We start from the raw sequence: 71665 nt of genomic DNA, 5'->3' as shown, positions 1-71665 counted from the left end.
CTCCACTTCCTCCCAGTGAGCGGCCAGTCGGTCTATCCAACGGGCTTCGTCTCATCGGATTTTCATGCGATGCGCTTGGTTGAAAAAGGGGCCAAATTGATAATTAAATTAGGTGAATATAAATCGTTTCCCTCCCACCCCCCGTGACATTATCAACAGCAAATGCTCGGTCGAAAGGAACACCAAACGAGTGAGTGGTGTATCGAATCGAAGAACGAACAGTTTTCGTCACCCACGCATCCCGCATTGGCAGAATCTTTTCGATGAGGGTGTGCATTTCTAATAGAAAGAGCGCGCTTGTTTCGGTCGTTCTGTTTGTGTATATTTATTTTATTTGATTTGCAGCACGTCCCGAAAGCGGGCAGCGGAAAAAGTATGTTGCAAGCGAAAAAGTAAATCGACAAACAAACAAACAATAATTATTGTTTGAATGCTCAAACTTTGCACCGCTCATCGGTGGCTCGGGGTGTTAACATCAGAGTGAAGGGTGTGTTCGGGACAAGTTTCAGATTTCCGCAAGTTTGAACGAAAGCAATAATCTTGTTTGGTTGGCGTAATAGTATAAGCGTACAGGTTGTACATCTGTCAATGTTTCCTGCTGGATTAAAGGAAGATTGAGAGTGTAAAATTTACGTTTGATTGACAAAAATGTACAGATGTCCAAAAGGATTAGGTGGTGTACGAGCAAGTAGTGAATTTTCCTCATTCATTTATCTGAAGGCATGAAGGTTGATATACATTAAATAATTTTGTTGAACTGTTTTATGTGGATCCATATCTACCTACCTGCTGTTTAGGCGTCGAGCTTCCCATTCTGAATGGCGAGATTCAAATGTAACATTTCCCTATGAATAGAGCGCAATTATGCAATCGCTTACCTAGACGTCTAGCTCTTGATAGATTCCGGCCAATTGTAAAACCTCGAGAATGAATGTACGGAACGGATGTACAATTCGTAGAATGTGCAGACGGGTAATACGGAAGTCCTCAAAAATCGTAGCACGTCTGAATAGAAAACCATCATAATCTTCTTGCCTGTACCTTGAATAGGGCTCCCGCTGTGAGCGAGAGTGGCTACATAGAGTAACAGTTTGGGAGGTGTTTCGGTCAATATCATTGAAATGAATACAATACTTGAGATGGAGCGGTAGACTGATATTGACGAATTGTCACTTTTTGATGTGTTTCTAAAATGTATTGGTACTGGAAAATTTCACAAATATCGCACGAAAGTGATAGATACCAGATAATTGTGGGTAGTAGCGTAGCAAAACAACAAATTTAATTTTATGGTACACTTGAAGATATCTTCAAGGTTAGTTTCATAAAACCGAACATAAAACCAATTACTCTACAACCCTGCTTCAATGCAACCATAAATCCCTCTTAAGATGAAAAAGGCTCATACTTAAGAAGGTTCGCAAGAGTATTTTCCAAGGTTTTCTTAAAACTTTTAGGTTTTATCAATACATTCTTACAGTGGTGTTCAAGAGCTGCTTAAAACTAATATGAGACTACCATAAGTCTTCAGGAATCAGAATATATTGGCTCAAATGGCACGTCTTGATAGCTTTAAGATTTTCTTCTTCAAGAAGACTTCTAGTGTGCTATGAAACTGCTTTGCTAGACAGAGGGCTTGGTGTATAGTTGAAAATAATCTGCTTGGGAAATCCATTATATGATGTTTCTTTACCAAAATGGATGCGAATGAAAACCAGTAATATAAGTGGCCAGCTTTTAAAGCTCATAATTGAGAAAATTAAAAATATACACGACGCCATTACTTGTCATTGGATTGGAAACCGCCATGAGATCTTTTTAAAACTAGTTATTCTTGCTCAAGAGTAATAGGATTTTTTCAAGATCATAATAAATTCATTTTTATTTATAATATACTTGAAGAAAAGATGTCGGGCTTGAATAAAACTAATTGGAATTTTTCAAGACAGAAAGGTTCGATAGAAGATCGCCATAAATTCTAGTCTAATTGAAAATGTCAATGTCGATATGAAAATGCCTATGATTAATTATTATGGTAATCACAATTCCATCTAAAAATTGATGATTTAGTTCAACAATGCATGTGAAATAGACCTATACGAACAACTACGGACAACTCGCTATATGTACAGCACCTATATATTTGCAAAGTTAAATGGTTTAATTATATTGGTCGAGTTTACTGTTTATACATTTCACGTCTTCTCCGTTGGGATACGTCATTCGTAACAGTTTATTTGTTTATTATAGAACGCTCTTATGCAAGAGTGTTTTCATTTCGTTAAAGCTTTAAGAAGGGTTTATGGTAGCATTTTTATGATACATTTAGCATCAACAAGAATATCAAAAAACTATGTTTAGGTTTTAAGGAGGTTGAAAAACGATGTCCTAAGAAGGGGTTCAGGAGTCTCTTAAAACTGCTCATAAGATTAATTACTCTTATAAAAAATGTAGTTTTATGGATATTTTTAAGAGTTGTTGAAACACTTTTAAACCCCGTCAAGCATATAAAACTAAATTCCCTTTTCATAAGCAATGTTAAAACCAAATTCACTCCATAATGCCTTGATAAAACTACCATAAAACTTAAATAAAACCAATCAGCATTTGGATTGTTATTTGGGGAGGGCCGTCTTAAGACCAATCGGGGCTTCTGAGCAGGCCCCATATAGTTGAACAGACTAAATAGTTACGAGTTACGTTCGATGAATATGAATAAGCGTCACATCACAGAGATGGAATTAGCATATCGTACTTTAAGGGTTCCAAAACAGGCGCGTAGCTAGAGGGGGAAAGGGGTTAAGGGGATAAAACCCCATCCAAAATATTTTAAAAATAAATTTAAAAAACATGATTATCAGCAACTTTTAACAATTTTGTAGCTCGTGGTGTGAACAAATTCTTAAGGAGGGGTGGGCGTAGCGTAGTTGGTATATCGATTGCCTTGTACGCAGCGCACCTGGGTTCGAGTCCCGACCCCGCACATAGGGTTAGAAATTTTTCATAAGAGATTTTTCTAACCCGAAGAGACGAATGGCCTTAAGGTTCAAAGCTCTATAATCGAAATAAAAAAAATTCTCAAGAAAAAGTTAAAGAAGATTGCTGTATACAGCAATCAAGTACACTGGTCACTAAACTCAGTGTGGTTTATGCTTCTGTCCGAGCCAGTGCGGACGACTTTGTCTGAAGAACAACAGGAAACTATACTGCTTGCCGTAGTATACTGTCGAGATGAGCGAATCGCAGAAGCAAGAAGTGGTGCTCCGGCCAAATACTGTGATTCTTGACTCGCATAAGAACGAGTATTCGTGATGAGAAACATTTTCTGAAGGTGAAAAAGGAGATTAGATTTAGATATCTGCGCCGCTGTTTTTTTGATCGGCAGCGGCGCAAGCGACATTTTTGGCCGGCGGTGGCGTTGGCGGCATCACGCTGTTGTACCTATCGGCGGCGGCGCGTCGCACAGTGAAGTATCCAATATACCAAACCTGATCAAAATTATTTTGAAGGTATTTAGTAAAACTTAATAAAAAGTAGACTGCAGGGTTCTGAAAAAAATTGTTCGAATCAATTCACCCTGAAGTAATATTTTACTTTTCTCGTTGTTGAATTCATCTTTTTAGATAAATATACGTACACTGATAATATAAATTTGTAAATATAATGAAATCGATCATAAAATACACGAATTCATTCGTCGGTTTCTGCAACGAAGTATATTCGTGCATTCTAAATAGTAGGTTTCGTTTATTTCATGAACAAGAATGGCCGCTCGGTGAACGAAATCTTTCGTAAATTTTACACGTTTAATGTATACTGCACGAATGTTTGTGTATTTTAATAAACGTGTGTGTATATTACGACCGATTTTGTTGGTCACACGAATTAATTTCGTTTATCTTAGAAAAGTGTTCGTATTTATTATCCTCTTATTGTTTTCAGTCGATCTTTTGGGATCGATGTTTGACAACATAGATTTTTTTTTGATTTAAAAAAATCGATGTGGCCAAATCGATTTTATTGTGGTACGAAGATATGGCCGCTTGATCAACGAAAGTTTTCGTAAATTTTACTTATTTAGTTTACATTGCACGAATGTAATCGTTGATAACGACATTATTTTTCGTGAACGAAACGAAATGTTTCGTGTATTTCAATAAATATTTATGTATATGATGAACGATTTCGTTGGTCGCACGATTTCATTTCGTTCATCTTAGGAAAGTTTTCGTATTCATTAGCATATTATTTTTTCAATCGATAAGTTAAGATCGATGTTAAACAAAAACGATTTTTTTACTAACTAAAAGGATCGATCTGGCAAAATCGATTTTAATTCAACCTGCTCCCTTCTATTGATGACAAAAAGATTGTGGTGTGAAGTAATGGCCGCTTGATGAACGTTTATTTATTTTATTAAACGTCTATGTATATTACGAACAATCTCGTTGGTCGCACGAATTCATTTCGTTCATCTAAGAGAAGTTTTCGTATTTAATAGCATATTCTTTTACATTGCTCCGGCAGAGAAAAACTCAAAATTATTCATGCAAAACCATCGAGCGATGGCTCAACTGAATCCGTACTGCTCCGGATTCTGGATCAACTAGAAGCGGAAGAGGTTTAGAAAATCTTCCTGAAACCGCGGACACGGATACGGCTACTAAATAGTCAGACCGAGACCGTCGTGAACATCAACAATTATCTGACGTATAGCAACAATGACTCCATATTGAAGCTCTGTTGACGTTGACGGTTCGACGAATGATGCTCGTAAATATTATAACGATATTCGTATATAGCAGCGAACAATTCGTTTTCCGAACGAAGCTGTTTCGTAATAAGCCAACGAAATTCGTTTCGTGGTTGTCACGAAAAACTCGTAATTAAAAATAAATGTGTTTCAATAGAACTGCGAACGATTCATCATTTGTATGAAAAATTCGTATATTTTATGAAAATTATCTGTACGAAACTAATGCATAGCGATTTACGAATATATTCTATCAGTGCATGAATAATTTAAAATTTTCAAACGAAATATATACGGAACTTTTCGTAAGGATTCATGGCACCGCGACAATCCGAAAAAAAAATTACCATGCGGGACAAGATCTTGACATCAGGGACTGCACAGTGGTCCCAAAGAGCAAAAAGGGGGGCTTTTTAGATTGCGTCAAAACGGTTGACTTTAGCAATATGGTGTCTTTGAGAAAGTTTCTTTGAGTAGAACTCCCCTTCTTTCTGTCTTATCAGATTAATGATTAATCCCCCTAATAGTGAGTTACGGAATTTATTTTCTCCAATAATTCAGATACATAAATACTTACTTCAGCAAAGTTGTAGAGAAACTCGTTACAAACATTTTACCTAAAGACTTCAACTCTCTACCTTTTAAGGTTTTTGAGATATGGGACATTATTTGTAAAAGGCCCCTTAAAAACAGTTTTTTCATCATAAGTTTTCTTCTAGATTTTTTCCATTATATAAATGTTCTAGAACATTATTTGGACTATTAAACTGCATTACTTTGCCGAAGACGGAAACTTGCTATCGCTAGTATGTGTGGAGATATTCACGTTTTTTGATTGAAATTAGCTCTTTTTCCAATGCCGATAACTTTTAAACGCGGGGAGTGGGCGTAGCGTATTGGTAAATCGATTGCCTTGTACGCAGCGCACCTGGGTTCGAGTCCCAACCCCGCACATAGGGTTAGAAATTTTTCCTAAGAGATTTTTCTAACCCGAAGAGGCGAATGACATTAAGGTTAAAACCTCTATAATTGAAATAAAAAAAAAAAACTTTTAAACGGGCAAAAACGGGCAAACCACTTTGTAAACAAATTAAAGTGCAAGAAAAGCACAACAAATGCTGGAAAAATCAGATCTCCCCAAGGCGGCCCTCTATGGAAATACTAGAACCTAAGTTTGTCCATACTAGAGCTGTTCCGGCATTAAATACATCACCATATATTACTGTTAGTTTTTTTATTTCGATTATAGATGTTTTAACCTTAAGGTCATTCGCCTCTTCGGGTTAGAAAAATCTCTTATGAAAAATTTCTAACCCTATGTGTGGGGTCGGGACTCGAACCCAGGTGCGCTGCGTACAAGGCAATCCATTTACCAACTACGCTACACCCTACTGTTAGTTCTGAAATAAAGGGTTAAAGTCGTAATAATTATCCTTTCTTACTTTTATAAGCACGTCTTGAGTAAATACCCAAGCAACCAAAAGTTGATATAGAGGAACTACATAAGCTTCTCGTTTTAAGTAATTTTGCAATACATTTTATGTTCTAATAGCGGGTTAAGCAGTTCTATTAAAGCTTGAGCAGCTTGAAAGTTCGCTAAGAACTTTTTGTGAATTTTAAAGTGTGCTTTTTAAGTATTATCCGAACTTCTGTTTGCTTGGGTCAAAAGTTACAGTTGTTCAAAAACTCAAAGTTCGCTTCAGCTTCTCCTGAACTTCTGAATGGAGCTCACACTAGAATATTTTAGTATAGTTTGGTCGAATTTTTCAGCAACGCATGCAAACCGGATAGAATCAGTACAAAAACAGGTTTTGTTCGCTCTTCGTAAACTAGGTTGGACTGGACTACATTTGCCATCTTATGAAGCACGGTGCATGCTAATTGACATTCAAACCTTGAAAGATCGTCGTGAATTTTCTATGGTATCATTTGTAAACGACATTGTATCACATCGTATTGATTCAATCGAACTATTATCGAAACTAAATTTTTATGCTCCTTCTCGACAACTACGTAACTGCAGCATCTTTTGTACAATTCGCCATCGCATTAATTATGCCAAGTTTGACCCTTTAAACCAAATGATGAATATTTACAACAAGCATTGCGAAAGCATTGACTTCACTATGTCGAAAACAAAACTTAAGCAGCAGTTTAAAGTAAACCAAAATTTTAACTAGTTTAATAATTATTGTAAGAAACCGGTCTACATCTGATTGACGACTTGAAATAAATAAATAAATATTTGAGGATAAATTGCAGAAGCTAAACATAAAATTTTAAAACCAGTAAAATCTATCAAACAATGCGGAAATCATCACACTACAATATTGAACAGTACGTAGCAATGGTAGCTAATTTTGAGATTTTTGATTTTTGGTCAGGTTGTGAATTAATTTACTCCTCTGTGCGTCGGTGTGTTTCAGCGAGACGACTATCGACACCTCAGTAACAAAAACAAAGCCTTGGTTGTACAATCCCTCAACAGAATTATCGGTTTCTATTCTAACAGCCTTGAAGGCCTAAAGTTGAATAGGATTACTGTGTTTTTGTCACCGTGGCCGCTAGTCATCCCAGTGGTTCTGGGTTCAATCCTGCAAAAATTGTGTAGGTAAAGGTATTAAGACCATAGAGAAAATTACATACTTCATGGACTGTTTCACGAGCACGACTGGTAAATCGTGACTAGCGTAATAGGAATCATGAACCGGTTCAAAAATACATGAATAATACGCCGAGTTCTGTGAAATTACACACGTGCCAAAATTAAGGTTGGACATAGACTGGACAAAAATCGAAAACGAAAAAAGCAGTTTTTTTACACACCGTGTGGTAGATCTTCATAAAAATCAATCAGCTTAGGTAGAATCTTGTTACAGTACTGCTGATTGATTTTTATGAAGTTCTAACACACGGTGTGGAAAAAACTGTTTTTTTCGCTTTCGATTTTAGCGCTTTCTCTGTTCAATCTTAAGAACATGCCCAAAATCGCAAATTTCATTAACTATATCTTGAAAGTGGAAACATATTTTGTGAATGTGTGAACTTTTTCACGCGCACCAATGGTGAATCTTATTTAAGGGGTTATACACAAAGTTGAGTGGAAAAATGTGCTAAGTTTGTGATTTTTAAGGGGGTTTATGCAAATTTTATGTTAAAGAAAAAATAGCAATTTGTTGGTAGTACTATCGAAGAAAATTGAAACAAGTTGCATTAAAAAATATTTAAACTTATCGGAGTTATGGCCCTGTTTCGATGAACCGCTCAACTGAAATAAAAAAGTAAGAAAATTGTTGAAGAAAAATGTATAGTGGTGTACTCGAACGGTTCCGTTTCCAAAAAAAATTGCAATGAAAATCGAAGTTTTAGGCGGTCAAAATTTTAAACAAAAATTCATTATGAAGAATCGAAATTTTTGAATGAAAAATAAACCGTTCAAATGCCCGAGAATGTAAATATGAACAAATTAAAACACAATTTATGGAAATCGGTTGAGTAGTTCTTGAGATATCACGTTCACCGTAACAGTCTTTTTCAAGAAATTCTATTCGGAAATAATCGCGTTCAAAGTTTTGAGTTTACTTTAATTCGTTGAAGGAACCAGCACGCTGCGCACAGCTGCAGTTTGAAATCCAGTGCTTAGATCTGGATGAAATTTCTTACAGATAATTTCGAAAGCATGAACTTTCACAATATGCAAAAAATCGATTTTCCGCACCTCAACTTTAAATATACCCCTTAATATGCTCGGAATCATAACCAGTTCACTAAAAATCTAATTATCATGTTATAAATCATGAATCAGTTAACCTTGTACAGTTGGACCAAAAACAATATTCTTAGATTTGTGGTTATAATTACGAGCCAACATTTGGTTTATTAATAAAGTTGTGAACTAGTTCACGGACAGGCAATGGCATAGAGTGATTGATGTCCACAAACAAAACAAACATCTCTACACATGAAAGCGTTATGCATGCGTTAGGGAAAAAAATGAACGCAACTATACTGCCGTTATAAGCTTAATTGTCCCATGTTCTATGGAATTCCCTATATACATGGGACAATTATGCATAGAACGGCAGTATAAAACATATGATTTTTCTTCACAGTCTTGCTTACGTTGCATAAAAACGTGTTCCAGAATTCATGGTACTCTTTTGAATTTGGAAACATTTTTTCCGTTCTCCTTTTTCCACGCAAAGCGAATAATCGGAAAGTTAGTGAGCTGATATGATAGTAGTTTGTATTGCTTAGGTAAAAGTAAACATATTGAGAATTCTCGAATTCGCGAATTATCGGCGTGGGAAAAATGCATCAACGGCGCGACGCTGGTCGTAGCGTTCAACAAATTGGCCCAGACGAAAAAAATTATTTTGAATAATTTCACATGATCATCCTATAATTAAGAGCTTAAAATAAATGGACGGTGAGAGAATCAATATTCGGTTACAAGATCGGATACCGCTTACTTACAGATACATGTCACAGTTGGGAGAAATGCAGTACAAAACATAATCCGATAGTACAATTACACATAGTATTCTTTGCACATATCAGAGACAAACTAGTACGTTCCAGTTCTGTAACAAAACGGCACATTACTGATTACCCTAATCAGATACCGCTGAACATGAACAGTTACCAAATTTGTGGTACTCATTCAAGTAATGTTGACAGCGGCAAAAGCTGCGTCAAGTATCTCAAAATCTACAGCCAGCACGATCATTGAGGAAATTCACAATCATAAAAGCTACAAAAAAGCATGCTTGCGAACATAAAGGCAGCAACCACGATTATGACATGGAAGTGTTCAGTAGCGAGATTGATATAAACGACCCCCTACACGCAGTTGGCGAGGAAAAAATATTTTCCCGCCTCGTAAACAGGTATCCACGTGCAATAGCTAAGAGCTTGCGCGAGATCTACTGCAAGACCATTAAAACTCGTTTTATTATTTTTATTGTTAGAAATAGATATAAATAGATAAAAGAACCCTTCGAGTTAGTTTAACGCAATATCATTTTCATTTGCACTTCATTTCATTTTCATGCAAGAAATTCGTTCCGTATTAAAACACTGTTGCGACTAAAATGTTGTGGCTGGTTGAATCTATAAATCCAATAATTTCGATTTCATGTTCTCAGTATATGGCAGTCTTTTGGTCCGTTGTTTGTTCGTTTTAGAATAAAATGAGAGAGATGAACAGAAATCACGGAGGACGAAAAAAGAATCAGCTAATCTAAGTCACTTGAAAAGCATCTCTTCTATCTGTTCTATGCACTCAGAACGACTGCTTTCGGAATAGCGCTACGATCCTCTCAATTCGGTTTGAATAAAACGACATTTTCGTTCGAAAGCACCTTACGTCTTCGTTACCCGTTACAACGTTTATCGGTAGGTGCTACAACTTCAATTGAAATTATTTTCCAAATTTTAGTAAAACAAATCTTTTCCAATCTTGATAATGATTGTAAAAAAACTTGAGCTAATTAAAAACGAACTAATTGCTGAGCAGATGAGCATCAACATGTTTGAAATGACCTAGAAAGTGTATATTCATAGATATTCAGCCAGAAGAAGCTTAGACACGAAGGTAGCTTGCGACGCGTGTCTATGATCTTGTAAAGAGTGTAGTCCTAATAATTGACAACGGTCTTCGTATGGTGGCAGGTTTAACGGATCGTTCCAAGGCCGTTTACGTAACGCAAATCGTATGAATCTGTGCTGAGCAGCTTCAATTCTTTGGCTCCAAGTTGCAAAATGTGTGAAAATTGAATGGGGAATCTGCCCATAATTTGTATTACAGCCGTTCCCGATCTATCCACCACTCAGTTACCGTTATCAGGAGGGACTTGATACGTCTCTATAATCAAAGCGTCATCACACATAGTTTCTGTCGTAGACTTCCACAACAGTTGCTGTGCGGTTATTTAGATTTGTCTGGGTTATCTCCATTACCGTTGGCCTGCAGTCGCCTTCTTGTAGGTAGGGCATTAAAGCCACCCGTCTGATGGTCGTTTCCGCCCGCTGGAGTGCAAAGCAAGCATTTCGGCCTCTGCGTGTAGTCTCTCGCAAGATGACCCGTCTCTCCGCATTTCCAGCACATCCCGGATCTATCCCAGCCAACATTTTGATTCACTTTAATAAGTTGCAATTTGATTAACTGTACTCTTCAACGATATGAATTGATTGCATAAAATGCACAGATCTCTTCTATGTGAACAAAAGTGGAGGCCATATACGTACAACAAATCGGTATAGTAGAACTATGTGATTTACGACGAATTTTGATCTCATCAGAAGCATTATACAATCATCTAGTTTATCATTTTGAGTTATATGATCAACTTTACAATCACACATGAAGGTTTATGCAGCTTAAGGTCCCCAATGTGGTAACAAGAAGTATTTTTTTTAAATAAAATAAAAATAAATCAGGATGAAATTTTCATAATGCTGTTATAAGACACAGTTACGCCCACACTGGTAAATATGTTTTCATGTGTGAGGTTGGAGTTACTGGAACATCAATTATTAAAATTACCTGCTACGATTTACTTCCAGTTTCGAACCTGAGATCTTCGTATTCCCAGCATAGCCGCTATGTACTCATCTATTTATACACTGTCAAGCAACGAATATATTTGATCATTTTTATTGCTTTGTGATTACGATCTAAAAATACCATAATCCTACCTAAATATGGCACTCCAATGATACCTTCTATACCTGTCAAATCACAACCTACATTCTGTACTCAAGCCATTTTTATGGCTCAAATATCGAACTAGTCTGGCAGATAATTTGCGAAGTGCTATAAGGAGGTGACTATTTTTTTGAACGATTTTGAAGTTTAATCCAATTGCAAATTAATTTCTATACAATGTTTCAAAATTGTCTTTATTATTCCGCATGTACAATTTTGTTTTAAGTTGTAGTGGACTAATAAATAACTTCAAGTCAATATTGTATTTCGATCACAGATTTGCATTTTATGTGAACTTTTTACAACAAAACATAATTTTTACTTGCACTATTTGTAATTTTGATTTAGTCTGTCATTATTTGTAATTTATTGTAAACTTTCATATACGATTGCTGGTTTGCTGGGATCCGGGCCTTTGCATGCTCCTGCTAAATGTGCCAAAACCCAAACACTTGAAGCATTTCTCCGCTAGTATATTTACCCGTGAGGTGGCTCTCAATGGGCTCTCGACCATCCAACCGTAACTTTGCCTACCTCCATTGCCTTGTCTGCAGCGGTTACCACTAAACTGTCTGAGTTCCTCCGTATCCCTTCCTAAACCGGATCGTCATGTACCTCTCGCCCAAGTTGCCCTGCTGCTTCAGTGCACCTCTCAGCTCGTCTTTCGTCTTTCATCAAGATCCTTGCACACAATCACTGTCTACGGGTTGAGGGCTTTGACTTATGCCTTTTCAGCCATTGATTTGGAGATAATCTCCTGCAAGGTTGAGCTGCTAGTCGTGGAATCCTTCTGCATCTCGAGGAGCATCTCGCCTATTTGGGTACGCCTGACTCTTACCATGTTTTCCCCCAAATCCTTCAGCTCCGGGTCCTCTCTGATCTTCTTGGGCAGCGTTGCATACGTTGTCGCGTCATTGGCTTTTTCGAGCATGGCTTCTCCGGTCTCCTTTTCACTCAACATTCTTTTTTGCTGTTTCCAGTGTTTCTTCTTCCGACCTACAACGGTACTCCAGATTTCTCCCTGTTGGGTGGTGTTCTTTCCTTCGGCAACAACAGCGTCCTCGAGCATCTGCCTCGTTGGACTGCCTGGTCTTTCGTTTCCTGGCGAGGATCTTGTTCTCTTTGGAGTCACAGGAACTGGCGTGCTCTCACTCCAATCTGCTTTTCCTTACCCTGTTTCGGAGGGGCTAGGAACTTAGTAGCCTTAGCCGACGCCAATCCTTACTCAGCAACATCCGCCTTCCGCGTTTCCGTGTCATACTCCTTCACAGCAGACAGTGGGGCCTTTCGGATTCTGATGACCATCTCCTTAATGTCCTTACGGACATTGTTTCTCACCTCCACAAACTTGTGGAGCACTTCACTGCCATTACTTTTGGTGTCTTTGGAGTGTAACTCCTCCCGCTCTGCTCTGGCTGTTGTTGCTGCTGCTTCCCCTCCTCCTGTGAGTTTCTTTGTTTTGCTCCATTTTATTGGAACCCTACTCCGGGCCGCTATCTCAACTCGTTGCACATAGTCGCCTGCTATGATCCCATGATTATCTATTTGAGCAGTGAGGTCATGAAAAGGTTGGCACTATCCTTCATGGCGAGTAGTGTTCCGAGCCGGATCGGCGTAAAATCGGGAAAGCTCCAGTCGAACTTAGTTCCACCAAATATATGGTGACGAGTTTTGAAGTACCCGGAAACCCGTCAGGGTTTTTTGGAACAGAGGTAGACGTGCTGTTAGCCCACTCGCCATTTCAAGTCGTTGTCATCCTTCCTTACTCAGGGAGTAGAACAGCACGCCTGTTAACCTAAAGTCGTCGTCCATTTTGTGATCCGTGTCCTGGCCGTTAACGTTCGCCATGACCAGTATGCCATAATCAGCTTGCTTTTATTGCTAGAATCTTAGATTACTGGAATCTTAGGATCTTAGCAGAAGCGTCACAGACTCGTTTCGTCGGAGTTGCTTTCGGAGTTATGTTTTTTTTGGTGGTTTAGCAGAGCCCAACCCAAACCCCACCATACTGTTGCAAAACTCCCCAACTCGCAGTAGGTCCTTGGAGGGGGGGAGATCGTTAAGCCCCAAGACACCTGTTCTTCTTGTCCCTGCTGCCCCTGTCCCCTAATACTATGTATGTGTGTGCGAGTGTGTATGTGGCAAATAATGTCACCCCTGTTTCTCAGAGATGGCTAGAACGATTTTCACGAACTGAAAGTTACAACCTGTCTATCAGCTGCTATTGAATATGTCATTGATCGGACTTTCGGTTTCGAGTTACGGGTTAAAGAGTGCTGTGATACAGCAAATTCCCATATAAACTGGTACCAACATGATGGCCAAATTATGAAATACATATGAAAATGCATGCAAAATTTCTTGGAATTGCGGGTCTAGTTCACTAATGACCAATCGAAGTAGCTTTGACCACATTGGCTGCCCCCGGAGAACTTGCCAAACTCTAAATTTAATTTCTTATTTATTTCCCAGCGTATTTTTTATCGATTTCTACAAATTAAATTCAAGATATGACACTCCTATTAACTGCTTTCGATTTTTTTTTTGATCTGATGTTTGGCTCCGGAGTTATAGGTTGGTCAGTACTGTCACACATGAATTTCCCATATTATCTGTTAAAATCGTAAACCTCTGGGATGGTTAAAAATCTTCTAAAATGGATATCAAATTACTTCGCTTCGCAGATCAAGATCACTGATGGCCAATTAAAGCTTCTTGGAAGTTATTGTCCACTATCGACAATTTCAGATGTTCCGGGGATATTTCAGAATTAAAGTCACATCGGTTATTCTGTGTTGACGGTTTCGGTTATCCATCATCGACGAAATGCAGAATGTTTCGTCGATGTTGAATTACCAATCGTTTTTACAGAATGTGCTAGCGGAATCTTCGTTACACAGCCTTACATCCAGCTTCGCAAGGGCTTCCAAAAATTGTTATCTCTTTCATTGGTCAGCCTACTACCCAACTCCACGGCTCAATGGTTAAAGTCTCCTCCTATAATAACCGACGTTTGTCCGACTAACGTTGGTGCGTCCACCATCCCATTGTACTGCTCTGGAATCCCTGGGGAACATAACAGCTACATATGAATATACCGTTGATCTTAGCAATAGCGAAGTCTTCATGTGTGCTATCTAGTATCTATTGGACTGCGAAACGCTCATCGCTTGGATTTCCGCCATCCCTGCGCTATCCACAACCCTGTTACCGTTATCCGGAGGAGCACGATACGGTTCTACAATAATTGTAACGTTACACCTCGTTTCTGTTTTTGACTACCACAACAGTCGCTGTGCTATGTCGCAATGTATGAGATTAAGCTATTTATATATTATTAGTGTGATTTTATCGTAAGGTTTAGGGTTTAGGAGTGGCTCATTGTGTTTTCATATCACCTCTGTCTTTTGCTCACGAGTTCTCCACAATTTACTCGGAACCTCGCTTGATCTATCTATTTAGCACCCGACTTTTCATATGTTTTCCGCCATTCTCTCCATTTATTATGTCGCTTCAATCCTCTGCGTACTTGAGCCATTCAGCCGCTTCACTCCGTATACCGTATTCAGCGGTAAATTACCACAACCAATTTTGCTCCTGATTCCATAAGCCATTTAGCTCTGATTTCCATGAGCTTTTTAGATGCCAGCTTTCTCGCGATCTACTCGAACAGCTCCTGGAGGTGAACTCACCTTACTCCGACTGAGAGTCCCACAGCGGCGGAATTTCTCCCGATACCGATACCGGTGGGATTTTTCTCGGCATCTATGTCCATTTAGTGAGCCATTTAGCCCTGGCGGTGGCATTCTCAACGGGCATACCGGTAGGTGCCGAGGTCTGTCGCCAATTTTCCACTACAAGTAACTTATAAAATATTCTTGAAAGATAACTTTTTCAAAACAAACATAGAGAATTCTATTTAAAACATTTTTGACGAACATATTAATTTTTTCAATACATGAAATATTGTCCTCAAAACACCTATCGCTACAACGCCACTACGCTTACGTCAAAACTCCAATGAATAAATTGTATCTAACTGGTTGTCAAATCGGTGCCAGTTACTGATGAGACGAATTCGAAACGCCGATCTTTGTTTTGCTAAAGTTATAGCTGACGTACCCTTTACGCCCTTAGCATGCCCGTCTATTTCCGAAATCGTGAATATAGTTTGCCAGGACGGTGTATGCTGTTCAGTTAAAACTGAAAATACCACCATTTACATAACCATGAAATGTTTTTTGAGACACGTTGAAGTTTCGAAAATGCTGTGTGTATCTCGTGCCATAACTTATTTGATGAATCACCCTTGAGCATAATACTCACATCTGAATGAATTGTTTGAAAAGAAATCCAGATTCATCCGTAACGAATCAACAGCACTTGTTCTATCTTAGAACATATAACTTCATATAAATGTACATATTTCAAAACATGATTGAAAATTCCAAACATACTGCAAGCAACCCCATATCTTCAGCCATTGTATTTAGAAAAATTCGTTACGCTCAACCAGCTCACCGTAAGCTTCGTGTACCTACTACAATGTTGTAACATGTTGGCATCACAGAGAATTTCCAATCCATCAGTTGTGCTGCCAGGAAGAAGCGACGGAAAAAAACAAACAAGCAAAGCACACGACCGTTCCCGGGGCTGGCCGGAAAGTTCACAAAGCATAACTTTTACTCTCCGCACCCTTTTACCGGTAGGTATCACCCGACCGACTCGCCTGCCAAGCGGTAGCAAATGCGCGATAGTGTGAAATTGAGACAGCATCAACAGCATAGGAAAGATGCCTGTGTGCGGTAGTTGGACCGTCCTTCCAGATCCTTCAGCAGGGTCTTTAAACAAGCGTCGCCGTGCAGTCCGGTAGAGAATAGAGGGCAATAAAATCGCAAGTCAGGGAGGGTAAATACACATAATAAAAAATAATAATAATAATAACCTAGCACAAAGGAGGAATCATGAAAAGAGATTATGCGCGAAAGGGGGTAAACTGTCTGTGCACGGGGAAAACCCAGTCGGGTAAAGTCAACCTCAAGAGGGTAATAACTGGCGGAGAGCGAATATGCGAATGGTAAACGTCGTTAGGTAGAGCAACATAGGCTTTATTTGCTCTGACCGAACAATGGGTATCCGGGGGCGAGAGAGCATAAATACCGAAGGGGCGTGTTATGTTGGCAGTGATCATTTCGGATCGATTCCTGCCCGGTTTGCTTTGTTATGTACTTTGCGCTTTGAGTGGGCTTTTGGAGAGCGCGAGAGCGAGAACCAGAATGGAAGTTTTCTGTCTGCACTGTAGGGATGTTGCGAGGACGGACAGCCTCATTCAGTTCGCAGTCGAGATTCGTTGAAGGAGGATGCTGGATTAGTCGGTCGTTCGTGGCTAGGTGTTGGGACGGTTTTTTTGGTGAAACAGAAAACCTGCCTGTGTAAGAGATCTGGAGAGAGAGAAAAAAACCGAGGGAACAGATGTGCTAAGCCGTTAGTTGAGAAGTGGTTGTGCGATTGGAAGGTTCGTCGCTTGAGAGTTTGGGAAATGTGTGAAGGCCGTTGGAAAAAGTGTTATTAATTAAATAAGTTTCTGTGGATTGTACGAGTTGTGGAATATTATTGTCTTCGCAAAGAAGTGACTAAAAGATTATTCAGTTGAGGAAACTTTGCATTGAAGAGTGGAATCAAACAATATGAAGGTAAGTCGTGGATTGTTGCAGTCATTGACAATTTGATTGCGAGATTTTTCAGAATTGATGAACATTGACCTGAAGACTCTTAATCAATCAAGAAGTCTAGCTAGAATTTATGATTCTGTAGGCCGTCGGAAACATATTGTAGTATTGATGGAAATAAAGGAATCAAAAATATCGCAGTTCTCATGATAAAATATTATATTACAATTTTTTTTTTGTTGCATAGCACTATATCGGTGTAGTTGATACTACACTCGTTCAAACGTGGGTGTAATTAATCTACTTTTGAAGGCCTTGACTTGCATTTTACTTTTAAAAATTTTATCATTCGTCTTCAACCAAAGCCTGCGTGATGCCGACGGTGTTGATGAACTTAACATTAGTTAATCATGACGAGCTCCATGCCTGACGCATTGGCCAACGTTTGTTGTCTTTTCTACGAAGATTTAAGGTTCATTGCACACCTTATTGTTCGACAGTTCGCTAGTACTGCTTATATGAATACTATTTGTCTACGATTCGGTTCGCTCAAAGCACAGCGATTTTTTTAAGGATACATTAGATGTGTTCTGGTGAGGAGTAGCATCAACTCTAGAAGAAGAAAAAGAAACAACAACAGGCTTCTTGCAATTCTAGTCTAGTCTAGTCTACACATACACAGCCAATACATGTAGGGATCCTGGAAAATTGCAGACGTTCGTCCACAATTTTTCTTGTCAATATTCATGTTTGTGGCACATAATGAACATGACACAAGCATTAAAGCGACCAGGCCAAATGTGTAAAAATAAAGATGATTCAAAATTATACGGCAATCAAATTATTCATTCAACGAATAATTTAATCAACGGATTATTTTGAACCTTGAATAAGGAAAAAACGTGGACAACCGTACACAACCGTTTCACTTTGATGGGGGTTTGATAAATCGTTGGGAGTGATTTTGCTAAGAGGGTTAATGTCACTCCTTTGGTCCTAGATTCCTGCGATGGAACAGAAGTATTTAGCCCTGCCCTGACTAATGAGTCAGGGTTATAGCGCCCTTACTCGCTCTCTGACCAATACAAAACTGAGCACATAAGCTACAATTTCTGGAAAAGCATAAGCCTAGACACCAAATACAAAACTCACACCTCATATAGCATAAATAGATCAGAACGCATCCCGGTATACTAAGGACTTATTATTATTATTAATAGACTGCTGATTGAGGTCAGTTTAGTGCATGATCGATGTTCAATTTAAAAACCATGCCAATTTTATGATGAGAACAGATACAAAGAAAACATTTAAAAATATTTCAAAAACCATAATCAGATAGATCTCACCCAGTCCCGCGGCACATGACACCTTCAGAGGATCAGGCTCATCAATTCTCAATTGTCGGGTAAACACTGCACCCCTTTTTCGGAAGGTTTCAAGAATCCTACGGTTCCACAAGGCAACTCCTTCCAGCCACTTGTCTGCAACCGAAGCTTGAGACATTCAGCAGTTTTCTCCATCCGTTAACAATCTCCACAGAGACCGTTGTCCTTTGTAGCCCCTTCGATGCGTTCGCAGCCTCAATAGCCCGATCTTTTAATTCCTTCTTCTGTTCACTCGACACAATTTATTTTTACAAAAAATTGACGCATGAAAAAATATATACGTCTACACTCAACCATCGCCTACTCATTACTTCCAAAAACAAGATTCTTGCAATTCATACTTTTATCGTAAATGCTCTGCAGAAAAAGTGATGGCAACACTGGCCCCGTGAATTTAGTTAAAACCTCAAAGATCGCAACCTTACTAACACAAATCGCCAGAATTCAAAGGTTTGAATATGTTCTTAAAATGCATCTGTCACTATATCCAGCATTTTCTTTCTTTGGTGTGATCGCGACATTTTTGTAAGCTTTACAAGCACTCGACTGAGGAAACGACTAAGATGGTGAACTATTGAGACTATGATTGTGTAACTCAGCTCCCAAAATCTTGAATACCCGTATTCATGAAACTATTTGTGTTTTCACAAAACTAGTCACTTACAAAATACATGGCGTTACACTCGAATGTTTTGTTGGGTTACTGTGCTTGTTTCCTGAACGTGTTTAGGTTTTTTGATTATAGCTTATAATTTTAGAATTTATGTTAATTATATCGATTAAAAAGTGTGTTAACTATTTAGACAAAAAATACCGTAAATTAAACGATATTCATGATTTCTAAAGATTAGTCATACTTTACGCAATTACTCTGGACGTTAAGAGTCATTCCGGAATTATTCTCGGGTTTTTACGTGAAGCATTGTAATTCAATCTTGATACTTTTTCTTTTACCTTTTATACTTCATAAACCAGTTTACGCAATAAAAATGATTTCATGAGTAATATTTCAAATTTGCTGAAATTGTTTACGTTAAAATTTCAAGATCGTGGGCAGTAGTTCATGCAAATGGAAACAAAGGATATCTTTCAAATTTGGGATTTCATTCACAAACATGAAAGGTAAATCGTGAGTAATATAATATGAATCAAGAACCATCACCGATTCATCACAATTTGAACCAAAAATTAGTTAATTTTTTGGTTTCGTCTAGTTGACATCTGGGCGAACTAAGTTTTTGTTGAAAACAATAATCCAGCGCTGTTGATTTTTTGCTGTCAGTCTCAGTCTGGGCACGAACGTTTCAGTCTAGCACAAAACTTGAAAAGCCTACCTGAGCAAAAGTTTGAAACGCTTGTCTCAGCTTGTAACGCTTGTTTCAGTCCGGACACAATTGCATATGCCGTTGCACTACCATTTCAGCCAAGACACAAACGACTGGAATTCAAGTGATCTCATTGTTGAATAAAATTGCTTCATCGTAAAATACAACATAGGTTATTTCAAACGTTTTGTTTCACCGTCCGACGGCTGAAGGTATGGAATTAAATTGTTGAAATACTCCGTACAGTAATTCACAAGTAAATATAATATTGGGTTATGTTTCTCATAATGTTATCTTTTTATGAACTGCACTCTTAAAAGAGACGAAATGGCCAACAGTATTTAAGAATTGATTGATGATTTCAATTTCGGATGAAAAGTATAACTTTTATTTCTTTTCTATTTAGTCAGCCATTACTACAAAAAAAATCATACTTATTCCACATCTAGTTTGACATCTCATCATATTTCATATTACAAAATTTGTTAATAATTGAAATGTTTTTAAAGAAAAACTAGTTAAAACCAACAATGAGGTCAGTTGAATTTCTGTTGTTTATGTACTGGTTCAGGTAGTTGCTAAAACAAGCTTTCCAAGCTGAGACAACTACCTACCTGTATAACCGTTATGCCCGGCATGTATGAACATAGTGGCTGTCGCTACCTTGATGTATTTCATTAGGTGTGCATCTTTGCTAGTTTGTCATTTTGTATGATGTCCGTCTTGAATCAAAATCAATAATAATTTTCAATAACTATTATTTGAGAATCTCGTAAAATTAAACGAAAATTTAGTTACGATTTGAATTTTTCTGTTGAAATCAACTAATTAGGAAAACAAGAATTTGTTTTATTATTTTTTTCATTGAATGGCTTTCAGTGCAAATATGGATGCATGAATAATATTCTGAGTTCCGTGAAATAGTTTTTGAAAAAATATTAAGGCCATGCACAAAAATGCATACTTTATGAACTATACCAAGAAAACGAAAACGTTTTTCATGGTTTTGAGGACTATTTCACGAGCACGAATGCTGAATTCCATACATATTAGGGTGGGGCGTTGTTATATGGAAAAACGTAATCATAGCCACATCAACCGAGCACAGCACTTTTTTGGTTCCTTTTGGGGTCCCAAACAACTGTGCAAAAAAATGCAAAAATGTAGGTTTTCCCATACTAATCTCCATACAAATTTCAAACGCAATGCGCTACGCCGGGTCAACACCAATCGACCCCAAATTTTGCACAGTTGTTTGGGACCCCAAAAGGAACCAAAAAAGTGCTGTGCTGAAAAAACGATCATTTTGCCCCACCCTAATACATATATCAGGCTGTAAAGAATTTACCTTAGTTTTTACTGTGTTATTTTGACTGTCGACAATATATTAGTAAATGATCCTGAATCTTTTAGAATTTTCGATGGTAGCATAGACTTTATAAAACAAATAATAAAGGTTATGGGCATTAGGGTGGGGCAAAATGATCGTTTTTTCAGCACAGCACTTTTTTGGTTCCATTTGGGGTCCCAAACAACTGTGCAAAATTTGGGGTCGATTGGATTTGACCCGGCGTAGCGCATTGCGTTTGAAATTTGTATGGAAATTAGTATGGGAAAACCTACTTTTTTGCATTTTCAATTTTACAGACATCAATTCTTCCTGCAGTATACCAACAATTAGATAGAAGTGTAGTCCAGGATATGCTGAACAACTTTGCCGAAGGATGCATGGTGCTAGAATGTCTCTACAACAAGTTATAGCTGTTCAAAGTTCGATAGATCGAATTAATTGCCAAAAATCTTTCTTTTTGCCAACACTGCGGGTGTACCAATGACTTTTCATATAGCATACCAAAATAACATCATATACTTTAGATTTACAACATTGGTATGTTTGGATGAATTAATCATAAGCCTTAGCTCAATTTCATGGACATAGGTAGTTTTGCAATAGGGCGTAGTGAGGGGAGAGGGGGGGGGAGGCTTCAACATATAGAAATTCTAACTCTACTACTACTACTACTACTACTACTACTACTACTACTGGTACTACTGTGTAATAATTCAATTCTTCACTCCTTTCGGATTTTCGATAAATCGAAAATCGAGCCACTTTCCACAACATCAGGTGTGTATACTGAAAGTTTCGAAAAGCGTGCAACTAATCCCTTAAAATGTGCAAAAGTTTCGATAAAAATCAAAGCAAAAAAGCACAATCTCAGAGGAGGTCTCTCGCACAATGCTTCGGCTCATTATATAGAGCCTTCGAGTCCCAATTCTTATCGAGTGCAAGCAATGTTGTAGAAATGTCACTTTTCGATTGCGCCGTGTTAAAAGATCTAACTCTTTCATCTCCAGTTTCAGTGGGTTTGGCATTGTTTTGGTTCTCTCCCAGTGGCGGATTCAGGGTCCTGGGGTCCGGATCCCCTCCGAAAATTTTTAGCTGTTGAAATTTTTTGAATTAGTTTCAGTTTTACAATAGTTTCAAACTTAAAATCATTTCAAACTAAATTTGACCAGCAAAGCTGATTTGCATTACGTATAACGTATTATACAATGTTCATTCCTAAATCAAAATTTCCCGAAATATTTTTCTGGATCCGCTCCTGTTCTCTCCGAATAATGACCAAAGCTGTACTTGGCTGAAACAGAAATTGGAGGAGATAAGAGGGAAGGCAGGGTACACCCGTTTTGTTGTCGAACCATATAGCCTTCGCCAGGAAAAGAAATTCCTTTACATTTCGTGAAATCCCAAGGAATGTTTTAAAAATTCTTATGTTTTGATGAGGCTAGATTTCCATAATCCTTGTTCGTTTATTATGGTTGGCAGTTTGCTCGGAAGTTTTCAGAACCAAGTCGCTTATAACGAAATACTGCTGTACGACCGATCTTTGGAATTTCTGGCGAAGAAGGGTTATAAACTGAACTATGACTTTCAAACAATCATGGCGAAAGTTTGTAAACCTATATCGGTTTAATCCGAATTTGAATGACAGTATCTATATAACACTTTATCGTTCTGTTATCTCATTATCACCTCTGGGGTGTTGATATATCTGCTCATCGAGAACTGTCTTATATTCCCTTGTGAGTGAAGGATACTTCCGCATTGTCTATGTTCTGTGTGTCGTTATTTTCTTTATCCTTAATCTTACTCTTACGTGCAATTTGAAAGGCTCCCAAAACGTTTGAATCTGTCAAAATTAGAAGAGCGCGGAGGAAAAACTGAACAGTGGACACAAATCTCTTGATGTATCGTATCGAATTTAACAAACATTGGACACTGTATCGATTTTGTTGGCTATTTTCGGCAAATTTAAAACTAAGAGACAACGAAAGCAATGAAATTTAAAGACGGATAGGTATTCTAGAGTGAATCAGTTATAAACTTAGAACAGAAAACTAGGACTAGTCTTTCAATTTTATTGCATTCGTTGTCTCTTAGTCTTAAATTTGCCGTAAATAGCTAACAAAATCGATGCAGTAGAACCTTGCGGAAATTGAAACATAGTAACAAACCTTGGATAAAGACTGTCGTATTTTATGTCGAAGAATTGAAAAAGGTTAAATGGACCGGATTTTCAAAATATAAACAAAAACGAAAAATTTAAGTTGTTTTTCATTTAAATTACAACCACTACATTCGCACAAGTCACTTGTAAATATTGCGATTGTGATATTGAGTAATATTTATTTACTCGTGCTAACTTAGTTTGTAATAAACAACACAACGGTGAAAAGTGCCCATATGTTCATTTTTTAGCAATTTTTGAGATTTAACTAAAAAAAATTAAGTTCTAATTTTTTTTTGCTTTCCTACTAGAGCTGTAGAGCTAGGTTCTCGGAAGGGCTCCCCGTCATAAACACTCTCTAAAATTGCAGACGAGACGGGAAATGTCATCTACTAAAACACTGCTTAAGGGGGTCCTCTTATATACTTTCGCAACAAGTACCTAATGTTTGATAATTTTTTGAAGTAGTAAAATGACTTAGACATGCGCGCTATTTTGCAAAATGTTTATTAAGGTTTCATCCATAAAATCAAAATTTTCGATTGTAAAGTGTCAAACATTGCGTCCAAAATGGCGAAACCAGCAAAAGGTATTTTTAAAACCGTCTGTGGGCACTATACAGGTCGCAATTCGTCGTCTACAACCAAAAAACCAAAACTATCTTGAAGATTACATTCCATAGAGGGTCCCCAACCCAAAAAACATGAAAAAATTCGTTATAGAAACAAAATGGCGGCCACTTGAAAATAAAGTATCACTTTGGTCGGCTGCAAAAAATGGTTAATGATTAAAATATTGAGATTTTGCAGGTTACAGCGCCGGAGAATGTTGTCTTTTTGTAGGCAGGCATAACGCTAAGCTGATTAGTTGAATGGTTCAAAAACGAGAATGCCCGCAGATTCGAAAAACACATTTTGCTTCAGCCGCCATTTTGGACGCCATTTTTGACACCTTACGCTCGAAAATTTTGATTTTATAATAAACATTTTGCAGAATAGCGCACATGTCCATCTTATTTGACTTTTTTAAAAAAAAATTAACAAACATTAGGTACGTTTTGCACAATTATATAAGAGAACCCCCTTAAGGCCGTGATTCTGAATGTGATATTCATTGCACGGTTCAGATACGTGTGGGCGTGGGGACCTCGCGATCGGGTGTATTATCGCGAAGAGCTCGAGCGTTTATATGTTAACGTGCTCGATCGCATGGGCGTTTGTATGTCACGTGTGCTAACGTGTATGTGGCTTCACGTGTATAGCTTCTATTTTATGACCTTGCCCACATTTGCGTGTGTTATTGGATGATCGCGCACTGATCGTGAATCTTATTCTTAATTTCCGGTGTACAGTTCGGATGCTAGAGGAAAGTGAGGTCTTCCATAACACTAGAGTTCTCGGGTTGTTTGGTGGATATGAGCGTTATTTTTTTATTGGTCCAACTGACTTAAGTTGGTAGGACGAAAAGTTTAGCTTTCCCAACGTGACATTGGGTGAACACGGGCGGTTGTGGGTTCGTGTTTGAGACCGCGTAATTTCGTAAATACTACATCTTATTACCGGGGTTTTATAAAGATTGTTCGATCGCAGGCGTAGGTGTGCGTCGAAGGACTTAAGCGTTTGTATGTTAACGTGTTACTCGCATGTTCACCGCGTGTATGTGAATTCGCGTGTATAAATTGGATTCTGTTACCGTGTGGTCATTCACATATTCGCGTGTTTTCTTGAATGGTCACGCTGACCGTCATTATGATATTTAGTTTTCGGTGTACGGTTCAGATTCTGACAGTGAGTGAATTACCCCCATATCACTAGAGTCCCCGGTCATTTCACCATAGAACGTGTTGTCTAGGGGATATGTGAGCTTTTTTTAATGGGTCCAATTGAAGACATGGACCTACACTTCTGGTACCGAGGATAGATTTCCGGAAGTGACCGATTGATAATCACAAGAGCGAGGGAGTTTGTAGGTTCACGTTCGAGAGGGCTTTGGAAAATTTATAAGTGCTGAGACGTTCACCTTATCACCGGGATGTTATCATGTTTGCGATATCGCGGGTGTAGGTTGCGTGGATGGCGAAGGACTTCAGCGTTTATATGTTAACGTTTTTGACGCGTATACTGTAACTTCGCGTGCATAAATTATTTTATGGACACTTTACAAACAAACCATTTCAAATACATAAAATGCATAATCCAAATGGCGACTAAATTATTATATCATCGAAAACAATTAAATTGTATACTTGAATCCAACTTAAAAATGCGTACATAGTTTCAAGTCATTTTTTCAACTGTAAATTCTGATTAATTTGAAGCAATTAGAAATGAAATAATGATGTAAAGACTTAACAACCCAAATAAAGTAATATCTTCATCAAACCAAACAAATTTGGAAGAATTGGCAGTAAAGGAGACAAATGTACGAAAAGCGTCCAAAATAAGAAGGAGTTCAAATTAGGCTGATTACCCATTATTCGTTCTTCAAGATCGCATTTCTATCTCTTGATTTCTGTGTATATTCGTTGTGAATTTTTCTGTAGTCCGTTTATAAATATACTGCATAACTTTTTTTTACGTATACTTTTAGTGGAAAGCTGGGAAAATATTCTACCAAATTAAGTTCTAATATTTTTCAGTTAAGAGTATTTTCTGATTTATTTGAAGTGTAGTTATTCGTAGTTAGTGTTTTTATAGCATAGGGTATAAGATTGTTGTGTAATTTTTAAAGCCCCTCTTCAAATTGTGACTAGTGTCGAAGTTAGCTCAGATGCCAAATTCCACAGAGTTTGGACAATTTTCGACACCCATAAATTTCAATTGAAGTTTTAGCCATTGGCACTATGGGAAAATATTAGTGAACAATATATTAAATGCTAGAACTTCTCGAATAGCGGTTAGAAAATTACAGTTCATACATTTTTTAAAGTGAGCAACCTTAGTATTTAAATCAGAATATATCCGTTTCTTGATTTTGGGATATTTTCTCCTTAAAATTCTCTATTTATGCTGCAAAATCATACAGTTTTTATAGTTTTTCTAATGGTCAATAACTTTGTACCGGTTGAGACTGGATGCATTCCAGATTAGATGTTACGTGTAGAACGATTTTTTCCATCAAATATGGTATTGTTCTAATTGATGAAATGCGGAAAACATTCATTTCATTTTCATGTACGGCATTTTATTAATAATAATAGTAAAAAATTTTTTTTTTCATTAACGTTACATTTGAGGAGTGCGTCAAAGTAAAATTTCGTGTAAATAAGAATCATTTTATTATGTATGGTTATACAAAATAAATTAATTATTTTTTCTCACTATTTTTAAAAATACATCAATTTTACTGCATTACTATATCCTAAAACAGAGAATCACTCACTAAATACCTTGTTATTATTTTTCTTTATCACTAAACTTTTTTTCAATCGTTTATCGATGACTTATGTCATACAGGCACGTAATTCATGAATGGTCGTTTCAAGCTTCGTTAATCGATACCACAGAGAATCGATACTGCTTTATTACTTAGAGAGTCAAATTCATTTTCAAAAGTAGTTAACTTTTTGCTATGAAGTAGAACCAAGAATTCCTAATGTCTGAATAAATCTTGCAAAATGTCTTGTTTGTTTAGATGTTTGTTTAGTTGACAAAAATCAGGAAGATTCTAGATAAATCTGGAACATTGGTAATGCAGGTTCTATTTTTCGATCTCTCACAATTTTAAAACTTTATACATGTTGAGATGCGTTAATAGGGAAAAATTTGATTTTTAGTAAAGGAAGGAAGCTATATTTGCCAGTCATTAGTGTAGAGTCTTGTGGCGTGCTTGAACGATTTTTTTTGCCTGCGGGAAGCATTTTTCCATAAAAGCCATTAATCATCTGAGAAAAATTATTAAAAAATCGTACCATTGACATAAAAATTTAGATGAAAAAATGGAATTCTCAATGACACGGCAATTAAATTTCGAACGATTTGAAAAAAATTATTGTAACAATTGATTGAAAACTTAAATTCTAAATCCTGGTAAATCCTGGTCACCGCAAAGTCGCTTTTGGAAAAACATGATTTCGAGATAATCGCTTTTAATGTTTCGCCACGCTCCCTTAAGAGAGCTTCCAATATAATTAATTAATTTGACCTTTTGTTCTATTTCTATATATAATTTATTTGAAGTAAACTGGAAGTAATGTGTTTCAAGCATCCAACGTTTATTTCATACCAAGGGGCCTGTAACAACATAAAATAACCTTTAAAGGGTCCTAGGTAAAGGTTGATAACCGCTGAAACATAATAATACGTTTGATTTCGATCCTGCAAAATGCCCGAAATTACCTTTTCTCATCATAATCCAGTTTCATAATTGCTGCCTTTCTCTTCCATTCATAGACCGAATACAAATCCTGCGGTGGCTGTTCGGAGCAGATAACCGATCGATACATTTTCGAAGTAAGCGGCTGTGCGTGGCACGGATCCTGCCTGCGATGTAACGTATGCTACTGCTCCCTGGAACGTCAGACATCGTGCTACTTCAAGGACGGGGAAGTGTACTGCAAGACAGATTACATCAAGTGAGTCGCGAGCATCACCCTTCCTGCCAATTGATTGACTAACCGGAGTTGTTTTATTTTTCCCGTTTTTCTTTTAATTTATCCTATCTCGGCAGAAAATTCAAAACCAGCTGCGCGAAATGTTCCCGCTCCATCTCCCCCTCGGACTGGGTACGGAGGGCGCGAGATTTCGTGTTCCATTTGGCGTGCTTCGCGTGTGATTCCTGCGGTCGACAGCTCTCCACGGGGGAACAATTTGCCATCATCGACGATCGGGTGCTGTGCAAGACACACTACATGGAGCTGATTGATGATGGGACAACTTCCAGCGAGGATGGCTGCGATGCGGAAGGCAACGGCAAGAACAAAACCAAGCGGATACGCACGACGTTCACCGAGGAACAGATTCAGATATTGCAAGCAAACTTCCAGATCGATAGCAACCCGGACGGGCAGGATCTGGAACGGATAGCACTGGCAACCGGGTTGAGCAAGCGGGTGACGCAGGTGTGGTTCCAAAACTCGAGGGCGCGCCAGAAAAAGCACGGTGAGATTTACTCCCCCGGTTCGGATGTGTGCGATACTAATAGGTTTGTGTCATTCGCAGTGCCTCGTGGCCAGGAACTGTTCAACGGGCTTCGATCGGATATGAATAATAACAGCAATAGCAATGATAGCCACAGTCAGGGTGGCACTCCGATAAGCGAAGAATGTGCTCTAGCGAAAGCTTCCATCTTCAACCACCACGGATTTATTAATTTGATGGTGTGACATGAAGCCAGGGGACCCCATCCGATGGGGGGTGGACCTGATCATCAACAGCAGCACGTCAGCTACTCCTGAGGATAGCTTACCTTCGGTTGGATCCAACCGGCGATGCCCTAAGAATGGCCGGCACGAATTTCGTCTGGATGACATGGATTGTCATTGGCCTACCAGCTGTTAGTTTACACCAAAGAAAGGGAAGCATGAATGGGAGTTCTTCAACAATTCTACGGACCGAGGTTTGGGTTTGATTGAAAACAGAAGCAGATATCTTTATGTTTCAATGATTGCACACCGATTCGTCGCTACAGAGTTTCATGTGTTTGTGATAATTTCTACGCATTATGACTATAAAAATGGTGCTTAGCATAGGTGAATTAATACTTTTGTTCGAAGATTGATGTACATATATGTAGTTCACGCTAATAAAGTATGATTAAGTATGAGCTGAAAATCACTGGTGTTGGTTCATTGTTGAAGAGGTATCACATATCACGATCCGATTGATGAACTGGTTGCTATCATCATCACGCTCCCGTCGGTGAATGCAATGTTGGGAATGCCTTCCTAAGGAGGAAAATAGGTGGATTATTAAGGTTATAGGAAAATTAGTAAGAATTAAGGTTTTATGAGATGGGTAAGAAATATAAACATGCATAAAAATTATCGTAAAAATCGACAATGGTAGATCCTTTGTGTCAGGCTGACTTAAACTTTGAAATGCATTTTAATGTCGAAATTTGCAGTACTTTATACCTATCAAATCGTAAACGCTTTTAAAAATATTCAAACCAGACTTTTATGATCTCTAAATGGAATAGCAAAAGGGTAATTCATAAATTACGTTGTGCTTCCGTCGCACCTCTTTCTTCTGCTCTATCTCAGAGCCTCGCTTGGTTCATGGAGTGGTTCGACCTATGAGCTTTGGTTTAACTCTCGACTCTTCTCTTGCTTGGTGTTTCCATCTATGTACGTCGCCGTTTGGCTCTCGTCCCCGTGAGCGGTTTAGGTGCTGATTCATTGAGCCATTTAGCTCATGTTTCCGTGAGTCATTCAGCTCCGGCCTTATCACGATCTACTTGGATAGTCCCCAACGATGAACTCACACCCCTTCGACCGATAGTTCCCCGACGGAGGAATTTCTCCCGACACCGATACCCGCTTCCTTGAGCCATTTTGCTCCCAGCTTTAGCGAGATAAACTCGGATATTATCCTACTCTGACTGAGAGTTCCCCGGTAACGGAATTTCTCTCTGTACCGGTGTTTGTCTCGTGAGCCAATTAGCTCCCCTTTTCGTCACGATTCTGTCGGGTAGTCTACGGCGGCGAATCTACCTTACCGTGAATTCCCCGGCGGTAGATTGCTCCCGACCCGATATACCTTGCTGTGAGCCATTTAGCTCCCCGCTTCGTTGACTTGGTCTAGTCACCGGCGGTGGAGCTAGCCTACTCAACGGGCCAGCCAGTAGGTTCTGAGGTCCATCCAGCGATTCCGGGTGGAGCGTAGCTACCGGCGCCCCAACGACCCACTGCTAGCTATTCGACACGGTCTATTCGGTCTAATCCCCGAGGGTGGGTCTAGCCTACTCACGAGCTACCCGGTAGGGTGTCGAGGTCGGTCCGGCGATTCCGGTGAAGCCTGACGTCCGGTTCACTGGCGCCCCGGCGACCCTAACCTTGTGCTATATGGCGTACTACTCAACTGGTCCCCGGCGATGGACCTAGTCTACACCGTCGGAGAGTTCCCCGGCGGCGGAATTTCTCAAGAAACTCGATTAGTGGTTTCCCGGAGGCGTTCTAGCCAGTGGTGCTACTTTGTTGGTCCCATCGCCACTTCCTCTGCAGCTGGGAGAGTATAGTCGTAACCACTCTGTTGACAGTGTGCCAGATACGCTCGTCGCGGCATATCTCTTCGACGATATTGTCCACTATCACACCAGGCATACCCCTTCGGACTTCCTCGAATCTACGGCATTCGAAGACTACATGTTCCGGCGTCTCTTGCACGTTCACACACTCCGGGCAAAGGGGTGACGAAGCGTCTCCAAACCGATGCAGGTACTTCGGGAAGCATCCGTGCCCTGACAAAAACTGCGTCAAATGGAAGTTCACCTCTCCATGTTTTCTATGTACCCAATTTGAGATGAGTCGATGGGTCCACCTTCCTTTCTCCGCGTTGGCCCACTCTTGCTGCTACTTAGCCAACGAGTCCACTCGGACCAGTCTCCTTGCATTACGTTAATTTCTCCGCTGGTAGCATTCCACGTCCTCAGCCAGAGTGATGCACATGAGAATCATCCCGGCAATTACACATACCACCTCCGACGATATCGTTCTGTACGCACTCGCGACACGAACAGCCATTAGGCGAAACGTGCTTGTCAACTTCGTCCGGTTCCGCTTTGAGTTCAGCGCAGCAGCCCAGGCCGGTACTCCATACCTCAGTATTGAGGATGAGACACCCGCCAGGAGACGTCTCGTGCAGCCTCTTGCTCCTCCATGATTCGGCATGATCCTTGCCAATGCGTTAGTTGTACTCGCAGCCTTCTCACATACATAGTCGACATGGCTGTTGTAATTTAACCGATCGTCGACCATCACACCCAGGTGCTTCAGCGCACGCATCGATGGGATGGACTGTCCCCCGACGCTGATCTCGACACGCTGGATTTTTTTCAGTTGCTGACCAGCATTACCTTAGTCTTGTGATGAGCCAGCTGCAATTTGACTTCAGCCATCCAGGTTTCCACGATGTCTATTGTCTCTGCCGTCAACATCTCCACCTTCTCAAGGGTCTCGCCGGTTATCGTCATGGCAACATCATTTGCAAAACCGACGATCTCAACTCCTCTGGGCAGTTCCAGTGTAAACACTCCATTGTACATTATATTCCAGAGCGTTGGGCCGAGTTGGGAGCCTTGAGGTACTCCCGCCGTGACCCTAATCGACCTCATCCCGATGTTCGTTTCGTAGACCAGTACTCGGTTCTGGAAGTTCTTCAAGTCGATCGTGACCACGGCGCAGTAGCGGTTTCCCCTTCTCTTTTGCTTCGACGCTTTCTCCGCGCTCTCGATGACGCTCTCGATGACGTTCTCACTTTCAGCGTAGGTCGTCAGCCTCTTGAGGATGACCCTTTCCAGAAATTTACCAAGAGTATCCAGCAGCATATAGGCCGATACGATGCTGGATCTCCTGGTGGTTTCCCAGGTTTTGGCAGCAACACCAGTAGCCAGAAGTAGCCATCGTCCAGAAATTTCTCTAGGACTATCCTGAACATGTCCGGAAACGCCAGGATCGCAGTCTTCAGTGCCACGTTGGGGATACCATCCGGACCAGGAGCTTTCTTCACTTTCAGCCCTTTTGCCACAATAAGGGGGACATTTTGGCTGGCGTCATTGGACCCTTGATCCTTGCCATAACGACACGATATGCATTGCCCCAGGCGTTTAGATATGCAGCCCGGAGGATGCTGAGCCTTTCATTCCACCAGTACGCCGGACGCCGGTAGTTCCTCGGCTCCATTTTCCTCGGCATTGTTACATCGCATGCCCTAGCTACTGTTTCTGACAGCTCATCGGCGCTCGGAATTGGAGTGACGCTGTCAGCACGAAGTGCTTCCACAAAAAGGTCCTTGTCGAAGTCCTTTATTTTCCACTACCGCTCGCCAGTCCTCACTCTCCGCGTTACAGTACAATTCCGCCGACCAATGGTGTAAAGGATAGCCTGGTGGTCGCTATGGGTATACTGCTCACTAACTCTCCAATTCATGTTATCCATCAGCGACGCGTTGCAGAATGTTACGTCTATGATGGATTCCCGGCCGTCTTTGCGGAATGTGCTAGCGGAACCTTCGTTGCACAGCCTTACGTCCAGCTTTGCCAGTGCTTCCAATAGGCTGTTATTTTTACAATGGAGAATACATTTACGTACTAGCCCCCAGGGACTACCTCTCGGTATTACTTTTGGGGGGATGGCTGTACTTGATGTACTCATTCACTCTAGCTCACGCGTTCATGCGTCCTGTATGAGGCTTACTTGGATGCTCTCTCTCTGTCACACCTTGATTCACTCTCTAACACTCCACATGAGGCTGACTTTCCGATAGGCTGTAACCTCTTGCGTTGGTCAGCCTGCTACCCCACTATACGGCCCAAGCGTTAAAGTCTCCTTCTAAAACAATCGGTGTTCGTCTGACTAACGAGTCAGTTAGTGCGTCCAGCATCCGATTGTACTGCTCTGTTGTCCACCTTGGGGGAGCGTAGCAGCCACAGACGAATACGCCATTGATCCTGGCGATCACGAAGCCTTCGTGTGTGCTATCCACCACCTCTTGAACAGGGAAACCGCCCATCACTTGTATTGCAGCCATACCTGTACTATCCATAACCCAGTTTCCGTTATCGTGGGGAACACGATACGGCCCTGCAATAATTGCAACGTCGCACTTCGTTTCTGTTGTCGACTGCCACAACAGTTGTTGTGCAATGTCACAATGATTGAGATTAAACTGGGTTATCTCCATCATCATCGTTGGCCTGCCTTCGCCTTTAAGTACGCAGGGCATTTGAAGCCTCCCGTCACGTGGTCGTTTCCGTCTTCCGGTTTGCAGATCAAGCACCTTGGTTGCTTCGTGCAGTCTCTAGTAACGTGCCCCTTTTCTCCGCACTTTCTGCACAATGCAGACCTGTCCTGGCCCTTGCAGTTCCTCGCCAGGTGTGCGAGGTCAAAGCATCTGAAGCATCGCTCCATCTGCTTGGAAACTCGCGGAGAGATTCTCAGCGAACACACCGACCATCCTACTTTTATCTTGCCGGTCTCCGCCAGCTTGCTGGCAGCGGCCACCGGTAGTCGAATAGCCGCCGTTTGCGTTCCTCCGTACGATTTCCCAATCCGGATCGTCGCTGGTACATCCAGTTTGTATTGCTCGATCAGTGCACGCTTCAGTTCTTCGATGGTCGTTATCTCATCTAGACCCTTGCACTCGACTACGGCTTCCTGCGACAGGGCTCACACGTTCGCTTCGCATCCCAAGGATTTAGCAACGAGCTCGCGGTGGGTCGAGCTCTTGACGGAAGAATCCTTCTTCAGCTCGTAGATCATCTCGCCCTTCTGTGTGCGCCTCGTTCTAACGACGTTCTCGCCCAACTCCTTCAGCTATGGGTCCTCTCTCACTTTCTTGAGAAGAGCGGCGACTTCGCTTCGACGATCAGTGCATCTCCTTTTGGCGCCTTCTGACGGGCCGAAGGTTTTCTTTCCTTCTTCTGCTCCCTTTTTTGCTCTTCCTTATTCCTCTGCTGTTTCCCGTGCTTCTCCTTCCAACCTACAACGGTACTCTAGCTTTCTCCCTGTTGGGTGTCGTCTTTTTCTTCGGCAACACCCACATCATCCTCGAGCGTCTGCTTTTTTGGGCCCGCCTGGTCTTCCGTCTCCTGGCGAGGGTCTTGTCCTCTTTGGAGTCACGGAAACTGGCGTGTTCCCCACACCAATCGGCTTCTCCTTACCCTGCTTCGGAGGGGCTAGGACGATAGTAGCCTTAGCCGACGCCTATGCTCGTTCGGCTACATCAGCCCTTCGCGTTGCCGTGTCGTACTCATTTATGGCAGACAGTAGCACCTTTCGGATTCTGATGACCAGTTCTTTTATGTCCTTATGGACATTTTTTCTTGCATTCACAAACTTGTGGAGCTCCTCCATTGAGTGCTTCGCTGCCACTACTTTTGGCTTCTGTGGGGTGTAGTTCATCCCGCTCTGCCCTGGCTGTTGTTGCGGCTGCTGCTGTTGCTGCTGCTTCTCCACCTTCTGGTCTTGCTGAATGAGTTCAGTTGCTGCTGGTGGTGACCTCACTAACTCGCCTCTGGCGAACGGATTCGCCGTGCCTGCTCCGTTTATGTTAGTTGCTTGTTTATTCTCCATTTTATTGGGTCTCTACTTTGGGCCACTATCTCCACTCGCTGCACATAGTCGCCTCTCGTGATCCCATGATTATCTATACTGCCAAAAGGCAGCAGGGAGGTTATTCAAGGATTGACACTATCCTTCATGGAGAGTAGTGTTCAGAGCCGGATCGGCGTAAATCGGGAATACTCCAACCGAACCTAGTACCATCAACCAAATTTTATTGGGACGGAGGCAGCCATGCTGTTAGCCCACTCGCCATTTCAGGTCGGTGTCATCCTTCCTTACTCAGGGAGTAGAACAGCACGCCTGTCAGCCCAAAGTCGCCGTCCTATTCGAAATCCGTGTCTTGTCCGTTGTCGTTCTAAAGTGCAAAACTCGCAAAATGATTATTTTGGCCAGCTTTTCACAGTTCTGGGCCACTGTGCGGTGCCGCTCTGCATCTCAACTCACCATGAATCATAGTTAGATGCAACAACAATTAGGAAAATCCCTCGTTATATATTTTATTTATCGCACTTACCGTCCCGTCGAGTTTATCCTCCATGTCCGATTGTGTCATTCGCTTGAAAAATTGGCGCTAAAAAAATGTTTATATTTAGTCACTGATAAGCGCTAGCCCCGAATCATATCTATACTCACTTTGTACAGAACATACGTGATAGCTGTGAGAACGGCCATTCCCAGTACAACGGATGTTATGTAGATCCAAAGGGGCACGACCGCAGCAATGTTTCTATACAGCACTAAGCTGCCAGCGTTGGTTAGCAGAATCTCCTCAGCCGGGACGTCGAAGGCGAACGTGACGTAGAGCGATAATTTCTCCACATCATTCGTCATCAGCTGAATCATTGACTGGGGGAAAAGTTCCATGTTTATGTCAATACGAATGGGTTCACTGTTTACGACAAGGTCGTCTAGTAAGATCGACACATTTTTGCAGATAATGCCAGCGGTTTCACAAGTAATTGTGGTTCCTTTTTTGTTCAGTAGAAATCGATCCTGAGAGCCGTATGTTTCGATAAATAATCTCGATGTATTGGTTTTTGGAAGTTTTGCTAACATCTGTTCGGATGTCTGGATTACTTTTTCTTTTTGGGAAACCTACGTGAAACGAAATTACCATTAAACGATAGGAATAACTTCAAACACAAATTACTGAACCTTCAAGCTATCCACATTCCAACTGTTGAATATTATATTCGATTTTTGACCAATAAAACCAACTGGAATAAATATATGCACTGGTGTTCTCTCCAAATTACTTGGGCCAAAGTTCAGTATATACAATCTATTTTGAACTGATGCATTCGAATTTCGGACATCCAGATTTATATGTGATGGATTGTAGGATCTGTAAAGAAAATAGACTAACTTATAAGGTCAGTTATTAAAGCACTTTAGTGACGCACCCTATTGTTTCTAAATGACTTAGTCTTATTAGTCGGATAAGACTTAGTATTTCATTATCCTCGCCAATCGTTTCGTTTCCATCGCTAAATAATCGTCCCTGAATTTCCAACCGATTACCAGTCAATTTAGTACTATCCAGTGTCACATTGACAAATACAGTCAAACCTTCCCTGACCGCTTGCCCGTAGTTGATCATACAGTTCAGCCCGGCGGCAGCCACTTCACAAAAGTCCATTTTCTTTAGGAAGCTAACGTTTTGAGAGAATTCAAGTTCTAATACCGTTCCGTAGGCAGGTTCACCACAGTTGCGAATGTCGAAGGCGATCTCCATAGTGCGGCTACTGTTTAACACAAATGGAGTTTCGAAGTTACGAAAAGTCCTTCGTAGTTTCAGATCAGTAGCACAAATATCTCGCTTACAGTCCGGTTTAAAAATGATTTTTCGTTCGATGGGGGTCTTTATTTCGGGATGCTGATCCTGTACCACACAGTGGTCACAAAATATCTGCCCGGCGGTATTCTGGTTGATTATTTCGTATCGTAAATCCAATCGAATCGGCGAGCTTAGCTGGTAGAAAGATGCTCTAACTGATATGTTCAAGTTGATGCAGTTTTGTATTTGCGAAATTGGTACTATCTTTGAGAAGTGTGATGAGCCGTTTTGAAACGTGGCACGCCGGAGAGTTGCATCTAGTGTAAGGTTTATTCGGAAATCTGTAAAATGATTGATTTATTGAGGTCCTTGTGTAATTGCTTGCCTGATAATCTCACCATAACTGGAATGCCCTTTGAATGATGTAAAAGTCTCGAAAAAGTAACAAATTTCGACGGAACAGGTGTCTTTGATGAGATCTACCGCATCGGAGTGTGTTGTGGCATTGTTTATGGCAATGAAACTTTTCGAAACGGTCATATTTACTATCGGACGAATGAGTGGATAGGTTTTAAACAGATAAACCTTGTCTTCAGTTGGTGCTCCAACAGCGACATCATTATAGAAATTCCCATCCACGTCCATACCTCTGGCAATCGCAGCGCCAAACATCGCTGGGAGCTGCGAACTGCTAGAACTTTTCAATATCTGAACTGGTTTGGGCTGTAGTCCGCCGGGACTACCGTGGAAAATATAAACCGATCCGTTTTCTTCGAATGGTGCTCCAACGGCGATATCTGAGAATGAATTGCTTTTGAATCGAGATTTCTAATGATTTTAACGTGTTTAACGTGTGTTAATGATTTTAACGTGTTGTTTCTTATGATTTTAACGTGTCTGTATAACGCACTCCTGTTTTTAACGATGTAAGTGTGTAGTATCATGCCTATTGTTTGATTTTGACATTTGCTCTTCAGTTATGAAAATGGCATTAAAGCAAGAAAAGTAATGGAGCCAAGTTTTTCTCGAGCATCACGAAAATCAGAATCACTCGCACGCACAGCTGGCGAAATTGTTGTGAGTAAATCATCTCTCACCAACATAATAAAAGTGTTCAAAAGACGTTTGTCGACTGCCAGGAAGTCCGGATCGGGAGGAAATCAAAAACCGGAACCCGCCAAATCTACGAAACGAGTGACCAACTGTTTCAAGCGGAACCCTAGCCTCTCTGTCCGAAATGTCGCATGTTTTTGAAAACTCAATCGACTCACCCCTGATTGGATTTCTAATCGCACCAGGAGTATTTGATTCAAATTTGAAGCAAATCGGATGCGTCTAGGTACCGGACCAACGTGCCTGAAGTTTGTATGAGATTTTTCGACAAATTACATGAAGAAAACCCACTAGCTCGCATATTCGCCGTTAGGTGGCACTGTATGCATCGTATTATCAGTGTAAGTGAAAATAAGAAAGATAATTTAATTGTCTATAACTTTGTCGAGGACTGCTCGTCAATCCGGCTTTGTTAAAAGAAATTATTTTTAACGAAATGATGTCTGAGTCAGTTTTGCATGGGGCCTAGCAGTGCATGGTTGTGTATCAATACACGATTCCCACGAACTATATATTTTTGTGAAATAATGGTTAGATTTATGTTATGTTTTGCTTAAAAAAATTAGTTTCTGTGACCGCATAGAGGGCGCATATTACATACCCGTTAGGCCCATTCCACGCTTTTCTAAATTTTCCTCCTTCAACTCCTTGCTCTTTCTTGAGTATAATCGCTCTTAATATTGCAAAATGTTTCACAACTTCCAGTCCCTTGCTAATTAAAATATGAGTCATTCCACGCGAAGTGATCAAGGCACGTGTAATCGACCTTCGCGGATTTCAACCAAATTTTGAGGAATTGTTCATCTAGGGCCAATATATAAAAACCCAATTTTTTGTGTCAATTGAACCACCCCTTGGGACATGGGAGCACCCCCCGTTTTGGCAAATTGCCAAAACCCTTGACTTTTATTTGATCATATATCCGGTTCTATTTACTTTAGAATCAAACCGCAAGATGGCTTTTAAAAAAATGTTCAAGGAATCAATTGAATCAATTGAATTGAAGAAAATTGTTCAAGGAATAGATAAAATAGGCAGCGCTGCCAACTATGCGATTTTTTCAGTTAAATATTAAAAGGTTATTTTTCTCTCAATACCTATGTTTTAATTTTGAAAATTCTAATGCCATCGTGTTCCTCAGACATTTTTACATAAAAAAACACTTATAATCTCAATATAATTTGAGCGGATCCTGAGATACACCGTTTTGAAGAGAAAAAACCGCAATTTTCCATATAAAATCGCAAGCGCACAACACTAAAAAACCAACTTGAGTATTCTGAGTTCAAGCTTAATTTTTCGTAAAGTAGACGAGAAATGATAAAAAACTACGTTTTTGGTTTGCTTCTAGCAGATCAGGGTCGATTTTTATGACCGCTTAAAGATTTTCTCAATTTTGGCCAACAAACATGGATTTTTCTATGAGAAAATGCGAGTTTTTCTCTTCAAAACGGTATATCTCAGGATGCGCTTATATTATATTGAGTTGTTAAGTGTTTTTTTATGTAAAAATGTCTGAGGAACGCGATGGCATTAGAATTTTCAAAATTAAAATATATGTATTGAGAGAAAAATTAACTTTTAATATTTAACTGAAAAAATCGCATAGTTGGCTGCACTGCCACCAAAAATTAATATTTTTTCTAGATTTCTTGAACAATTTTGTTCAAGCCATCTTGCGGTTTGATTCTAGTGTAAATAGAACCGAAGATATGATCAAAAGAAAATCAAGGGTTTTGGCAATTTGCCAAAACTGGGGGTGCTCTCATGACCCGAAGGGTGGTTCAATTGACACAAAAATATAAGGTTTTTATATATTGGCCCTAGATGAACAATTCCTCTAAATTTGGTTCAAATTCGTGAAGATCGATTTCAAGTTTGAATCTTTTTTTTGATCACTTCGCGTGTCCATATGTATTGCGATCACAGTCCGTCTTTGTGCTGCTTTTCCGTATACGTTGGAGCTTTGTGAGTCGAAAGTTGGATAGCAGGAAACGGGTCCTACCGCTGAGAACGAACAAAAGTTTTGATAGAATCTGTATAAATCTATGTAATGTATTGAAAAGCTGTATAAAAGCTGTATAATGTTGCCTGACTTTATGTTGACAAACGGTGATGAGTGATAAATCCAAGATGGCGAGATAGAAGAAAATGTATCTTTCGTGCGTATGCTGATTGAACTCAAAAACAAATCTTTCTATATCGGGCTCAAGTTTAACTTTCAAATGCAACATGTTACTGTACTGAAAACATATCCAAAAGAAAGCTGCAAAAAGTTGCAAATTCAAACACAAAATTCTGTAGAAAACCCGTGTTTTTAAATGAAATATTCTTTTATATCGAAAGTTTTACGTCAAGCAGCATTAATGCATTTAGGAATATTATGCGTTTTACTGTCATCCAAAATTTTCTAGAAGAGATCTAAGTGATTAAATCTGATCTTGCAAAGAAAACTAAAAAAATAATAATTTTAGTGCATAATCATAATCGCAGAGAGCGGACGTAGCGTGGTTGGTAAATCGATTGCCTTGTACGCAGCTAACCTGGGTTCGGTTCCCAGCCCCGCACATAGGGTTAGAGCTTTTTCTTAAAAAAATGAAATTTCTCTAACCCGAAAAGGAGGTGAAAGTCTTTAACCCTTTGCAACGCGAATTTTTTTATTATTGCTGTTATTTTTAACTTTATATAGGTTTTCGGAGTCGCTGATTCTGATTTTGACCTCTAAAATATAAAATTCAATATGGCGGATCCAATGCTTGCTTGGCTGCAAGTTTTATGCTCATTGTAACGAAATTCGCAAATATCGTATCTGTTATCAGAGTCGTTATCAGCGACCTCAAAAACCACATGATCCATTTTTTTTGCTATTTGAGAAGTTATCTCTGTCTCTTAGAATCTTTTATAAACCAACATAAAAAATAACAATTTTCCATGCTGTGACAATTTTTTTTTTCGAAAAAACTGATCTACGGAAAATTCTGCAAAAAATCTATCATTTAGTTCAATGTTTAAGATGCTTGCAAAAACAATTTTAGTTCTCTAGGACTTTTAGTTTAGACACAGTCGAATTTATTGTAAAAAACGAAATTTTCGAGCTTTAATTGTTTATAACTAATAAGTAATTAACAAATTGACATAATTTTTTGTGCAAGTTGTACTACTTACATCCCTAAGAGTTGATTAGAAGAAAGAATTCTTATTTATATGGTAATGCTGACTTGAAATCTAATAAAAACTTAGGAGAAGTAGGTGGGACGTATACGTTCCACTGCGTCGCAAAGGGTTATGGTTAAAACATCTATAATAGAAACAAAAAAACATTTAATCCAACAACTCTACCTTGCCTATAAAAAAATATAGATAAATCATCTCTTTAGCAAAGTTAAACCAAATTAATGGTTATAAAACTTTACAGAAGAATTTTTTTTATTGTTTAATAAAAAACGTTATTGAAAACAGTTTATAACACCTTAATAATAATTGAGGTGTCTATCCAAAATATACGTAAAGAAATTCTATAAAACTTTTCTGAAGACACCAAAGCACCAAAACGTAACTGGATGCCAGTAATCATTTATGACCGTCTTTTTTTAAATTTTGAAGCATAATGTCTCGGCTCGAGACACGCGTCTCAGGTAGGATCCTTTTCATGGCATTATACACGTTCCCACAATGCTTCGCGTTGCACTGTACATGTGTACAGATCTCGAGAACGTATTTCGCAATTTGGTTTGTAAAGGCATCGCAGACTAATCGTGAGTTATCAAACAACCATACAAACGGGTGAAAAACGAAAAATATTGGTCAAATTTGTTAATGTCACATTTTAGTCGGCCATGTTGGAATTGATATTTTTAATTTCTTTTAATTTCGATACATTTTAACTGAAATTCGTGTTTATAAATCACAAAACCTTTTTGCCTTTCTCATATAAAAGGTTATACAATCACTCTGAAAATCGTCAACATAATCCCGGCCCGGTTGGCCGAGTGTCATGTTCCATTCGACTTAGATCGGATGTCGGAGTCAGTATATGTATGTATGTGTCTAGGTGTCGAAAATGTCACTAATTTTTCTCAGAGATGGCTAGACCGATTTGCACAATTTTAGTCTCAAATTCTACCATACCCTGCTATTGAATTTTGTGTCAATCGGAATTCCGGTTTCGGAGTTGTGGGTTGAAGAGTGCGGCCACACAACAATTTTCCATAAAGACGATTTCCACTATGATATCGAAATGATGTAAAATTTAAAATGGGTGCAAAATTACTTGGATTTGCCAATCTAGATCACTAATGACAAATCCGCTTTGGCTACCTACGATGGTTCCTTAGTCCATAGAGGCAGTTACTGAATAATGTTCAAAGGGAGGAAAATTTAAAAATCGAATTTCTGTTTTTGATGCCTATCATCTTTAAAATGCATGAAACGTTGACATTTGGTGTAAACTCAAAAAAAAAATTGACAAAAATTGACTTTTTTTGGATTTTGACACAATTTTGCCTTTCTCATGTTATGCAATCACTCTGAAAACCGTCAACCTAATCCTGGCCAATTTTTTTTAATGAGATATGGTTTTTGGATTTTACCAGGGGTGTAGCTAGGAGTGTATGGAGAGGGGTTAAACCCCTCTTTCAATACCCTATTTTTAACGCCCCTCAGATCACCCCGGGTTCAAAGTTTGAGATCGTACCATTACGTCAAATTTGAAGTTTTTTACCCATTCTTAGGTCATTTCTTCAACATATTTAGTTTACTTAAGAACCTTACTATTAATTTTGTGTTTCAGATCGATCCTGAGGCAGCAGGCATTACGTAGTTTTGGAATTCCACGGAATTCCTACCTTGGCAGAACGTCACCACCATTTTGTTTCTTCGTCGTTTAAAAAAAATGAAGAAGAAAATATAAGCTTTTTGAATCCTAAAACTGTTTTCTTTCTACGTCTTTCTCAGCCCACGAAAAATCCAAATTTTGCTTACTTTTTTGTCAATTAAATGAGGACCTCCCCTTAAAAAAATTGCAAGTTGTTCTTATGTAGAGAAAAGCTAACTGAACTAACGCGCCACCGCACTCTCCAGGTGATTTATTTGATTAATTTTAACCGTAATGAGGTTGATAATTTAAAAGTATTGTACAATGCATGCTTTATGTTCCACGTGCGGGAATATTATAGACGACATGGGGGTAGAATTCAAAATCTGACCCAGTCTCGTCGATGCCAAGGCTACGGCTACTGCATTAAACATTGTCATTTATATTCCAAGTGTTTGATTTGTGGCGATAATTCGCTTGTTTGTCCAGTGAAAGAAACCACAGAAAGTTTCAAATGTGCTAATTGTAGTGGAAGCCATAAATCGAATATCTTGGCATGTCCTATTCGAGAAAAAAATAAATTCTCGAGAATTATATTTTTTTTTCCTATTCGAGAAAAAAATATAATTCTCGTAGCAACAAATCAAAACGGTAACCTAATTCAGGTACATTTCATCAAAAAATGTTTAAACATGTCCGCTTCAATATAGAAATACACTTCTCTACCTATTCAAGCATCTTCTATCTCCGTCATACCATCCTATAATGCTGCGTCATCTTCCACTTCCTTTGCTCCATTCGATCTGGGTAGCATTACGGAAGAAACGTTGATTTTTTTGCAGCAATCAATGGTTCAATTGATGACTGCCATGCTAAATTATACCTAGCCATTTATAAAACGTGCGAAGATGAATTTTTCAAGTTCTTGGGGGTAATTAAACTGCATATTGCCGTTTTTAAAACCAAATATTAAATTGAAGAGAAATTATAATTTTGTTATTATTTGTAATTGAAGAGTAATTCTAATGTTTTATTATGTTATTTGATTTTATCGAATTGTTGGATTAGGCGGAGGAACCGCAATAGCGATTAACCGCAAAATCAAACATCGCACATTGCCTGCTTCTAGCATTAAGGTGATCGAGTGTTTGGATATTGACGTTGAAACTGATCTTGGTGTCATTTTCATTGCTGCCATGTATCTGCCTTTACGATGCACTGGCGCGCAAACTAATTCTTTGAAAGGATTACCAGATATCGGATCCTGGAATAATGCTGACGGGAATTCCATTATATATTAAAAATAATTTTAATAATGATCATGATTTACAAAATAAATCTGACATGGATACATTACAAAATTTTGACAGCGCCGCTTGTTGAGTGGTAGGCGTGACCGCTACTTAAGTATTCTTCAAAATTCCTACTGAAAAAAATCACTTGACTGTTAAAGCATATTATATCTTAATAGTAATTAAACGAATTATATGATTCGTTTAATTACTATTAACATATGTTTTGCAGCAATAGTTATGACAACTGAAACTGTATTGAACTAGAAATGTAATGTAAACTAAACTAAATTCTGATCAAAGACAAAATTAAACAAAGAGTAAAATAAAAGAATTTCGACTGCAAGTTCAAGCTCGACTTTCGATGAAAAGTCAACTCACACCGATTTTAAATCAATAATAACTTTCAATCATCGATTCATCAATATTTTACTTTACACGGTGACTTCTTGCTTTTGTGACCATAATATAAATAATCGTAAAAATTACCCATGGGTTGCTTTTGTATAGACCGTGTTATTTTTCAGTTTTATTAAATTGTTAAAAAATGAAAAGGCAATAAAATAGCCAATATTGATTTTGGAGAAGTAAAGTATGCAAAGTTTTTACATACAATCATTGAATTCTGAGAGGTTCCAGTCTATGCGTCTATAAACATTTCTTTTGAATATTTTTGATGGACTCACACTTAGATTTTTACTATTAAAACACTGACTTTTATCGCTCACAAATACTTACCATTGAATCCGTCGAAATTTATATCACCAATTGAAATTATAGAGTAACCAAATTGCCCACTTCCAACGTACTTGGATGTCAGCAGAGAATATTGTTTCAGCTGAAGCACTCCACGGTCGTCTATTCCCTTATTCACAAAGACAAAAACTGCCCCTTCATCGTTGATCGAATCACCCGAATAAAAAGGTGCTCCAACAAGCACATCTGTAAGCCCATCGCCATCGATATCTTCAGTACACAGTGAATAGCCAAAGTAGTCTATTTTAGTACTGTCACCAATGAGAACTTGGTGCAACTCCATCTCCGCTCTCAATCGTGAGGTCATTACTTTTTCGAAAAGAAAAACTTTACCAGGCTCACCATTGTATCTAGGAGCACTAACTAAATAAATTGTTTTGTTTTGTACCACCATTGAGTTGACACTGTATCCAAAGTATCCGTTCTTCTCCAGCTTTTCACTGGTCAAATATGCACCCGTCTGTAGATCACCACTGTAGACCATCACTGATCCAGTGTAGTTACAATTAGGTAGCCCAGTTACAACCTCCAATCTGTCATCCGCTTGTCGAAGCAAATGCACTGAAAACCCCTCTAGCGCTGTATCGAATGCGAAACTCTCTGTGAATAGAACAGTTTACTTGTTTTAATAATCGTATCACATCCGTTGCAAAATGCAACTAATTACGGTGTTGATAGTTGAACGCCTGCCGCTGGACGCGTGTCGTTCCATTCACTCTCGTGTAGCAAGACCCCGTCATTGCATACTGCTGATCGATGTCTTTGATCATTCTCGGAGCGCACGCAACCAGTTCTTCGCCGTTCCGCATTCCATCGAGACTAGCGCCAAAATACTGACCAGATTTAAGGATCGTACTTTCGAATCCACCACCATCCAAAGCAGGATACTGCTCACAAAATCCCGAACGAATATCACACTTGAAAAGCACTCCCGGTTCATTGATCGTGGTATGTCGCCTTGAACTAGACTGCGCTCTGGGTGCTCCGATGAGGATACCGTCCCTTGTCAAATGCACGGTCAGGCCGAAATATGAGCTTCGTATTTTTGGAAAATGTACCTGACCCGCGGGTTCACTGAAAATCACATTCGGCACTGGTGAAATATTGTAAGCAGTGGTAACTCGTTCACCAACGACGGCTGCAAGCACCGTAATCACTAGCGCCAAGCGATGCGTCATCACGAGGGACGGTTGTGTGTTTAACGCGTTTCTTACTACTGCTGAACCAAAGCTGCTTGATCAAGCTATGGTCGTTGCGGTGGCACGTTTAGAATGTCACTGGACGTAAATTGTTCTACGATACTGGATTTTCGCATCGCCAAGAATTATTATTGGCAATGAGTAATACTGTTCTCCATCGAATCATAGCATTGTTGAATAGCTTGTACCACGAAAAAATGATTGATGTATGAGATGGTAGATGGCTGGTCGTTTCTCGCATTTTAAACTCCAGTTCATTCATGGGATTGGAATCCGCGAAGCAATGCAATTCAATGATCAAACTGAATGACTTGAGTAAACAGTAAAGCAGCGGTTTATGAGGAGTTATAAGTGGAGCACATAGCAATAGAACACTCGCCATATCGTATGTTCTCGAATATTCACAGAGTAAAGAGTAAAGAGTAAAGAGTAAAGAGTAAAGAGTAAAGAGTAAAGAGTAAAGAGTAAAGAGTAAAGAGTAAAGAGTAAAGAGTAAAGAGTAAAGAGTAAAGAGTAAAGAGCAAAGAGTAAAGAGTAAAGAGTAAAGAGTAAAGAGTAAAGAGTAAAGAGTAAAGAGTAAAGAGTAAAGAGTAAAGAGTAAAGAGTAAAGAGTAAAGAGTAAAGAGTAAAGAGTAAAGAGTAAAGAGTAAAGAGTAAAGAGTAAAGAGTAAAGAGTAAAGAGTAAAGAGTAAAGAGTAAAGAGTAAAGAGTAAAGAGTAAAGAGTAAAGAGTAAAGAGTAAAGAGTAAAGAGTAAAGAGTAAAGAGTAAAGAGTAAAGAGTAAAGAGTAAAGAGTAAAGAGTAAAGAGTAAAGAGTAAAGAGTAAAGAGTAAAGAGTAAAGAGTAAAGAGTAAAGAGTAAAGAGTAAAGAGTAAAGAGTAAAGAGTAAAGAGTAAAGAGTAAAGAGTAAAGAGTAAAGAGTAAAGAGTAAAGAGTAAAGAGTAAAGAGTAAAGAGTAAAGAGTAAAGAGTAAAGAGTAAAGAGTAAAGAGTAAAGAGTAAAGAGTAAAGAGTAAAGAGTAAAGAGTAAAGAGTAAAGAGTAAAGAGTAAAGAGTAAAGAGTAAAGAGTAAAGAGTAAAGAGTAAAGAGTAAAGAGTAAAGAGTAAAGAGTAAAGAGTAAAGAGTAAAGAGTAAAGAGTAAAGAGTAAAGAGTAAAGAGTAAAGAGTAAAGAGTAAAGAGTAAAGAGTAAAGAGTAAAGAGTAAAGAGTAAAGAGTAAAGAGTAAAGAGTAAAGAGTAAAGAGTAAAGAGTAAAGAGTAAAGAGTAAAGAGTAAAGAGTAAAGAGTAAAGAGTAAAGAGTAAAGAGTAAAGAGTAAAGAGTAAAGAGTAAAGAGTAAAGAGTAAAGAGTAAAGAGTAAAGAGTAAAGAGTAACGAGTAAAGAGTAAAGAGTAAAGAGTAAAGAGTAAAGAGTAAAGAGTAAAGAGTAAAGAGTAAAGAGTAAAGAGTAAAGAGTAAAGAGTAAAGAGTAAAGAGTAAAGAGTAAAGAGTAACGAGTAAAGAGTAAAGAGTAAAGAGTAAAGAGTAAAGAGTAAAGAGTAAAGAGTAAAGAGTAACGAGTAACGAGTAAAGAGTAAAGAGTAACGAGTAAAGAGTAAAGAGTAAAGAGTAAAGAGTAAAGAGTAAAGAGTAAAGAGTAAAGAGTAAAGAGTAAAGAGTAAAGAGTAAAGAGTAAAGAGTAAAGAGTAAAGAGTAAAGAGTAAAGAGTAAAGAGTAAAGAGTAAAGAGTAAAGAGTAAAGAGTAAAGAGTAAAGAGTAAAGAGTAAAGAGTAAAGAGTAAAGAGTAAAGAGTAAAGAGTAAAGAGTAAAGAGTAAAGAGTAAAGAGTAAAGAGTAAAGAGTAAAGAGTAAAGAGTAAAGAGTAAAGAGTAAAGAGTAAAGAGTAAAGAGTAAAGAGTAAAGAGTAAAGAGTAAAGAGTAAAGAGTAAAGAGTAAAGAGTAAAGAGTAAAGAGTAAAGAGTAAAGAGTAAAGAGTAAAGAGTAAAGAGTAAAGAGTAAAGAGTAAAGAGTAAAGAGTAAAGAGTAAAGAGTAAAGAGTAAAGAGTAAAGAGTAAAGAGTAAAGAGTAAAGAGTAAAGAGTAAAGAGTAAAGAGTAAAGAGTAAAGAGTAAAGAGTAAAGAGTAAAGAGTAAAGAGTAAAGAGTAAAGAGTAAAGAGTAAAGAGTAAAGAGTAAAGAGTAAAGAGTAAAGAGTAAAGAGTAAAGAGTAAAGAGTAAAGAGTAAAGAGTAAAGAGTAAAGAGTAAAGAGTAAAGAGTAAAGAGTAAAGAGTAAAGAGTAAAGAGTAAAGAGTAAAGAGTAAAGAGTAAAGAGTAAAGAGTAAAGAGTAAAGAGTAAAGAGTAAAGAGTAAAGAGTAAAGAGTAAAGAGTAAAGAGTAAAGAGTAAAGAGTAAAGAGTAAAGAGTAAAGAGTAAAGAGTAAAGAGTAAAGAGTAAAGAGTAAAGAGTAAAGAGTAAAGAGTAAAGAGTAAAGAGTAAAGAGTAAAGAGTAAAGAGTAAAGAGTAAAGAGTAAAGAGTAAAGAGTAAAGAGTAAAGAGTAAAGAGTAAAGAGTAAAGAGTAAAGAGTAAAGAGTAAAGAGTAAAGAGTAAAGAGTAAAGAGTAAAGAGTAAAGAGTAAAGAGTAAAGAGTAAAGAGTAAAGAGTAAAGAGTAAAGAGTAAAGAGTAAAGAGTAAAGAGTAAAGAGTAAAGAGTAAAGAGTAAAGAGTAAAGAGTAAAGAGTAAAGAGTAAAGAGTAAAGAGTAAAGAGTAAAGAGTAAAGAGTAAAGAGTAAAGAGTAAAGAGTAAAGAGTAAAGAGTAAAGAGTAAAGAGTAAAGAGTAAAGAGTAAAGAGTAAAGAGTAAAGAGTAAAGAGTAAAGAGTAAAGAGTAAAGAGTAAAGAGTAAAGAGTAAAGAGTAAAGAGTAAAGAGTAAAGAGTAAAGAGTAAAGAGTAAAGAGTAAAGAGTAAAGAGTAAAGAGTAAAGAGTAAAGAGTAAAGAGTAAAGAGTAAAGAGTAAAGAGTAAAGAGTAAAGAGTAAAGAGTAAAGAGTAAAGAGTAAAGAGTAAAGAGTAAAGAGTAAAGAGTAAAGAGTAAAGAGTAAAGAGTAAAGAGTAAAGAGTAAAGAGTAAAGAGTAAAGAGTAAAGAGTAAAGAGTAAAGAGTAAAGAGTAAAGAGTAAAGAGTAAAGAGTAAAGAGTAAAGAGTAAAGAGTAAAGAGTAAAGAGTAAAGAGTAAAGAGTAAAGAGTAAAGAGTAAAGAGTAAAGAGTAAAGAGTAAAGAGTAAAGAGTAAAGAGTAAAGAGTAAAGAGTAAAGAGTAAAGAGTAAAGAGTAAAGAGTAAAGAGTAAAGAGTAAAGAGTAAAGAGTAAAGAGTAAAGAGTAAAGAGTAAAGAGTAAAGAGTAAAGAGTAAAGAGTAAAGAGTAAAGAGTAAAGAGTAAAGAGTAAAGAGTAAAGAGTAAAGAGTAAAGAGTAAAGAGTAAAGAGTAAAGAGTAAAGAGTAAAGAGTAAAGAGTAAAGAGTAAAGAGTAAAGAGTAAAGAGTAAAGAGTAAAGAGTAAAGAGTAAAGAGTAAAGAGTAAAGAGTAAAGAGTAAAGAGTAAAGAGTAAAGAGTAAAGAGTAAAGAGTAAAGAGTAAAGAGTAAAGAGTAAAGAGTAAAGAGTAAAGAGTAAAGAGTAAAGAGTAAAGAGTAAAGAGTAAAGAGTAAAGAGTAAAGAGTAAAGAGTAAAGAGTAAAGAGTAAAGAGTAAAGAGTAAAGAGTAAAGAGTAAAGAGTAAAGAGTAAAGAGTAAAGAGTAAAGAGTAAAGAGTAAAGAGTAAAGAGTAAAGAGTAAAGAGTAAAGAGTAAAGAGTAAAGAGTAAAGAGTAAAGAGTAAAGAGTAAAGAGTAAAGAGTAAAGAGTAAAGAGTAAAGAGTAAAGAGTAAAGAGTAAAGAGTAAAGAGTAAAGAGTAAAGAGTAAAGAGTAAAGAGTAAAGAGTAAAGAGTAAAGAGTAAAGAGTAAAGAGTAAAGAGTAAAGAGTAAAGAGTAAAGAGTAAAGAGTAAAGAGTAAAGAGTAAAGAGTAAAGAGTAAAGAGTAAAGAGTAAAGAGTAAAGAGTAAAGAGTAAAGAGTAAAGAGTAAAGAGTAAAGAGTAAAGAGTAAAGAGTAAAGAGTAAAGAGTAAAGAGTAAAGAGTAAAGAGTAAAGAGTAAAGAGTAAAGAGTAAAGAGTAAAGAGTAAAGAGTAAAGAGTAAAGAGTAAAGAGTAAAGAGTAAAGAGTAAAGAGTAAAGAGTAAAGAGTAAAGAGTAAAGAGTAAAGAGTAAAGAGTAAAGAGTAAAGAGTAAAGAGTAAAGAGTAAAGAGTAAAGAGTAAAGAGTAAAGAGTAAAGAGTAAAGAGTAAAGAGTAAAGAGTAAAGAGTAAAGAGTAAAGAGTAAAGAGTAAAGAGTAAAGAGTAAAGAGTAAAGAGTAAAGAGTAAAGAGTAAAGAGTAAAGAGTAAAGAGTAAAGAGTAAAGAGTAAAGAGTAAAGAGTAAAGAGTAAAGAGTAAAGAGTAAAGAGTAAAGAGTAAAGAGTAAAGAGTAAAGAGTAAAGAGTAAAGAGTAAAGAGTAAAGAGTAAAGAGTAAAGAGTAAAGAGTAAAGAGTAAAGAGTAAAGAGTAAAGAGTAAAGAGTAAAGAGTAAAGAGTAAAGAGTAAAGAGTAAAGAGTAAAGAGTAAAGAGTAAAGAGTAAAGAGTAAAGAGTAAAGAGTAAAGAGTAAAGAGTAAAGAGTAAAGAGTAAAGAGTAAAGAGTAAAGAGTAAAGAGTAAAGAGTAAAGAGTAAAGAGTAAAGAGTAAAGAGTAAAGAGTAAAGAGTAAAGAGTAAAGAGTAAAGAGTAAAGAGTAAAGAGTAAAGAGTAAAGAGTAAAGAGTAAAGAGTAAAGAGTAAAGAGTAAAGAGTAAAGAGTAAAGAGTAAAGAGTAAAGAGTAAAGAGTAAAGAGTAAAGAGTAAAGAGTAAAGAGTAAAGAGTAAAGAGTAAAGAGTAAAGAGTAAAGAGTAAAGAGTAAAGAGTAAAGAGTAAAGAGTAAAGAGTAAAGAGTAAAGAGTAAAGAGTAAAGAGTAAAGAGTAAAGAGTAAAGAGTAAAGAGTAAAGAGTAAAGAGTAAAGAGTAAAGAGTAAAGAGTAAAGAGTAAAGAGTAAAGAGTAAAGAGTAAAGAGTAAAGAGTAAAGAGTAAAGAGTAAAGAGTAAAGAGTAAAGAGTAAAGAGTAAAGAGTAAAGAGTAAAGAGTAAAGAGTAAAGAGTAAAGAGTAAAGAGTAAAGAGTAAAGAGTAAAGAGTAAAGAGTAAAGAGTAAAGAGTAAAGAGTAAAGAGTAAAGAGTAAAGAGTAAAGAGTAAAGAGTAAAGAGTAAAGAGTAAAGAGTAAAGAGTAAAGAGTAAAGAGTAAAGAGTAAAGAGTAAAGAGTAAAGAGTAAAGAGTAAAGAGTAAAGAGTAAAGAGTAAAGAGTAAAGAGTAAAGAGTAAAGAGTAAAGAGTAAAGAGTAAAGAGTAAAGAGTAAAGAGTAAAGAGTAAAGAGTAAAGAGTAAAGAGTAAAGAGTAAAGAGTAAAGAGTAAAGAGTAAAGAGTAAAGAGTAAAGAGTAAAGAGTAAAGAGTAAAGAGTAAAGAGTAAAGAGTAAAGAGTAAAGAGTAAAGAGTAAAGAGTAAAGAGTAAAGAGTAAAGAGTAAAGAGTAAAGAGTAAAGAGTAAAGAGTAAAGAGTAAAGAGTAAAGAGTAAAGAGTAAAGAGTAAAGAGTAAAGAGTAAAGAGTAAAGAGTAAAGAGTAAAGAGTAAAGAGTAAAGAGTAAAGAGTAAAGAGTAAAGAGTAAAGAGTAAAGAGTAAAGAGTAAAGAGTAAAGAGTAAAGAGTAAAGAGTAAAGAGTAAAGAGTAAAGAGTAAAGAGTAAAGAGTAAAGAGTAAAGAGTAAAGAGTAAAGAGTAAAGAGTAAAGAGTAAAGAGTAAAGAGTAAAGAGTAAAGAGTAAAGAGTAAAGAGTAAAGAGTAAAGAGTAAAGAGTAAAGAGTAAAGAGTAAAGAGTAAAGAGTAAAGAGTAAAGAGTAAAGAGTAAAGAGTAAAGAGTAAAGAGTAAAGAGTAAAGAGTAAAGAGTAAAGAGTAAAGAGTAAAGAGTAAAGAGTAAAGAGTAAAGAGTAAAGAGTAAAGAGTAAAGAGTAAAGAGTAAAGAGTAAAGAGTAAAGAGTAAAGAGTAAAGAGTAAAGAGTAAAGAGTAAAGAGTAAAGAGTAAAGAGTAAAGAGTAAAGAGTAAAGAGTAAAGAGTAAAGAGTAAAGAGTAAAGAGTAAAGAGTAAAGAGTAAAGAGTAAAGAGTAAAGAGTAAAGAGTAAAGAGTAAAGAGTAAAGAGTAAAGAGTAAAGAGTAAAGAGTAAAGAGTAAAGAGTAAAGAGTAAAGAGTAAAGAGTAAAGAGTAAAGAGTAAAGAGTAAAGAGTAAAGAGTAAAGAGTAAAGAGTAAAGAGTAAAGAGTAAAGAGTAAAGAGTAAAGAGTAAAGAGTAAAGAGTAAAGAGTAAAGAGTAAAGAGTAAAGAGTAAAGAGTAAAGAGTAAAGAGTAAAGAGTAAAGAGTAAAGAGTAAAGAGTAAAGAGTAAAGAGTAAAGAGTAAAGAGTAAAGAGTAAAGAGTAAAGAGTAAAGAGTAAAGAGTAAAGAGTAAAGAGTAAAGAGTAAAGAGTAAAGAGTAAAGAGTAAAGAGTAAAGAGTAAAGAGTAAAGAGTAAAGAGTAAAGAGTAAAGAGTAAAGAGTAAAGAGTAAAGAGTAAAGAGTAAAGAGTAAAGAGTAAAGAGTAAAGAGTAAAGAGTAAAGAGTAAAGAGTAAAGAGTAAAGAGTAAAGAGTAAAGAGTAAAGAGTAAAGAGTAAAGAGTAAAGAGTAAAGAGTAAAGAGTAAAGAGTAAAGAGTAAAGAGTAAAGAGTAAAGAGTAAAGAGTAAAGAGTAAAGAGTAAAGAGTAAAGAGTAAAGAGTAAAGAGTAAAGAGTAAAGAGTAAAGAGTAAAGAGTAAAGAGTAAAGAGTAAAGAGTAAAGAGTAAAGAGTAAAGAGTAAAGAGTAAAGAGTAAAGAGTAAAGAGTAAAGAGTAAAGAGTAAAGAGTAAAGAGTAAAGAGTAAAGAGTAAAGAGTAAAGAGTAAAGAGTAAAGAGTAAAGAGTAAAGAGTAAAGAGTAAAGAGTAAAGAGTAAAGAGTAAAGAGTAAAGAGTAAAGAGTAAAGAGTAAAGAGTAAAGAGTAAAGAGTAAAGAGTAAAGAGTAAAGAGTAAAGAGTAAAGAGTAAAGAGTAAAGAGTAAAGAGTAAAGAGTAAAGAGTAAAGAGTAAAGAGTAAAGAGTAAAGAGTAAAGAGTAAAGAGTAAAGAGTAAAGAGTAAAGAGTAAAGAGTAAAGAGTAAAGAGTAAAGAGTAAAGAGTAAAGAGTAAAGAGTAAAGAGTAAAGAGTAAAGAGTAAAGAGTAAAGAGTAAAGAGTAAAGAGTAAAGAGTAAAGAGTAAAGAGTAAAGAGTAAAGAGTAAAGAGTAAAGAGTAAAGAGTAAAGAGTAAAGAGTAAAGAGTAAAGAGTAAAGAGTAAAGAGTAAAGAGTAAAGAGTAAAGAGTAAAGAGTAAAGAGTAAAGAGTAAAGAGTAAAGAGTAAAGAGTAAAGAGTAAAGAGTAAAGAGTAAAGAGTAAAGAGTAAAGAGTAAAGAGTAAAGAGTAAAGAGTAAAGAGTAAAGAGTAAAGAGTAAAGAGTAAAGAGTAAAGAGTAAAGAGTAAAGAGTAAAGAGTAAAGAGTAAAGAGTAAAGAGTAAAGAGTAAAGAGTAAAGAGTAAAGAGTAAAGAGTAAAGAGTAAAGAGTAAAGAGTAAAGAGTAAAGAGTAAAGAGTAAAGAGTAAAGAGTAAAGAGTAAAGAGTAAAGAGTAAAGAGTAAAGAGTAAAGAGTAAAGAGTAAAGAGTAAAGAGTAAAGAGTAAAGAGTAAAGAGTAAAGAGTAAAGAGTAAAGAGTAAAGAGTAAAGAGTAAAGAGTAAAGAGTAAAGAGTAAAGAGTAAAGAGTAAAGAGTAAAGAGTAAAGAGTAAAGAGTAAAGAGTAAAGAGTAAAGAGTAAAGAGTAAAGAGTAAAGAGTAAAGAGTAAAGAGTAAAGAGTAAAGAGTAAAGAGTAAAGAGTAAAGAGTAAAGAGTAAAGAGTAAAGAGTAAAGAGTAAAGAGTAAAGAGTAAAGAGTAAAGAGTAAAGAGTAAAGAGTAAAGAGTAAAGAGTAAAGAGTAAAGAGTAAAGAGTAAAGAGTAAAGAGTAAAGAGTAAAGAGTAAAGAGTAAAGAGTAAAGAGTAAAGAGTAAAGAGTAAAGAGTAAAGAGTAAAGAGTAAAGAGTAAAGAGTAAAGAGTAAAGAGTAAAGAGTAAAGAGTAAAGAGTAAAGAGTAAAGAGTAAAGAGTAAAGAGTAAAGAGTAAAGAGTAAAGAGTAAAGAGTAAAGAGTAAAGAGTAAAGAGTAAAGAGTAAAGAGTAAAGAGTAAAGAGTAAAGAGTAAAGAGTAAAGAGTAAAGAGTAAAGAGTAAAGAGTAAAGAGTAAAGAGTAAAGAGTAAAGAGTAAAGAGTAAAGAGTAAAGAGTAAAGAGTAAAGAGTAAAGAGTAAAGAGTAAAGAGTAAAGAGTAAAGAGTAAAGAGTAAAGAGTAAAGAGTAAAGAGTAAAGAGTAAAGAGTAAAGAGTAAAGAGTAAAGAGTAAAGAGTAAAGAGTAAAGAGTAAAGAGTAAAGAGTAAAGAGTAAAGAGTAAAGAGTAAAGAGTAAAGAGTAAAGAGTAAAGAGTAAAGAGTAAAGAGTAAAGAGTAAAGAGTAAAGAGTAAAGAGTAAAGAGTAAAGAGTAAAGAGTAAAGAGTAAAGAGTAAAGAGTAAAGAGTAAAGAGTAAAGAGTAAAGAGTAAAGAGTAAAGAGTAAAGAGTAAAGAGTAAAGAGTAAAGAGTAAAGAGTAAAGAGTAAAGAGTAAAGAGTAAAGAGTAAAGAGTAAAGAGTAAAGAGTAAAGAGTAAAGAGTAAAGAGTAAAGAGTAAAGAGTAAAGAGTAAAGAGTAAAGAGTAAAGAGTAAAGAGTAAAGAGTAAAGAGTAAAGAGTAAAGAGTAAAGAGTAAAGAGTAAAGAGTAAAGAGTAAAGAGTAAAGAGTAAAGAGTAAAGAGTAAAGAGTAAAGAGTAAAGAGTAAAGAGTAAAGAGTAAAGAGTAAAGAGTAAAGAGTAAAGAGTAAAGAGTAAAGAGTAAAGAGTAAAGAGTAAAGAGTAAAGAGTAAAGAGTAAAGAGTAAAGAGTAAAGAGTAAAGAGTAAAGAGTAAAGAGTAAAGAGTAAAGAGTAAAGAGTAAAGAGTAAAGAGTAAAGAGTAAAGAGTAAAGAGTAAAGAGTAAAGAGTAAAGAGTAAAGAGTAAAGAGTAAAGAGTAAAGAGTAAAGAGTAAAGAGTAAAGAGTAAAGAGTAAAGAGTAAAGAGTAAAGAGTAAAGAGTAAAGAGTAAAGAGTAAAGAGTAAAGAGTAAAGAGTAAAGAGTAAAGAGTAAAGAGTAAAGAGTAAAGAGTAAAGAGTAAAGAGTAAAGAGTAAAGAGTAAAGAGTAAAGAGTAAAGAGTAAAGAGTAAAGAGTAAAGAGTAAAGAGTAAAGAGTAAAGAGTAAAGAGTAAAGAGTAAAGAGTAAAGAGTAAAGAGTAAAGAGTAAAGAGTAAAGAGTAAAGAGTAAAGAGTAAAGAGTAAAGAGTAAAGAGTAAAGAGTAAAGAGTAAAGAGTAAAGAGTAAAGAGTAAAGAGTAAAGAGTAAAGAGTAAAGAGTAAAGAGTAAAGAGTAAAGAGTAAAGAGTAAAGAGTAAAGAGTAAAGAGTAAAGAGTAAAGAGTAAAGAGTAAAGAGTAAAGAGTAAAGAGTAAAGAGTAAAGAGTAAAGAGTAAAGAGTAAAGAGTAAAGAGTAAAGAGTAAAGAGTAAAGAGTAAAGAGTAAAGAGTAAAGAGTAAAGAGTAAAGAGTAAAGAGTAAAGAGTAAAGAGTAAAGAGTAAAGAGTAAAGAGTAAAGAGTAAAGAGTAAAGAGTAAAGAGTAAAGAGTAAAGAGTAAAGAGTAAAGAGTAAAGAGTAAAGAGTAAAGAGTAAAGAGTAAAGAGTAAAGAGTAAAGAGTAAAGAGTAAAGAGTAAAGAGTAAAGAGTAAAGAGTAAAGAGTAAAGAGTAAAGAGTAAAGAGTAAAGAGTAAAGAGTAAAGAGTAAAGAGTAAAGAGTAAAGAGTAAAGAGTAAAGAGTAAAGAGTAAAGAGTAAAGAGTAAAGAGTAAAGAGTAAAGAGTAAAGAGTAAAGAGTAAAGAGTAAAGAGTAAAGAGTAAAGAGTAAAGAGTAAAGAGTAAAGAGTAAAGAGTAAAGAGTAAAGAGTAAAGAGTAAAGAGTAAAGAGTAAAGAGTAAAGAGTAAAGAGTAAAGAGTAAAGAGTAAAGAGTAAAGAGTAAAGAGTAAAGAGTAAAGAGTAAAGAGTAAAGAGTAAAGAGTAAAGAGTAAAGAGTAAAGAGTAAAGAGTAAAGAGTAAAGAGTAAAGAGTAAAGAGTAAAGAGTAAAGAGTAAAGAGTAAAGAGTAAAGAGTAAAGAGTAAAGAGTAAAGAGTAAAGAGTAAAGAGTAAAGAGTAAAGAGTAAAGAGTAAAGAGTAAAGAGTAAAGAGTAAAGAGTAAAGAGTAAAGAGTAAAGAGTAAAGAGTAAAGAGTAAAGAGTAAAGAGTAAAGAGTAAAGAGTAAAGAGTAAAGAGTAAAGAGTAAAGAGTAAAGAGTAAAGAGTAAAGAGTAAAGAGTAAAGAGTAAAGAGTAAAGAGTAAAGAGTAAAGAGTAAAGAGTAAAGAGTAAAGAGTAAAGAGTAAAGAGTAAAGAGTAAAGAGTAAAGAGTAAAGAGTAAAGAGTAAAGAGTAAAGAGTAAAGAGTAAAGAGTAAAGAGTAAAGAGTAAAGAGTAAAGAGTAAAGAGTAAAGAGTAAAGAGTAAAGAGTAAAGAGTAAAGAGTAAAGAGTAAAGAGTAAAGAGTAAAGAGTAAAGAGTAAAGAGTAAAGAGTAAAGAGTAAAGAGTAAAGAGTAAAGAGTAAAGAGTAAAGAGTAAAGAGTAAAGAGTAAAGAGTAAAGAGTAAAGAGTAAAGAGTAAAGAGTAAAGAGTAAAGAGTAAAGAGTAAAGAGTAAAGAGTAAAGAGTAAAGAGTAAAGAGTAAAGAGTAAAGAGTAAAGAGTAAAGAGTAAAGAGTAAAGAGTAAAGAGTAAAGAGTAAAGAGTAAAGAGTAAAGAGTAAAGAGTAAAGAGTAAAGAGTAAAGAGTAAAGAGTAAAGAGTAAAGAGTAAAGAGTAAAGAGTAAAGAGTAAAGAGTAAAGAGTAAAGAGTAAAGAGTAAAGAGTAAAGAGTAAAGAGTAAAGAGTAAAGAGTAAAGAGTAAAGAGTAAAGAGTAAAGAGTAAAGAGTAAAGAGTAAAGAGTAAAGAGTAAAGAGTAAAGAGTAAAGAGTAAAGAGTAAAGAGTAAAGAGTAAAGAGTAAAGAGTAAAGAGTAAAGAGTAAAGAGTAAAGAGTAAAGAGTAAAGAGTAAAGAGTAAAGAGTAAAGAGTAAAGAGTAAAGAGTAAAGAGTAAAGAGTAAAGAGTAAAGAGTAAAGAGTAAAGAGTAAAGAGTAAAGAGTAAAGAGTAAAGAGAAATTCGAAAATCGGAAATCATTTTGGAGTAGACTTAGTTAGATTTGCTATATTACTTGGGGGCCGTACACAAATGACGTAGTTTTTTTGGCGATTTTCGACCCCCGCCTCCCCCTCGTAGCATTTGGTAACAAATTTTTAAAATTCCCCTTTGTGAATAACGTAGCATTTACCTAACTCCTCCAGTCCCGCGCAATGCTGCCGGGTGATGAAAAAAAAATGAAAAAATTGAAAAAAATGAAAAAAAAAATGTTTTTCAATTCTTTTAAATATATGTCCTTACTAAATGTTTGACGATTTTTATCAAGATATTCCTTATAACAGCATATTGCGCACAAAATAATATCATTTCATGAGAACCACACTGCCGCTATACGCATAACTGTCACTTGTGCTATGGGACTCCCCATTCACATGGGACAAAAATATGAATAAAAGTTAATAATTGATACTTTATCTGCACGGAAAATTTTCCATGCACGATTATGACTCGTCAAATTTGTGTCATCAATACGCACCTATGACACGTGTGACTTTTTTGACCTCGCAATATAGTCAACCGATCTTCGTAATATTTGAGGAATTAACGCAGAATAGATAGAAGCACCGTCTTCTGTGCATTGTTTCCACTATTTATAAGTTTCAAGATATTCAATTTCAAATTTAAAAATCGTTTTTCTCAACATGTGCTAAACGTGCTTGTCATAAGATAGCACAACAGCGAAGAAATGTCAAGTAGAAACATAATGCACTGACAATAAAGAATCAAATTCCAAAAACAAACGAAAAGTACAAACCAAAAAATAATATCGACGGGCTAAAAACCGAATGTTTATGCATTATGACCAAAAGTAAAAACCAAAATTTCAAAACTATAATTCAGCTGGAAACTGTTAATTTCCAAAAGGCAAAAAATCGAAAACAAATACAGCTAACTCTCTCTATGTTGGTATCCTCTATCTCGATCTCCCTATCTCGATGTACCTAGCTCTATATTTGCCTGCATTATTCTTTCTCTATATCGATGTTTTTTTTTCTCTCAGGACAACACAAAGCATATACATAATGAGATGAAAATTGGCGATCAGGGCGCTAAGTCCTATATCAATATTCTGCATGTAGGGGCAGTAAAGACATGAATTGGGGCAAAGTGGATATTCAATATGTTTTCCTACGAGACTTTGTAAAACGAATTCATCTTAATCTGCATATAGCGAGGTTTTTAGAAATTACGCATTTTTGGGTTCAAAATTTTACCTGTTTTTTAAATACTTAAAATGCAACCATCTGTAGTACGGAAATCGTATTTTCGTGATCAAAACAATTTCAATTACATGTGGGGCAGAATTATAAACCGCAAATAAGGGATTCGTTCTCAAACAGCAAACTTGATGTTTTGCACTGCGCCTGTTCTTTACCTTGTCGTCTACTACCCTACTCCCCCCAATACGAGCATCTATATTCATTTCCCGGTAGTCATTATGATGTCCTGAAGGAAAAGTTGTCTGAAAGAAAATCGTTGTTTTATATGTCGATCTCTTCCTATGTCGATGGTCCCTTCAATATCGATAGAGAGAGCAGGGTTGCCAATATTTTTCAAAGAAATCTGGCAGTTCAAATAAAAATGTCTGGCGAAATCTGGCACTTGACAGCGGCCTCAAAGTCATCGAAGTTTGGCATGCATTTTAGTTTTCATAGAGTGTGCATCAATCGCTTTTTGTAAAATTTGAGTCATTATTATCCAAATTTTCAAAATGTGTAAGTAGGAGCTCCAAAACCTCTGGCTGTGCCAGATAAATCTGGCATAATGGCATCACTGAGAGAGAGTTTACTGTAGCTAAAAATCAGAAGCAAAACAATAAAAACCAAAGGCCGAAAGCAAGAATTGAAGAGACACCAATCAAAGTACAACATAATATAAGCTTTCCACTACATCTGAAGACTTTTTTTCAATAGGTCCAATCTGCAAAAGAGAGCCTCTCTTTGTTTACTTTCCCTTCCGCGATTTACTCGGTCACCTTTCTGATTTCCCGTCCACTGTATGCATAATAAGCTAGTAAAAACCATGGTCTTTCGAAACATACTGATAAATGTTTAAAAAGTTTAATGGTTTCGCGGTAATAATCGAAAGAGAAAGCGATTTGCAGATTGGACCTAATGAAAAAAAAGTCTTCATCTCATCTATTTCGTTGTCTCAAAAACTTTTCGGGGACATTGTCATCGACAATGAGTCTACATTGGATGGAACGAAATCAATGTAGTACGCATGGGTTTAAAATCGCAACTAGCTGTTATAGTCACCAATTTAATTATGTCTTTAGAGCACTTGAAGTTTGTTGTTTTTTGCGTGCCCCATTGTGGCATGCGTCCATAAAAACAGGTACGTTCGTCAAACTATAAACATGTATGGGACAAATAACACATTTTCGGGTGTTTAATATTGTGCCAAAAGGTGATGCATAACACGATGAGAACGTTTTTCGAGATCCAAATTGGGGAAACACACTTGTTATTTTTTGGATAAAAGCATCACGAGTTCCACTGAACCACATAATACTCAAACGGCGTTGAGCTTGACTACATCCTTCAAATCATCGGAGATATCTAAAGAAATGATTACATTAGCCGTGTGTGTTATGGCAGTTGTCATTAGCCATGTAGCAGGAGATTGTCCGTGCCAGCAGCCCCCAGCGCCACATCATTCGATTCACTATGAACCGCGCTACCCATCACATCGAGCGGAAGAAGCTACTTTCGCTGGTCCGGATCCTGTCCACATTGCAGATGAAATCACAGATGATTACGACTCAGATGATGCTCTACCGAAGACTATCTGTATTCAGCTACCACCCGGAACTCCTCTAGGACTGTCAAGGAGTATTCTCCAAAGATTCGTCTACGCATTGGCTGATACAAGAAACTCCAGGAGAACCGTGGTCACCCCAGTCCGATCAATTTATCAGATTCTGGCAACGCCACACCAACCACCGTCCGTCGTCGGTCAGCCTCAGCCTCCGGTATGTCATTCGCCACCTGAATACTCACAACAGTTGACATACCCGGATGGGCCAGTCTACCCACCAGGACCCTATGCGCCAGTAAATACAGGACCGGCAGCATTTCCAGGCTCACCTTACTCATCAGTTCCTACAGGACCTCAGCCCTATGCGCCAGTTTCAGCCGGATCGCCATACCCGTCCGCTTCTCTAGGGTCCATAGCACCACAACCCTCTGCGCCAGTATCTCCAGGATCAACTTTCCCATCGGTGGATGTTCCTTATTCTGAATCAACATATGCTGCTAATCAGATTCCGCGGTATCCAGCGAATGATCCACAAAATTTCCAATCAACTCCTTACGGGTCCCCGAATAAACCCAGCAGGGGATATTGTTACAGTGGTGGCTGTGTAAAGCCCTACGGTAATTCATAAGGTAGTTAATATTTTAGTCATATAGCTACGATAACTTATTTATTATTAATTTATTTATTTATTACGGTAGACATTATTTATCTCCATAGTGGAAGTAAAACTTTTTGTACTGCCCATGTAACTCCACGTAACTGTCTTGATATTGTGCCGTTTATACTTTTTAATACGATACATGAAATTTTTGGTGCATTCCGTTCACCAACGTTTTTGTATTAAAGTACTTGTACTGCCGATAGTTCTGATAAATAAAATACTTCGTTACGCAGCTATAGATGTACTATAAAATTCTAGTAACCAAAATTCGTATAATTTGTGTCAAACTAGAGAAAAAGATTCTGAAAACCTTTAAAACTGCTAAAATTGTTTTGCTTTAGTGTTTTAATAATGAACAAAAAGTTTCATCCATTTAAACACGTTGGAATATTAAACAATAAAAAAAAGTTGCGAATTTTAGATTAAAATAATTTGAAATAATTGCCTACTATTTTCACAAAAAATGTATTAAAAATAAACAAACTCTTAAAACTAAATTTAGCATATCCCAATCTAAAGGTAAATAAAAACTCGCTTGTAATTTAGTACTCTTGCTCAAATCTGAGATTTAATTGTTTTATAAAAAATAGACAATTTAAGAAGCTTCGTAAAAATCAAATTTAGGTTTTTTGTAGTTTTTGTACCCAAAAACCGAACAATATACTCAAAAAGTATAACAAATTAGTATTTTATAAGTTTAGAGTAAAAGTCATTTCAAATTAAAATGTGTCGGTAGATTATTCTGGTTTAATAAGCGATCTACGAAAAAAGTTTCGAGTGATCAAAGTCACCCCGGTTTACGGTACATTTTATGAACACAAATCAAAACTGAAAATGATCCAACTCTCATGTATCGTTTCAATTTGTTCCATCAATTCCTTGTATATAAATGAAATCATTCAACTTCAACTGAACTGATCACTTTTTTAGAAACCGTAAATATTTTTTTCAATAATTCAACTTAAAAATACTGCATTTTTGTTGTCAACTACACTAAGGTTCTTTACACGGTTTTTTGCACGCCTTTTTTACACGGTTTTCGCAATTAACACAGTTTTTCGCAAAAAAAAATAAAAGTCCTTTTAAAGGCGAAAGACTTAGTCGATTTCTTAACAATTTTTTGCACGGATTTCGCAAAATGTTGTAAATACTTTTGAAGGCAAAAGACTTAGATGATTTTTGATCAAGATTTTTTTGTACGGATTTTGCAACTAGCACGATTTTCCGCAAAAATATTATAAGTCCTCTTGAAGGCAAAAGATTTTAAATCAAGTTTTTCATGTCCATGTCTGAATAGAGGTGTGCGCCGCGCCGGCGATTGCTGGTAAAAATAGTAAGCGTACCTGAAATCGGCGGCGCGGCTCACACCTCTGTCTGAAGCGATTTGGAAAATCAAGATGGCGACTTCTGGTTCATTGGAATTCTCTAAAACCACACCAATATGGGTATTCTTGGAATGGGTTTGATGAGTGGACGTCAGATATCGATGTTTAGAGCCTTTTAGAAAACCAAGATGGCAACTTCCGGTTCAGTGGAATTCTCTAAAACCCAATCGATATGGAAATTTTTGAAACGGGCTTGGCGAGTAGGCGCCAGATATAGATGTATGAAGCTGCTTTGAAAATCAAGATGGCGACTTCCGGCTCAGCGAAATTTTCTAAAATCGCCTGAATATATGCATTTTTGAAACGGGTTTGACGAGTAGATGCCAGATATCGATGCTGGAGGTCATTTATAGAACCAAGATGGCGACTTTCGGTTCAGTGGAATTCTCTAAAACCCATCACTATTAACATTTTTGCGACGGGTTTGACGAATAGACGCCAAATATGGATGTCTGAGGCTATTTTGAATACCAAGATGGCGACTTCCAGTCTAACGAAATTTTCTATAACCCAATCAGTATGCATATGTTCAGAGCAGGCCTAATGAGCGCATGATAGAGATCAATGTCTGAGCCCATTTTGAAATAAACAAAATGGCAACTAAAGGCTTAGCGATACCCTGTATAACTCAGACAACGAGGAATGTTTTGGAACTTGATAGACAAATATGTAGTTGCTAGAGGTCTGATGTCATTTACATTTATAAGAAAGAAAAATGTGCTCATAAATGGATTTACTCGAATATGAGCTAGTTCGTATGCTAGAGCTCATCGAGCGTATTTTCGAGGCTCATAATCGAATAAAAAACTGACAAAATCAGGGAGAATAAAAAAATCAGGTCTTCGTTGTATTAAGATGCATGAGATGTCCACTAAACTAGAACTCACCATCTTATATTAAACCTAGAGGTGTGCGCCGCGCCACCACCGCCGCGCCGCGCTGACGATGGCAGGTAAAAATAAAAAGCTCGCCGGCGCGCCGCTAATTTTTACCTGAAATTGGCGGCGCGGCGCACACCTCTAATTAAAACATGACTTCCGGAATTGACATCCGGTATTTATTCATCAACGCTATTCAAAAAATTCTTGCATTGTTTTGGTAATTGAAAATTACACTAAACCGAACTGGACATGGTTTTCGAAATGGCGTCAGACATCGATATTTGACATCTACTTGTCACTCCCGTTCCAAAAATACCCATATTGATGGCGTTCTAGCGAATTCCACTGAACCGGAAGTCGCCATATCGGGTTTCAAAATGGTCTCTGACATTAATCTCTTGCTTGTGCTCATTAGGTCCGCTCTTAAAATATGCATACTAATTGGGCTAAAAAGAAATCCGTTAGATCGTGTTTTAGAGAATTCCACTGAATCGGAAGTAGCCATCTTGGTTTTCAAAATGGCCTTAAACATCGATATCTGACGTCCGTTCATCAATCCCGTTCCAAAAATACCCATATGGATGGGGTTTAAGAGAATTCCACTGAAACGGAAGTCGCTATTTTGGTTTTCTAAAAGGCTCTAAACATCGATATCTGACGTTCATTCATCAATTCCATTCCAAAAATACCCATATTGGTGGAATTTTAGAGAATTCCGCTGAACCGGAAGTCGCTATCTTGATTTTCAAAACAGCTTCAGACATCGAAATCTGGCGCCTACTTGCCAAGCCCGTTCCAAAAGTTCCCATATCGATTGGGTTTTAGAGAATTCCACTGACGTGGGAGTCGCAATTTTAGTTTTCAAAAAGGTAACAGACATGGATATCTGGCGTCTACTCGTCCAGGCCGTTCCAAAAATACCCATATTGTTGAAATGCAAACCAAAAGAAATTCTCAAGATCCGACTTTACCAGTTTTCCAAAAAAAAAATCAAGGAATTAGAATAAAAGCAGGAACCGTACTACTTGCAAAATCCGTGCAAAAATCGTCTAAGTCTTTTGCCTTCAATACGACAATTTTGATAAAACTCCGAGATCAGCCCTTTTTTCTAAAATCGTCTAGGTCTTTTGCATTGAATGTAACGCGGGTTTTTTGCACGACTTTCGAAATTAACGCGTTTTTTGCACGGTTTTCTGAATTAACGTAGTTTTTTACCCGGATTTCGTAATTACCGCGTTTTTGTTTTGCACGTACGTATCCCCCGTGTAAAAAAACCTTAGTGCATTTAATTTCAACTATTTTCCCGTTCGCCCTTTTTTCGATAGCTACATTTTTACATTTACCTTTAATAAAAGTTTCATGAAATAATTAAAGTTAAAAGTCCAACCCATTTTACGAAACAAATAACATATCTTTAAAATTAATGGGTTTGGAGTTACTGTGCACAAATTTTACTTGTGAGCCATTGTTTTGAAAAACTATAAAAAACAAAGAATAAAAATCAGCAAAAATGAGAGGGATTTTTTATTCTTCAAAATTAAATTAAATTAATTGAATAATTGATTAAAAACGATTATATAACACTATTGTTACTTACGTAGTAAAACAACCAGTATTTAAATTGGTATTGTCACGAGTCACATTTCCACTGACAGCATGAAACGCTAACGGCAACAGTACACTAGGGTACAAATGTACCCCACGCAAACTGCACCTTGACACCTGCTTCCACGAAGGCTATACCACCTTTTCCTACCCTTACTAGGAACTCTAAATTGAACTATGGTTAGGGTCCCAGGTCAGTAAATGCCGCATTCTGGTCTTCATACGGCTCCAAAGCAGGCATGGGATACATTTGTACCCCAGTGCAACGTTCTAGGCTTAATACTGATTGTGAATACGTCGTATTTGTGAATTGTAGCCACTGACATTCAATCAAACGACACTCAACCAGATGAATGTTGATTTGGACCTCCACCCTTTCGAATACCCAGTTGGTTCACTAGCAAACTTAAAAATACAATAACGCGATACCTGTCTCGAGTTCTTGGGATCATCATCACGAAAAATAAACTCAGTTAATGTTTCTTAACAAAGTCATCAGTTCGTTCAGGTCCGAAAACTAATTGAAACATAATCCATGATCAGTCTTCAAATTACCCCGGCCAGTCATAAAATGTACCCGCTTTATTTAACAACTCAACTCCCTGAATTACTTCGTTCCGACTCGGGCAAATTAAGTCCCAACGAGGATCAGTTGGCAGATGAATTGAAAGCGCACAGAAACATTGTAACATCATTTTAGTGTTTCTGAAAAGTAATTTTGCCCCAGTTAATTTACGACGAAGAGTGGTCGATACAAGAGCTTAAGCCATCGTCGGTGAGCCACCACAACATTCCCAGTCTATCCCCGAGTACCCGCATTGGAGCAAGAAATCGACGGACGGAAGCTTGATTTGCAGAAGCCAAAACCAATTATCGAGAATAAAATATTTCAGCAATTACTTAACCCCCCCAATGCAATGCGGGCAGTGTATGTTGCACTCAGTAGGTCTCCGCCTGAAACAACCAAAGCCATTTTAGTGGCAGTAATAAATCGCACGTTGATTTTATCGCTTTGTTCAATTTTTTTGTCAGATCATCCTATCGCAGCCGATGGTTTATAATAATGTGATACTGATGGCAAAAAAAAATCGGAAACATAAATCATTCTTTTACTGCACTTGGTTTATTGGGTAATTGAGCAAGTTTTCACAGTAGCTACCAATCGGGGCCGAGTTCTGATTTGAGCTCCTCCGGGAGGCCCGGTAACGAGTCCTGATTTTGACGCACCACTTTGAGTATGCTTTTACCGGGGACACACGTGTGCACTCGTTTCTCCACTAGAACAAACGAACCGCCGCTGCAGCTGCCGGTCGTACTTATTTTTTGATTTACCGGAAGCTTTTGATACGGTTTAAAGGCGCTCAGCTGCAAGCGTGGTACTTCTGTTGCCGCCGGTTCCACATCCAGCTCGTTCGATTCGGAATCGGAAGCGACGTCGTTTATTGGTCTGACTGCTCCCTGTGCCATCCTGAGATACTTCATATCTGCGTAGCACAACGAAACGAACAGTGGCATTAGGAAAAGGCGTTTCATGCTGTGACTGGTTGATAAATACTATCACACTGCTAGTTTGGAGGAGGTTTTTTATAACATATCTGATGGTTAAGCCTGCCCGGTTGGTGTTATACGTGCTTTAATCAACAATCATGAATGGACGGAGCGTGATATTATCAGTGTCCAATGCACAGGCTTCTGTGGCATATTATGATGAGCACCATGTGCAAACCTCTTTTAAACAATCAACTTCCTTCTCCTTGCAAAGTGCAGTAACGTAACTCATAATGCACGCTTAGCCGACATTTGCATTGTAGTTTTCAGAAAGTTGCGCAATTTAACTAGGCAATGCATCTAGGACAGTTATTGTTGGTCTACTGACTGTGAAGTGTAGACGCTTGCCATGATCATCCATGCTTCTAAATTGTATCATACCGAATAAGAAGCACATACATTGGTTCTGAATTATGGTGAAGTTTACCGTGCCAATAATCACACTGGCGTCTGTCTAGCAGAACATATTTTATTCACAATTGAGAAAATGTAATTACTATCTAAAAACAGTTTACACCAAACATATAGCGGTAAGCTCCGACGCATATTAGCTTTTGTTAAATCAGATTACCTTTTATTCTGGTTAAGATACTTGATAAGCTCCGACAAGATTTAAAGCATATGATGCTGTCATTTGTATGGCTGCGATCTGTTCTGCTATTGTAAGGTAATGTCCAAAACAACAATTTATAATTTATGCAAATAAGTAAAATGTTTAAAGCGGTGAATAATTCTTCATTCCGATATTGTTTTCTTTCGCAAAAAATGCATTCAATACCATATGCGTGTTTTCTTTCAGTTTATTTAAAGGAGGTTCTTCCAGATTTGTTCAAAACTACATCGAAGTTTGAGAATTTTTTGTGCGATAATGAAATAACCTAGGAACATCCAGTTTTGATCGTCAAATATGTTTTTTATATCTAAACACGTTGCTATTTTTATCATACTGAAATTCAAAATGGCGGCTCGCCGAAGTTCAAATCTGCATGGTGAACTGAAATGGGCGATGAGTACATTTCTTTAAAATTTAAAAAATTCTCTATGACTTACACCAAATTTGAAAAATTTTCGACGAAAAACTGAATTATCTGATAAAGAATTTTTTTTTCTCTTTGACCTCGTTTAAAAACTGAACGTTATACTTTTACATTTCTCACAAAATAAATGTGCAGGATTCGGTCAAATTTTGAAAACGTTTTCCGAGGCCCAGAGGTCTGAGTCTCATACACCAATCGACTCTGCTCAACAAATTGGAACAATATGTTTGGATGTATGTATGTGCACTAATGTCTTGGAAGAATCGCAGCAATGGCTAAACCGATCTTAATGAAACTAGTTTCAAATGAAAGGCCTAATATGGCAATTTGACACCATTATTTTTGTTTTTGGATACTTTATAAGACATGGGTGATTTTGTCAAAACACAACATATTTAAAGCATATAAGTGTCAAGTTTGTCAAGTATCTTTCTAACAAGCTATTGGTTGTCAAAATCCGTTCACGAGCGGCGGAGATATTAAACATTTTACATTTCTATTCCTCACCAATTTCCAATAACTATAAATAAGACCGTTGCATACATAGTATTGGTTTACTGGTAGTTTAGGGATAACAAGAAGCCGTACCGTATGATTCAAAGAATTCGATTCCGTAAACATCTTGCGAATTTTCTCAATAATTAACTAACTATTTCAGTCGTGAGGTAGATGTTGGGTAGTATATAATTACACAGATCACCAAAGAATTCACCTAGTAGCGAGAAAATATTTTTTTTTTTTCATATAATTCATATCCATATTATACTCGTGGCATCGCCAAGAGCATTTTTGAATTCCAAAATTCTAGTGAAAATTTGGCTTTTTTTGCAAGTTTTAGGTTACACTAGAAAAACTCTAGTAAGAGAACTGCGGAGAGAAAAACAGCATTTTTGGCACCGTATGCCCCTGCGTTGTATGGCAACAATTCCAATGTTATAAGGATAGGCAATGTTCGATTGGATTCGTTTTTTGACAGCTAAACGCGAATCCAATCGTCTCCGCAGTTCTCTTTCTAGAGTTTTTCTAGGTTACACTGGTCTTGGCGCAAAAATTACCGGTTGTAATATTTATAATAAGGATCAAAATATCGCATTATATATAAATATAAGGTCACGGTACTAACCATCATTTGCATTCAAAACACGCCCCCTTCCATATCTCTCTCTCTCTCTCTCTTCGTGTTCGTGGAAACCGTCACGACTCACATCTATCTTGCTATGTCTATGCTGTGTATGTCTGAGAAGACAAAACTATTTTTTGTCTTACCCTATAGCTTTTTCCACAGTTAATATTACACCGTACTTGGCAAAGAAACTATTTGCAGTCCTGAAAAAATTTGCAAACTGTTGATATTATGAGAAAACTATAGCTATTTTTAAATGTTCAAACCCTTAAGATGAAACTTACTTCGAAACGTTTCACTACGGGGAGGTAGCTGACCAAAAATCGAAAACTACATCAACTACAATTTAATTGAATTCTATACAGACCGTTTCTACACATTATAATTAAGGAAATTCTTGTTATCTTAGAAAAATATTAGACCTAACTGGGTAATGTTCGAAGATAAAAATTTTGAAAAGAGACATTACACGTGCGTTTTTTTAAGTCTGAAAAAAACTAAGAACAACTAATAATACTATCGTAAATGCAACATTGTATTGATATGAACGTTTATGAAAAATAACAGATCAAAGTCCAAAATTATACACTAATTAGATCCGGGAAAAATCTGCCAGAACCCCTTGAACTCTCGAAGGGGATGCAAGTACAATGTTTCTTCTAATTTATAGCGAAGGTTTCAGTTGTCCATAGTTGCTCTATACTAAGAACACTTCAACTGATCTTTCAATGGCAGTCACAATTAGTTGAGAGGCGCAGGCATGCACAAGAACGGTGTTTCTCAGTGTCCTATTCCTGTGCACTGGCTCATAATGTGTCAGAGCTAATTTTTTGCCACTCTACCGAGCTAGCTCATGGTGCTAGCTCATCGTGCTAACTCGTTGTGCTAGCTCTTCGAATCCTATAGCTCGAGCACGAAGGTTACCTAGCACGAGCGGTGCCAGTGCTCATTGCTTTTGGTTCGTTCAAAGCGGCCGCTCAGTTCGTGTTAGGCTCTCGTGCTGGGCTTCATGCATCCCTGTCTACCAGTTTCATTCCCGAATCGCATCCTACCTCTGTTGGTCTCTTTTTGAGGGTTTTGAAAGTACATGTGACCTTATCTCACTTTACTATTTCCAATTGCACGTTGAAATACTGGCCCAGAAACTCATATTATGTACAAAATTCTTTTTTTCCAGAAATCTGGGACCAACAGGACATCTTTGAATTCCAAAACAAATTAAATATTCCAGGTTCCTGATAAGTAATGACGGTCCATCAATAAAGTAAAAGCACCAGCGATAATATCAAGAAAAAAAGAACGAAAAGATGAAAACAAAATATATTGGAAACCCTAGAAAGTGCATTGTATATACTCAAGCCATTTTTCAAATAATGGGACTTTTACATACATTTCAGAACTTTTCGAAACAATGGTTCGTTTCATTCAGTTACTTTATTAATTTTTGTTTTAAATTTTTTTCATTTTTTCAGTTTCTTCTTTATTTCACCCATTTTTTTATTCTTTTTATTCGTTTTGTTTATTTGAGCTTATTTTACCTAAATGAATATAATTTCATTCTTTGGTTTACCTCTGATCAGTTATTTCTTTTCATGCATTAATGGTCGGACCTTTTCAGCCATTTATTTTGTTCATTTAGTCCAAATTATTAATTTGGCTCAATTTATTTTCTCTTTTAATTTATAACTCTATGACATCGTTTAAATCATTTGAATCATTTAATCCATGTTCTTCTGCATGTTTTCTAATTTTTTTTTCATATTATCTATTCAATTTTTTGTTTACGTGATTCCTTTGTTTTATTTATTCATTTTATTCATCTAATTTGTTTTGTATTTTAATCATTATGTGGATTCCATTTATTTGATAAATTTAATTTCTTTGATTCATTTGATTTCTTTGATTCATTGCTTTTTTAGTCATTTTTTCTATTTATGTTATTGCTATTTTGACTAAATTTAATTTATGTTATTAGGTTTATTACTATTTTTGTTTGATTTTTCATTTAATGAGCTTCTCTGGTTTGATTTATTTATTTTACTATTTTGATGTACATTAATCATTCTACTACATTTTATGAATATGGTAGATTCATTTTTTTTTGGTTTTTTTTTTCAAATTTCTTCTGTGTTATTCGTTGTCTATAATTTATTCACTTCATTCATGGTTTTACTCGTGCAGGACTCGAAATTGTGTTCATTGGGTTTGTTTATTCCTATAACGTTGCACTGGGGCACAAACTCGCATTTGATCGTAATATTGGTGTCCGTGCACGGTACTGAACCGGCACTGAAACGGATCGGTTAGATGTAAATAGTGCTTAAAGGTACCAGTGTGAAGGAATTCTCAAAACTATGTTCCGTGTCAGAAAGCCCAGCACTGAAGCAATTACATCTCCAGTGTAGCGGTTTGTTTTATCATTTAAAACAGTTTGATTTTAAAATCTAAATTGGTATACACCACCGTTCCATTTGTTGCTTAATTTAAAATACGTTTAGAACTGTTTTTTTAAAATACATAGGGCAGGACAGATACTTAGACTGGAGAAACGTAATTTTAGTTCAATGACGCTTGAAATATGGCATTAACTTTGAATATGAATTTTAAAATAAATAGAGCACCCACTTAAATTGCTGCTTGGAGAATAAGCTCTAGTTTTAAACTTGTATAATGTAGAACTGTCAAAATTATGAATCTACAACTGAACCACTCCCGAATGTGTCTTTAGGCCGTTACTTGACTCGAACTTATTTTTCCCAAACTATCGAAGCGCTGAATACTCTATATATATATATATATATATATATATATATATATATATATATATATATATATATATATATATATATATATATATATATATATATATATATATATATATATATATATATATATATATATATATATATATATATATATATATATATATATATATATATATATATATATATATATATTAAAAACAGTTCCAAACGATTTTCAAATTAAGCAACAAAGAGAACGGCAGCGTATTCCAGTTATACAGTTCGAAACAAAACTGTTCGAAAGAATGAATCAATAAACTCTGCTAGGAATGTGATTGTTTTTCACTTTTAAACTCCCATATAAATTGCTCTTTGAAACTCCCTTAAAATACTACGCTGCTTAACATCTCCTAATGAATTCGATCGATTTAAAATAATAATGTAAACCTGTGATAAAAACCAATCAGTGCTTTCTCTTGGTCAGATGGCATTACTTTTGGGTTTGTGGAGTCCGGAGTAGCAGGAAAGGTAATCACCCAACGTTAATGGTTGTCCACTGGATGATATTGCGTACCTGTTAAGAGCGCTGTAAAGAATACACTGAACTTTGGATCACGGTCAGAGATGCCAGGTACTTTTTTCAAATGTCTGCAGTAATAATTTTAAAAGTCTGGGAAGAACAAAAATGTCAGGAAAGCTAGTGTAACCAAAAGCCTTCACATTCAAAAATCTGTAAATATCTGCAACCAAACTAAAAAATCTGCAAATATCTGCAAT

General features: G+C 37.1%; 3 protein-coding genes across 4 annotated transcripts; 2 read left to right on the top strand and 1 right to left on the bottom strand.

Moving 5' to 3' along the window:
- The first annotated feature begins 16809 nt into the window (after positions 1-16809).
- Positions 16810-29091, top strand: LOC131693405 (LIM/homeobox protein Awh-like). 2 transcript variants are annotated; one of them, XM_058981183.1, is made up of 4 exons: positions 16810-17155; positions 27748-27929; positions 28025-28455; positions 28516-29086. In XM_058981183.1, exons 1-4 carry the CDS (start codon positions 17150-17152, stop codon positions 28677-28679), a joined length of 783 nt encoding a protein of 260 aa, XP_058837166.1. In that variant the 5' UTR covers positions 16810-17149; the 3' UTR covers positions 28680-29086. The 2 variants fall into 2 exon arrangements, with proteins under 2 accessions (XP_058837166.1, XP_058837165.1); XM_058981182.1 differs by having other exon boundaries at positions 28025-29091.
- An 11-nt stretch (positions 29092-29102) lies between these two features.
- On the bottom strand, positions 29103-45506 carry LOC131688068 (integrin alpha-PS5-like). Its single transcript, XM_058972220.1, has 8 exons — positions 44996-45506; positions 44311-44928; positions 36753-37151; positions 35981-36695; positions 35733-35922; positions 35211-35672; positions 35092-35148; positions 29103-29240 (listed from the first exon to the last, which is right to left on the bottom strand). The coding sequence occupies exons 1-8, from the start codon at positions 45504-45506 to the stop codon at positions 29166-29168; spliced, it is 3027 nt and encodes a 1008-aa protein (XP_058828203.1). The 3' UTR covers positions 29103-29165.
- Positions 45507-59713: 14207 nt separating this feature from the next.
- On the top strand, positions 59714-60532 carry LOC131688067 (uncharacterized). Its single transcript, XM_058972219.1, has one exon. It carries the CDS (start codon positions 59714-59716, stop codon positions 60530-60532), a length of 819 nt encoding a protein of 272 aa, XP_058828202.1.
- Positions 60533-71665: the final 11133 nt, after the last annotated feature.

Source organism: Topomyia yanbarensis, chromosome 3 (assembly GCF_030247195.1).
Source record: "Topomyia yanbarensis strain Yona2022 chromosome 3, ASM3024719v1, whole genome shotgun sequence".
NCBI lineage: Eukaryota > Metazoa > Arthropoda > Insecta > Diptera > Culicidae > Topomyia > Topomyia yanbarensis.
This window is presented reverse-complemented; position numbering and strand designations above follow the sequence as displayed.

Coding starts and splice junctions, on each gene's coding strand:
- LOC131693405 (XM_058981182.1), top strand. Junction 27,930..28,024: donor TGCAAGACAGATTACATCAA/GTGAGTCGCGAG, acceptor CTATCTCGGCAG/AAAATTCAAAACCAGCTGCG.
- LOC131688068 (XM_058972220.1), bottom strand. CDS start 45,506: ATGACGCATCGCTTGGCGCTAGTGATTACGGTGCTTGCAGCCGTCGTT. Junction 35,923..35,980: donor AGTCATTTAGAAACAATAGG/GTGCGTCACTAA, acceptor TTTTCTTTACAG/ATCCTACAATCCATCACATA. Junction 35,149..35,210: donor TCACGTATGTTCTGTACAAA/GTGAGTATAGAT, acceptor ACATTTTTTTAG/CGCCAATTTTTCAAGCGAAT.
- LOC131688067 (XM_058972219.1), top strand. CDS start 59,714: ATGATTACATTAGCCGTGTGTGTTATGGCAGTTGTCATTAGCCATGTA.